At 38.4% G+C, this 72,089-nt stretch overlaps 3 protein-coding genes across 3 annotated transcripts; all 3 read right to left on the bottom strand.

Moving 5' to 3' along the window:
• Positions 1–21,329: 21,329 nt before the first annotated feature.
• On the bottom strand, positions 21,330–27,729 carry LOC113274580 (pectin acetylesterase 9-like). Its single transcript, XM_026523965.1, has 13 exons — positions 27,280–27,729; positions 27,109–27,191; positions 25,805–25,934; positions 25,244–25,323; positions 24,951–25,037; positions 24,308–24,432; positions 24,139–24,199; positions 23,978–24,037; positions 23,804–23,881; positions 23,625–23,730; positions 23,376–23,524; positions 21,763–21,862; positions 21,330–21,672 (listed from the first exon to the last, which is right to left on the bottom strand). Exons 1-13 carry the CDS (start codon positions 27,419–27,421, stop codon positions 21,668–21,670), a joined length of 1,206 nt encoding a protein of 401 aa, XP_026379750.1. The 5' UTR covers positions 27,422–27,729; the 3' UTR covers positions 21,330–21,667.
• Positions 27,730–35,503: 7,774 nt separating this feature from the next.
• LOC113271809 lies at positions 35,504–43,928 on the bottom strand. The gene is made up of 2 exons (XM_026521733.1): positions 43,722–43,928; positions 35,504–35,965 (listed from the first exon to the last, which is right to left on the bottom strand). The coding sequence occupies exons 1-2, from the start codon at positions 43,926–43,928 to the stop codon at positions 35,504–35,506; spliced, it is 669 nt and encodes a 222-aa protein (XP_026377518.1).
• A 21,127-nt stretch (positions 43,929–65,055) lies between these two features.
• LOC113274579 (pectin acetylesterase 9-like) lies at positions 65,056–71,953 on the bottom strand. The gene is made up of 13 exons (XM_026523964.1): positions 71,675–71,953; positions 71,504–71,586; positions 69,863–69,992; positions 69,297–69,376; positions 69,027–69,113; positions 68,357–68,481; positions 68,179–68,239; positions 67,994–68,077; positions 67,820–67,897; positions 67,617–67,722; positions 67,364–67,509; positions 65,638–65,743; positions 65,056–65,546 (listed from the first exon to the last, which is right to left on the bottom strand). The coding sequence occupies exons 1-13, from the start codon at positions 71,814–71,816 to the stop codon at positions 65,542–65,544; spliced, it is 1,233 nt and encodes a 410-aa protein (XP_026379749.1). The 5' UTR covers positions 71,817–71,953; the 3' UTR covers positions 65,056–65,541.
• Positions 71,954–72,089: the final 136 nt, after the last annotated feature.

The following is a 72,089-nucleotide window of genomic DNA, read 5'->3' as shown; positions in this document are numbered from 1 at the left end:
AATCAAACGACCTAGAGTTTTTCTTTTCCAAGCCTGTTTAAAAACTTCGGGCATACACTAGAAAAACAAAATCAAAAAGAAAAAGCCCTAAAAAGGAATGGATGTTTTATGAAAACACAAACAAGGATGACTCCACCACAGCAAACCTACTGATTTCTAGCAAACAAAAAGCATCATGGCTCCACTTAGATTGTTTCTAGACCAGCTTCTAATCCTTCGAACGGGAATTCGTTACAATTTAAGCAAACCCCCTGGAATCAATCTGAGTTAAAGTAAGTTGAATAGAGGCGAGGGAAGCTCAGTGGAGCTTTGATACCCAAGGCCTCACCGGTAGTACAAGGCGGCGCAGTCACGCATTCAACTTAAAGTAACCGTCAAGCACTTCGAAGTATGCTTAAAAGAGTAACCAATATCTTTTGAATGACTTTCCTGTTAAGCTCGTTACCCTATCGGTCTCGTTCTAGTCAAAATTTTAGGCTTAGGTTCGTGTTTGGTGTCGTTTTCCTAAGGCGGGCAAGAAGAGAACGGTGATGAAATCCGAACCCTTATCTTGTATGGCCAGTCCTTGCCCTTTACTAGGAAATTAAAGCAGCTGTTTTCAAGTCCTCAACATATATGCATACGAAGGAAGACAGTAACTCGCTGACAGGGGATTCACGAGTGTTTCGACAAACTTACCTCCCGTACCAGACGGGGGATGAACCTTTGTAGTCGACTCGGGCCACGACTTCTATGTCATGTACGAAACCGAGGGGCCGAGGTGATATCGTAATCACCGTCCTTCTCTGCAAACAGTTTATATATAAACCACCCTTCCGTAGGGTTTAAAAAATAATGTCCCAAAATTTAAAGTCCAAAGTCCAAAAATATAAAGTGCAAAAGAAAAAGAAAGTCTAAAAAAAATAAAAATGTCTCTCTCTTTTTTTATAAAAAAAAAAGTCTTCTTCTTTCGCTCCTTTCGCTTTTCCTTTTACTCCAATCTTTAAGTATTCACCAAAAGCTTAGGCAAAATTTTCTTTCGCTCCAAATTCCAAAATCTGAAAGAAAAATACAAAAACCCAAAAACGTAAAGAAGAACAAATAAAAATAAAAAACCTAAAATAAAAATCTAAAACCTCTAGCCTAAAGACAAGTCCGCGTCGGCGGCGCCAAAAATTTGATGTATTTTCAAAGTTGTTGTAGTAAAAAGGTTCGTTGAGACTTGTGAAGGAAGATTATTTTAGACTTAATTTTAAATAAAAATATAGGAAACTTAAATAAAAGTGATATGAAAAATATGGAGAAGACTCCACTAATTACCAATATCAAAGTGATTTTATATTCTCTAATTATAATTATGCAAATCCTTCATTCAAATTGATTCTAAATATTGCAAAAGTTGATTTTTTTTAGAAATAACAATTGTAAATCATAAGTATGGGACATCAAAACCCTAGGCTAGCATGCTCCATCAATTGAAATAACAATTTTTTAACAAAAACCATTTTTTTTCTATTTATTTATCAAGGAAAATAATCATATAATAATTGCATAAATTAAATAAAATAGAGATTACCACATTTTATTGGCGAAATAGCTTCCTCCGTCGCCCCAGAGGATGGGTTTAGCTCATCATTGTATAAACTTGCTCAAAGTATTGATTCATGCTCAAAATTTGTTTACAAAGATGAAATGGAGATAAAATAATGAAAAATCGGGTATTTGCAACGTTTATAATTGTTGCAAAACACTGTTACAAAAAACGATAAAAGAGAACTGTTGTTGTTGTCTCTCTGCGACCCTCACGTATCTGTCGTTGTCACTGTTGATAAACGACTGTCTTCGTCAGTCTGTTCTTTGTGTTCTTCAGTTCTGCAACAGCAGAAATGGTGTTCTCTGCAACTCGATTTTTCGGCTCTGTGATGCTCTCTAACTCTCCCAAACTCTCCCTCTCTCTTCCTCGAAACCTCAGCAACATATTTATATCCAACAGGTGAAGAAAATCCTCCGTAATAACTCAAAATTATCTTCATATATCCGGCTGTGAAGAAAATATTTTCTGGAATATTTTCTTTCGATTCTTGATTCCTTCACGCGTCTGTGGATGTCAACTTCTCCTTTTTTACCTCGTACACGCTTCCAACAGTTGTTAGAGTCTTCCTCGCATGCGCAAACTCTCTCCAACTCATGCAAATCCCGTGAATATCTCCTCTCTTTGCACACACACCTCTGTTTTCTTCCCAACGATTATCCAGCCAAACTGGATCAATTCCAACGACCCTACCACGCCTTTTAAGCTAAATAAAGTCTTCCCATGAAGTTTCAGCCATTGAATCACATTATAACCCCTCCAAATCACGAACTGAACATCTGTGAATATTTTCCCGCCAAAATTTATATTTGAATTGAAGAAGATGGGTTCTGTGGAAAAAAATGAGTGATGTGGACAAAAATGGGATACATATAGCCGTGGGTGACAGTTAGCAAAAATGGTGGTCCGTATAGCAAATGTCCTCCGGGGTGCTCCGAGCAACTTTTCGAGCCGAAATTTCCAACAATATTTATTTTCCAAAAATACCTAAAAATACATAAAAAAAAAACAATATTAGTACAAAAATCGAGTTCCAACAATATAGACATTGAGGACAATTTAGACACAAAAATGTGTCTATCACATACCCTATCCATAAGTGTATCTTTCATGAACTTGTAGAAATATTTCAGCGTGAATACCGCAGTAATGTTAGCCACCTCAATTATTAAGCAAAATAGGCATGCACGGGCAGGTGACTGCCACCAATTCCTTTCACACGAAAACCTAGTTTTTAGGGTTTCCTCCTTTTCCTTGCGTGCTTTACGCGGCAACATAGGGTTTGCCAGTCCCCATTTCTTCGGTTATGAGCGTTATGGCTTGCAACTTAAAAAAAATTGGTCTGCGTCCAAAATGGATTCTCCGTTGTTGATAAAATAGTTTTCATGCACTTTGTAGTAACTTCTCTTCGTACCCCTTTCTTTGTTGTAGTTGAAAGCGTAAGCAGCTTAAGAAGGTTTCGTTAGGATGTCACCTTAGAAAATCCCTACCACGGCTTTGAAAAATATTGGCATCTCTAAGCCAAACATGGATGATGAATTTTTCACAACGTCCGCCACAACGAGGAGAAATCATCCTAAGTTTGTTCCCGTCCATCTGACCGGTTCAGAGGGTGAAGGAGACACCCAGTCGGTTCGACCAGGTTGTGTAATACGATTTTGCCTTCAGAGGAAAGAGTGTCCTTCTTCTTCCATTGACTTCAGAATCTGTCAGAGTCCGTTGCGTTCTTTCGACAAGTGGACGCAATTCATGATAAGTCAGGATTGCGTAAAAGCAAATTTGATCAAAGCGTAAATCATTGGCGCTGTCACATCTTCTGCGACGCTTCAAATCAGGAAAGATATCCCGAGCTTAGTTTCTTTCATCTCCCGATGGTGTCCAGACACTCACACGGCCATATGCAGGTGGGGTGAAATGTCTGTCTCTTTGGAAAGTGTGGCTGTCTTGCTGAACCTTCCCAGTAATACCAGATTTCTTGGGAACAACCTGAACGGGGCTGACCCACTTATTGTCTGAAATGGGGTAGATAATGCCTGCATCTAACAGCTTAAGAACCTCGGTTCAAACTACTTCTTTCATATTAGGGTTTAGTCTTCGTTGCATCTCCCTAGAAGGTTTGGTATCTTCCTCTAAATAGATCTGATGCATACAAACAGTAGGACTTATACCCTTAATTTCTGCTATGGTCCACCCTAAAGCTTCCTTTTTGTTTTGAATGACGGTCACTAGCCTACTTTCCTGATCACTATCCAAGTCGGAAGCAAAAATCACAGGTAAAGTCTCAGACGTGCCTAAAAACACAAACTTCAGGGTATCTGGCAATGGTTTTAGTTCCAACTCAGGAGGCTCTTCTAACGAAGGAACTAGGGTAGACTTAGAAACTGGTAGTGGTTCTAACTTAGGTTTCCATCCGTTACTAGTGTCTCACAAAGGGGTTGAATCTAACAAAGCATTCACCTCATTAATCACATTATCCTCATCAAAATCAATCCCAAAGTGAGCTAGGCATTTCTCTAACGGATCTTCTAACAAAGTGTTTGGTAATTACTCCTCGACTAATATTCCTATCATGTTTACCTCTTCTATGCTCGAGTCATCTAGTTCATAGGGTAGCTTACTAATATGAAAGACGTTCAGCTCAATAGTCATATTACCAAAAGACAAATTCATAATACCAGTTCGACAATTAATGATCACATTGGATGTTGTTAAAAATGGGCGACCTAAAATCACTGGTATCTGGTTCTCTGGGTCAGGTACATGTTGGGTATCTAGGATAACAAAATCCACTGGATAAATAAACTTATCGACCTCAATAAGAACATCCTCGATCACACTGCGACGAATTTTAACGGACCTATCAGCTAACTGAAGTGTCATCTGGGTAGGTTTCATATCACCAAGTCCTAGCTTGAGGTACACATGGTATGGAAGTAAATTCACACTGGCTCCTAAGTCAAGCAAAGCTTTCTCAACACGGTATTTACCTATTGTGCAAGAAATGGTAGGGGACCCTGGGTCTTTATACTTAGGAGTAGTGGTATTCTGAATAATGGAACTCACGTGACTAGCTAGGAAGGATTTCTTCTGAACACTAAGTTTTCGCTTTCGCGTACACAAATCCTTCAGAAACTTAGCATAAGCGGGAATCTGCTTAATCTCATCCAACAATGGTAGGTTGATAGTAACCTGTTTAAAAACCTCCAATATATCATTAAAGTTCGACTCGCTCTTAGTTGGAACTATCAGCTGGGGAAACGGGGCTCTGGGAACAAAGCCAGGCTCAGCAGGACCCTCATTGGTCTCTTTAGAGACTCTATCAGTCTCCTCATTTTCTGGCTCAGAAGGGTGAACTACAACATGTTCACTATCAGGCATGGCAACCTTATTGTCAACTTTCTTTCCACTCCTAAGGGTTGTAATAGAGTTCACATGATTGTACGATTTCTATGCTTTAGGATTGGGTTGAGTTTGAATAGGAAACTTACCTTTTTCCCTCAAAGATTCATTTATCTGACTAACCTGGTTTTTTTAACTCAGAAATAGCTTGGGAGTTAGCATAACCTATATTTTTACTTTCTTCTATCCCTTGAGCAACCATTAGGTTAATCTTATCAGAGTTTTTAATAAACGAGGCCAGAGTGTCTTCTAAACTTGTGATCTTTTTATCCGAAGGGTTCTGAAACTGGGGTTGACCTGAAGAGTTCTTAGCATAACCAAAACCTGGGGGAGCCTGAGAATTACTAGACTGACCTTGATTCTGGCCCTTAGACCAAGAAAAATTAGGATGGTTTCTCCAACCAGGGTTGTAGGTTTCTGAGTATGAGTCAAACCTCTGACGGTTCTCAAACCTAGCTTTGCTATAGACAGCATGGGCTTGTTCTTCACTAACATGACCTTCCCAAAACGAGTTATTGAGCTCTACTCCACAACTAGAGACTTTAGCGGCTCTAATCTTATTATCAAGTTCAACAAGAGACTTATATTTAGGCTGATTCAATTCCAAAGCTTCTAACCTTCTAGACAAAGCAGCAAACTTAGCATCTGACTCGAAGCTTGTATCTACCACATTGGTGCTACTTCTATTGACCAAGAGTCTTTTAGGGGGTTCAACACAAAACTCCCACTGTTGGGATTTTTCAGCGATAGCTCCTAAGAAGGTAAAAGCATCATCAGCATTTTCATTAGTGAACTCACCAGCGCACATAGAATCAACCATGGCTTTAGTCGAATAATCTAGACCATTAAAAATAATCTCTACAAGTTTCATCTTATCAAATCCATGGTGAGGACACTGGGATAGGAGATTATTGAATCTCTCTAAAAACCTATAAAGAGACTCTCCCTCTTGTTGCACACTAGCACTAATTTTCTGCCTAACAGCTGCAGTTTTATGCTTAGGGTAGAATTTCATATAAAAACCAGCAATAAGTTCCTGCCATGTTTCAATGGATTCAGACGGCTGGTTGTTCAGCCAGGTCTTGGCTTTATCTCTCAGGGAAAAGGGAAACATCTTAAGTTTCAAAACTTCATCAGTGAGGTATTTTATTCTAACTGTCCCACAGATTTCCACAAAGTCCCTAATATGAAAATAAGGGTTCTCATCATATTTTCCTAAGAACATAGGGATCATCTGAAGAATACTAGGTTTTATCTCGAAATTAGCCGTACTGGCTGGAAATTTAATGCACAAAGCTCGGTTGGTCCTAGTTTGGAACATGTAATCTTTCAAAGTTGTCATCGCTGGCACAGCTGAAGTACTAGGGGTACTTTCCTCACAAAGAGACATATTCTCAAAACTGTAGTTTCCAAAAACGGGGCTCTCAAAAGAAGAGTCTTCGAGCTCCCCGCCTTCACAAGAAGAACTACTAGGTTTATCACTAATCAAACGACCTAGAGTTTTTCTTTTCCAAGACCGCTCTCGAATAACCTCGGGCATACACTAGAAAAACAAAAGAAAAAGAAAAATTCTAAAAGGAAGGGAAGTTCTATGCAAACAATAACAAGGCTGACTCCACCACAAAAAACCTACTGATTTAGAGCAAACAAAAAGCATGATGGCTCCACTTAGATTGTTTCTAGACAAGCTTCTAATACTTCGAATGGTAATTCGTTACAATTTGAGCAAACCCCTCTGGAATCAATCCGAGTCAAAGTAAGTTGAATACAGGCGAGGGAAGCTACGCAGAGCTTTGATACCCAAGGCCTCACCGCATTCCAAGGAGGCGCAGTCACGCATTCAACTCACAGAAACCATCATGAACTTCGAAGTATGCTCAAAAGAGTAACCAATATTTTTCGAACAACTTTCCTATTAAGCTCGTTACCCTATAGGTCTCGTTCTATTCCAAATTTTAGGTTTAGGTTCGCGTTTGGTTTTGCTTTCCTAAGGCGGGCAAGAAGAGAACGGTGATGAAATCCGAACCCTTATCTTGTATGGCCAGTCCTTGCCCTTTACTAGGAAATTAAAGCAGCCGTTTTCAAGTCCTCTGCATATATGCAAACGAAGGAATACAGTAACTCGCTGACAGGGGATTCGCGAGTGTTTCGACAAACTTACCTCCCGTTCCAGACGGGGGATGAACCGCTGAAGTCGACTCGGGCCACAACTCCAATGTCGTGTACGAACCCGAGGGGCCGAGGTGATATCGTAATCACCGTCCTTCTCTGCAAACAGTTTAATATTTAATACTACCCTTCCGTAGGGTTTAAAAATAAAAGAATTTCCAAATGTCCAAGTCCAAAGTCCAAAAGAAAAGGAAAGTCTAAAAAAAAACAACAAAATAAAATGTCTTTCTTTTTTCTCTCTCTTTTTTAATAAAAAAAAAAAATTCTCCTTTCGCTCTGTCTTTTACTCCAAGTCTTTAAGTATTCACCAAAGCTTTGGCAAAATTTTCTTTTGCTCCAAATTCCAAAATCTGTAAGGAAAAGACAAAAACCCAAAAACGTAAAGAAGAACAAATAAAATAAAAACAAATAAAAACCTACAAAATCTAAAAACTCTAGCCTAAAGACAAGCCCGTGTCGGCGGCGCCAAAAATTGATGTGATCTCAATAATGTTGTAGTAATAAGGTTCGTTGAGACTTGTGAAGGGAGATTTTTTTAGACTTAATTTTTATAAATGAAAATATAGCAAACTCAAATAAAGTGATATCAAGATATTGGGAATAACCAAGACACTAGAATCCACTATTACACATGAATGAATGATGTCAAATATTTCATAACTCTAATTATCCTTTTAATCCTTTATTTCTTAATTCACAAATAATCAAACATATTCTCAAAAATTAATTGTATCCCCTAAGCATAGATTATCTAAACAAAGCATAACCTATCTAATTGAATCACAACTAATGAAGAAAATTATGTAAACAATTAAAAACCCTGTAAAAGCAGTGATTGAGTGAATTATAATTAAATATTAGAGAAAATGAAATAGTTACCCATTATTCATGTGTGAATAGCTTCATCCATTGCCTTGGTTATGCGAGAATTTAGCCTCTCATCATGTTGTTGGAAACACGCTCAAAAATCATTATTATTTCTCAAAGGGTGTTTACAAATGATGAAAATGGAGAAATAATTCAAGACCGGGTTTGTAACAATTATATTTGTTACAAACCAAAAAAAAAAATGATACAGAGGATGTGTTACTGTTACTGTTGCTCTAAGACCCACGACTCTGTGTCGCAAACGTTGTAGCAAATAAGTCTGCCTCTGATGTACGACCCTCGGCTATGAGTCGTTGTTACTGTTGGAAAACGACGGTCTTGAATGGTCCGTTCTTCGTGTTCTTCAATGGCAGCAGCAGCAGCAGGTCTCTCTGCAACTTGGTGTTTCGACTCTATGGTGCTCTATTTCTCTCCCAAACTCTTTGTATGTCCTTGCTCGACCCCAGCAACGTATTGATACACCTTTGGACCAAGAATCACTACTCATTAACTCAGAAAAATATCTCCATTACTCGGCAGTTAATGAAAATATTTCCGAGAGCTTTTCTTTCCATTCTTGTCTTCTCACGTTGTTTTCTCTGGTTAACATGTTCCAACACGTTCCTTAGTCTTCTCTGACAGCAACTAACACGGTATGCCAACGATCATACTTCCCAAAATAACTTGGCGTCTTAACACAGAATATCCGAGGAAATATTTCTTTCCCTGCTGTTTGATAATTTCTTCCATTACTCCCGTGCATGAATCAATTACCTTTCCTGTTATAGTGAAACAGGATAATTATAAACCAAATCATCGAGAATGCCTCAAAGAATCTCGTCCAAATCACTCCATGAAATTTACGCAGCTTCAAAACTCTTTTTCCCGCCATTTTTGTTCTTCACGAGAAAGAAGAAGGAGGTGCCCATATCCAACATCCATGGTGCCGAATAACAGTGGGTGCTAAAGATGAAAATGGGCTACACATAGACGTGGGTGCCCCTTGGCCCTATCCATGTTGGCCGCACCATGCGCCAATGACATGCTAACCCCTTGGCCCTAGCGATGCTGTCCGCACCATGCGCCAATGGCATTCCAAACCCTTGGCCCTAGCCATGCTGGCCGCTCCATGCGCCAATGGCATGCCAAACACTTGGCCCTAGCCATGCTGGCCGCACCATGCGCCAATGACATGCCAAACCCTTGGCCCTAGCCATGCTAACCGCACCATGAGCCAATGGCATGCCAAACCCTTGGCCCCACCATGCCAAGACAACTGCGCCTTTCCTTTGCCCCACTATGTCAAGCCGTCCACACAATTCTGCCTTGGCCCCACTATGCCAAACCACCCGTACAATTCTTCCTTGGCCCCACAATGTCAATCCGTCCGCACCATTCTGCCTTGGCCCCATTATGCCAAGCCCTTCACACCATTCTGCCTTGGCTCCACCATGCCAAGACGTCCAAACCCTTGGCCCCACTATGCCAAGCCGTCCGCGCCATTTGCCTTGGCCCTACCATGCCGACCTTCCCTATGAGGCTACCAAAACGAAGGCGTGCGACGATCAACGACCACCCTTCAATCCTAGATGCAAATCCTAGCCGTCCAAGGTCGCCAAACAACACATGGTATCCTCTGGCCCAAAACCCTAGTTTTGGCCACGCCAAACCGCGCCAAGGCATGCCATGCCACATGTGCCAATGGCATGCCAACCACCTTGCCGCGCCATACCATTCCGGCCTTCCCTTTGCGGCTATCAAAACGAAGGCGTGCGGTGATCAATGACCACTCTTCAATCCTAGATGCAAATCCTAGCCGTCAAAGGTCGCCAGACAACGCATGGTAACCTTTGGCCCAAAACCCTAGTTTTGGCCACGCCAAACCGTGCCAAGGCATCCCATGCCACATGTGCCAATGGCATGCCAACCACCTTGTCGCGCCATTCCATGCCGACCTTCCCTATCCGGTTACCAAAACGAAGGCGTGCGACGATCAACGGCCACCCTTCAATCCTAGATGCAAATCCTAACCGTCCAAGGTCGCCAGACAACGCATGGTAACCTTTGGCCCAAAACCCTAGTTTTGGCCACGCCAAGGCATGCCATGCCACATGTGCCAATGGTATGCCAACCACCTTGCCGCGCCGCGCCATACCGGCCTTCCCTATGCGGATGCCAAAATGAAGGCCCACAACGATCAACGACCACCTTTTCATCTAAGATGCAGATCTTAGCCGTACAAGGTTACCAGCTAACGCATGGAAACTTTTGGCCTTAGTTTGGTCGCGCCTAAACAAAGATAAAACCCTAACTTTTGGCCGCCCATAAACCAGGCCATATTAAATCCATATCGAGCATGCTTTCATGCCACTGGCTGCCAAACGAAGGGTTGCAATAATCAACAACTACCTTTCATCTTAAGATGCAAAATCTCGACCGTCGAAGGTCACTGAGCCGGAAAGTCTCCCAAGATCGAATTGCCAAACGACAAAAACATGCTACATGTTTTTCCATGAAAACACACGAGACATCAACGCATGTCACAAACCGGGGGATGCTCATTCGGTATTGGTTTGGCGGTTTACAGCGTGCGGCGTACACTACGCCCGTTATAAGAAAGTATCATAAGGATGAGGATGTTAGTAAATACAGTAATGGTGAAGCGCTTTCATTTATGGAACATATATTCCAGGCGTTACCGGTTACCACCTCCTCCCATTTACTCACCTGTTTTCCATTTCTTAATGAGACCAGAGTATGTTTCACTTCGACTTGTATAAATAGGCATTACCTATTTCCATCGAACGACATGTTCAGGTCAAGAGCATACAACACTCAGAAAACATTTGCTAGCTTTTCATCTGTTAGCTTCCCACTTTCTGATACAAGTTGTAGAAAACAACTACTCTTCCAGAATCAACTATTCCGGTCTCAACACTTTCTTCGCTTCCCTCCCCAAAACCAACCTTCTCCTTCACTTTGTGACTGAAGCAAGTTCGGAACGGCCATTTTTTGGTTTAGGACGTATTTGTACAGATTGATGTCTCAAATCTAAAGTACTCCCTTGCAGTACATTGTTTAGGGTTTAAATTCGTTTCTTTCTCACCCACACACCCGAAATTACCAAAATCAGCAGAAACCGTTTTCACCCACATACAATTGGCGACCACAGTGGGAGATTGATCTTTTGGTCACGACGTCAGTTTTCAATCTTCGATCTCATACCTCGACCCAGACGTCAGAACAGTAGAATCAAACGATCCGCTCAGGAATCGATGACTCAGCTACCAGGCGGCTCGATTACCAGTCGTAACACGGCAAGGGACGACTAGGGAATTCTGAGGGGTTAGAAGCAAACGATCCGACCAGGTATCGGCGACACGACAAGGAATGACTGGGGACTTTCCATAGTCACGATGATGTTTCCCACAAAACTCAGTCTTACATCCGGGGGATTCCTTTTTCACCAGAAGATCCAAAAAACCGAGTAGGTCTTGCTAGAAAAAATACATGGTCTACTACCTCAAATCTTCACAGGGGAAATAAAAACCAATAGCCATATTTTCACGTGCTTCATGCTTTCTACTATCGCACAACATTCACAATTCCATGACTCTCCTGGGTTACTCATGACACTTATGTTCATAACCAAAACATCATTATTCCAAAACGATTCATTCTAAATAATGATTCAAAACCCTCAGGGTAACATTTGTCTACCAACCCAAAAATCATGGCAATCAAAACCATAAACTAGGCGTTTCATTTGCCTTTTAAAAAAAACCTAAAATAAGAAGTTCAGAAGACAGAAATACGTTCAAGGAAAGTTTTTCAACAATGGCTTCCTTTTCTTGGCGAAAGCCTCCTTCATGCTTTGGAGAGACGCCCTCTTCAACTTCAGCTTCCTGGACAACTTCTCGACTTAGCTTCCTGCTTCTTCACCATATCCGCTGAAGGACTTTCGACTGTTTCCACCAGCAAATTTTCAACCTCAGAGAGACCTTCGACGAACCAAGGAACATTGAACTCGAAGTTTACACACACGTCACGATGGAACCTCCATCTCGAGACTACATCCTCAGAAATAGTATGACCAGTCACGTTGCACATGTCGTCAATCGAAGAAAAAGCTTCCTCCACACGCTTAACCAACGCAAATCGACTAGTGATTTTCTGGGTCGTGGCGATATATCCATAGCTTTCCCATATCTTAGTGTATAGCGCCGCATGTTTGGCTGGCACGCTAAAATCCCCGATCAACACATTATCCGGATGAGGAACTAGGTATGAAGGATTGAAAGTGGTGCCCGCGACTGCATCAGCGACCCGCAAGGGATTCCTAACGAAAATTTCACCCGCGGTCAATGGATTACTCTCCATTTTCTGAGCCACAACGACGTTTTCATCTCGATCAACATCCATTTCAATGTCATCTGGTGCGGCTTTCACAGTTGGAGACAAAGTTGTATCTCCGCCAGTCTCCATCTCAGGGCCATCTTCAGAAATGGCTTCCCCCTATGATATCACATATTATATATTTTCCAAAGAGAAAAGAAAAAAGAAAAAAAAACACATGCGGGAGACTCACTGATTCGCTTTCAGACCGACTAGAGGAAGATTCAGCACTGCTGTCGGAAGAGCTACTCTCGCCATCACTGGACTCTGAACTTTCATCCTTCTCGGGTTCCCCATCACCATGGAAAGGCTCAGCACCGCCACCCTCCATCTAGAGAAACGATGTTTTCTGACTACTTGCAAGTTTGGTAAAGGCGTTCATGCTGCTGAGACCCTAGGCAAGATACAAAGATGAATACTCAGAAAAGAAACAAGGATATACGCGATCCAACTAAAATCAAGAGGAACATCATGCGTACCCGCATATTAGATGAACTGAAATTCGGTAGGGCCGCCGAAACTGACTGGGAACCATCTGCACGGCTTTTAGATCTTCGCTCCTTCACTTGGAGACTATCTGCATTCGGGATAACGGATTTTCTCTTGGGCGAAGAAGGATCCCTCAGCAGTGGATGCTCTGTTAAAACCGCAGGAGAAGGCTTACCGCGATGGTTTTCTACCACATCATTCACGAATCTATGGAAAATGAGAAACTCATCCTGCCAAAATATGTTATATTTGGAGGTTGTTGATGGATTTAGTTCCGCAAGCAGGAAAGGGAGATCTTTACCCGATACAGGAACAGTAGCATCGAGAACGGTTGGAAACGAGACTTCTGGAACACCCGTCTGACGAACAAGTCCCTTGGTCAAAACCCATATGCCAAGCCGTCCTATCGATATTGTAAGAGAATGATTTGCAAGATCCTCGAAAGAAAGACGACACATGACCGGGCGTGCAGCTTCGCATGAACACCATCTCTCCAACACTCATATCCTCTTTATCAGAAGAAAAAGACATGCTCGGAGCAGGAGCAAAGGTACTGATCTGAGTTATGGACACATGCACCGGAGCCCATGGACGAAAATTGACCATGTGAGAGTTATCAAGGAATCCAACCAGGTTCGAACCAATCTTTAGGCGCCTATTCGAACAACGCAGTATCCTAGAGCCATTCCAAGACTCGGGAAGTACGACCAACGGTTTTGGAGCATACCTTTCGAAGTGCTCCCACAGCCACGCTTGGAGAAATGCGGCATGAATATACTAATCCACTTTCATGTAACCATTTGAAGCGCACATATCCGCGACCAGCTGATCCAAGTGTGTGTACAGAGAACCAAGAAACAAGCCGCCAATAGGGAGAACGAAACCTTTTGCCAATTTTATGGAAAACTTGATAAGTTCCTGTCTTATCTCCATCTTACCCGATCCATCATCGAAAACATCTCTGGATAACCAAAGATCCAAGAACGCCGCGACATGAAACGTACTATTCTTCTGATTCGGCACCAACTCATCGGGAAACCACTGAGACACCCACCAACCATAGAAGCACCTCTTCTCGTTTTCTTTCCGAAGGAATCCTTTTGATTTCGCAACCAGAGCGGCGCGCATTTCTTCTTCATCTGCAGAAAATTTGACATCGAGGTTTCCTATTACGGGAAGGTTCAGCAACACGACCAGCTCTCTAAGGAGATAGTCATTTCACCCCACTTGCATATGGCCGTGTGAGTGTCTGGACACCATCTGGAAATAAAAGCAACCAAGACTGGAATAACTTTCCTAATTTGAAGCACTGCGGAAGCCGCGGCAGCACTAATGATCTGCGCCTTGGTCAAACTGGCCTTTACACATTCCTGGCTCATCATGAATCGCATCCATTTCTCAAAGGGACGCAACGGACTCACAGATACTTTAAAGTAAATAGAAGAAGCATGATACTCTTTCCTCTGAAGACAAAACCTTATTACACCTCCTTGCCGAACCGACCGGGCGTCTCCTTCACTTTCCGGACCAGTCAGAAGAATCGACACATACTTGGGATGATTTTTCCTAATCGTGGCGGATATCGTAAAGAACTCATCATCTTTGTTTGGCTTGGAATTTCCAACATCTTTCGGTACGGCAGAACATTTCTCAAATGACATCCTAATGAAAATTCTCTCACGCTACTTCCACCTTCGGAATAACTACAATGGAACAATACGAAGAGAAATTATTACGGAAAGTGCGTGGAAATTATTTTATCAGACACAGGAGATCCATCCTGGATGCAAGCCAATTTGTTTCAAAGTCACAATGCGCATAGGCAAAGAAATGGGGACTGACAGACCCTGCATCACCACCTCATGCCAAGGCCGTACCCTACAGCGGGAAACATACACACCGTCACACCAGGAAAAAAGGAGTAAACCCTAGAATCTAGGTTTTCACGGGAAGGGAATGACAATTACCATCTCATGCATGCCTACTTTTCATTGTAATTTAGGCGGCCAACATCACTACGGTACTTAAATGTTACCACAAGTTCGTGCAAAGCATACCTACGGCTAGGATTCATACCAATGCATAAGGACAATATTTCTACAAGTTAATGAAAAGGTACGCCTACATCTAGGGTTTGCACTAATACAAAAAGAAAAAAGAAAAACAAGTTAAAGAGGAAGTGTTGGAAGACATACCTGGGATTCGCTCGCCCGCTTTACTGTTACCACATGGCCAGAATAAGAAAAATATAGGTGTGAAATAAAAGGAGAGGCCGACCCTCCTTTTGTAAGCGTGATACTTGGGAGTTTGAATAAGGAAAGGACTTCCTATTTAAGTCAAGTAAGGAAAAGAGGAAACTGGGCCCGCGAAGACAAATCACCATGTCAAGACCGTCCGCGCCATTGCCTTGGCCCCACCACATGCCAAGCCATCCGCCATGCTTGCCTCGCCAGGAACGCGCCATTGCCTTGGACCCACCACGCCAAGCCGTCCGCGGATGCTTTACCTCACCAAACCGCGTCATGCCTTGCACCACCGTGCCGCGCCATGACTTGTCGCGCGAACACCAGCAACTCACCAAGCCAGCGTCATGATGTTCCCTAGACCATCCAAGGTGATGCATAGCCAGACTAAGCTGGCGATCTTCATCTCACCACTTCACAGTCTATACCACGAATAGAATCTACGCAAGGCCGCCAAACACGAGGATCATGGACTTTCCTTACCTCTCGAAAAAGGTTAGTCGGACCTTCCTGACCATCTTTGCACGACTTTTCATTTCGATTTTTATCCTTGCCCGTCACCATCTTATGCTTACCTCGCAACAATGTTCATGTTCCGAGCTAAGCAGGGGACTTAATGATGATGATGGTTTTTAGCTTAGGGTTAAAATCGTAAAACTATACATCTGATATGACGTCACTATGACCATTAGCACATTTATTGAATCAATCAACATGCCTATGTAAGAATTACCGAGGTACATTTTTTTACATGGGTCATGTTCCACGGCAAAACCCTTAACATTGTCTAACATCATCCATGCCAAACCCTAGTTGTCATGCTACCGCGCCAAAGCATGCCAACCATGCCAGCCGCACCACTGTGCCAATGGAAAACCATGTCAGCCACGTTTACCGTGCCAAGGCATGCCATCCATGCTGGCCTCACCATGCGCCAATGGCATGCCAAACCCTTGGCCCTAGCCATGCTGGCCTCACCATGCGCCAATGGCATGCCAAACCCTTGACCCTAGCCATGCTGGACGCATCATGCGCCAATGGCATGCCAAACCCTTGGCCCTAGCCATGCTGGCCACACCATGCGCCAATGGCTTGCCAAACCCTTGGCCCTATCCATGTTGGTCGTACCATGCGCCAATGGCATGCCAAACCCTTGGCCCTAGCCGTTCTAACCGCACCATGCGCCAATGGCATGCCAAACCCTTGGCCACACCATGCCAAGCCAACCGCGCCTTGCCTTGGCCCCACTATGCCAAGCCGTCCACACCATTCTGCCTTGGCCCCACTATGCCAAGCCCCCCGCACCATTCTTCCTTGGCCCCACTATGCCAAGCCGTCCGCACCATTCTGCCTTTGCCGCAGTATGCCAAGCCGTTCCCACCATTCTTCCTTGGCCCCACCATGCCAAGCCATCCAAACACTTTTCCCTACTATGCCAAGCCGTCAGCGTCATTTGCCTTGGACCAACCATGCCAGTCTTCCCTATGCGGCTACTAAAACGAAGGCGTGCGACGATCAACGACCACCCTTCAATCCTAGATGCAAATCCTAGCCTTCCAAGGTCGCCAGACTACACATGGTAACCTCTAGCCCAAAACCCTAGTTTTGGCCACGCCAAACCGCGCCAAGGCATGCCATGCCACATGTTCCAATGGCATGCCAACCACCTTGCCGCACCATACCATGCCGGACTTCCCTATGCGGCTACCAAAATGAAGGCGTGCGACGATCAACGGACACCCTTCAATACTAGATGCATATCCTAGCCGTCCAAGGTCGCCAGACAACACATGGTAACCTTTGGCCCAAAACCCTAGTTTTGGCCACGCCAAACCGCGCCAAGGCATGCCATGCTACATGTGCCAATGGCATGCCAACCACCTTGCCGCGACATACCATGCTGGCCTTCCCTATGTGGCTACCAAAACGAAGGCGTGCGACGATCAACGACCACCCTTCAATCCTAGATGCAAATCCTAGTCGTCCAAGGTCGCCAGACAACGCATGGTAACCTTTGGCCCAAAATCATAGTTTTGGCCACGCCAAACCGCGCCAAGGCATGCCATGCAACATGTGCCAATGGCATGCCAACCACCTTACCGCGCCACGCCATACCGGCCTTCCCTATGCGGATGCCAAAACGAAGGCCCGCAACGATCAACGACCAGCTTTTCATCTAAGATGCAGATCTTAGCCATCCAAGGTTACCAGTTAACGCATGGAAACTTTTGGCACTAGTTTGGTCGCGCCTAAACAAAGCCAAAACCCTAACTTTTGGCCGCCCCTAAACCAGGCCATATGAAAGCCATACCGAGCATGCTTTCATGCCACTGGCTACCAAACGAAGGGTTGCAATGATCAACGGCTACCTTTCCTCTTAAGATGCAAAATCTTGACCGTCAAAGGTCACCGATCCAGCAAGTCTCCCAATCTCGACTTTCCAGATAACAACAACATGCTACATGTTTTTCCATGAAAACACTCGAGACATCAACACATGTCACAAACTGGGGGATGCTCTTTGGGTATTGGTTTGGCGGTTTACAGCGTGCGGTGTACACTACGCCCGTTATAAGAGAGTATCATAAGGATGAGGCGGTTAGTAAATACAGGGAGTAATGGTGAAACGCTTTCTTTTATGGAACATCAATTCCAGGCGTTACCGGTTACCACCTCCTTCATTTACTCACCCGTTTTCCATTTCTTAATGAGACCAGAGTACGTTTCACTTCGACTTGTATAAATAAGCATTACCTATTTCCACCGAACGACAGGTTCAGGTTAGGAGCATACGACACTCAGAAAATATTTGCTAGCTTTCCATCTGTTAGCTTCCCACTTTCTGATACAAGTCATAGAAAACAACTACTCTTCCAGAATCAACTATTCTGGTCTCAACACTTTCTTCGCTTCCCTCCCCAAAACGAACCCTTCTCCTTCACTTTGTGACTGAAGCAAGTCTGAAACGGTTTAGGCCGGATTTGTACAGATTGATCTCTCGAATCTGAAGTACTCCCTTGCAGTACATTGTTTAGGGTTTAAGTTCGTTTCTCACCCACACACCCGAAATTACCAAAATCAGCAAAAACCGTTTTCACCCACAAACAGCTGGATTAAAAATCTGCAAGAATGCACCTTTTATCAACCATATTCTCTTTGCTGATGACTACATGGTCTTCTGCAAAGCTAATAAGATTGAAGACCAAAATATTATGGACATTCTAAATATATTTGGAAAACCTTGGGTCAGCTAGTCAACTTCAACAAATCAGGAGTCTTCTTCAGTAAAAAACACCAACCCTGATCTTATTCCTAACATCAGCAATGTTATGGGAGTACAAGTGCTCCAGCAGGATGAAAAGTACCTAGGCTCTCCTCTTTTCACTCATAGAAGCAAAATAAATTCTTTCAAGCCGGGTGTTGACAAACTAAAGATAAGATTCTCTAGCTGGAAAAATGTTCCCCTAAATCCAGCTGGGAGAGAAGTTCTCATCAAATATGTCACATATACTTCTAGTATATATCAGATGAACTGTTTCAGGCTACCAAAGCAAACTAGCCAAGATCTTAATAAACTTCAAAGAGACTTCTTCTGGGGAACAAGCTTAGAAAACCCAAAAGGTTACTATCTAAAGGCCTGACTGCAGTCTGCAAGCCTAAAGATCTAGGAGGGTTAGGTTTCATGAATATGGAATTATTTAACAGCTCTATGATCACTAAAATTGGTTCGAGGTTGGAAAAGGATAAAGATTCTATGGTTTCAACTAATGGATGTTAAGTATCTACTTGGAAGGAATGTACTCAATATGGACATCAAGCCAAAAGATTGAGATTCTTGGAGATGAAAATGCATCTTAGAAGGCATTAACAACATTCAACATCATTGTACTTGGAGGATTGGCAATGGGAGGAAGATCAGAATTTGGGAGGATATCTGGATTCCAAGTATCTCTGCACAACTTATCAAACCTGCTAACTTCCCACACTTAATTGAGACAGTTTCTAATATCCTTTTACAAAAAGGTCATTGGGATAACACAATGGTCCAAAATTATTTCAATCACCTTATTGCTCAGGCCATTCTTGCTCTGGTCACTCATCTACAGGAGGAAGAAAAGATTCAATGGAATCTAAATGACGCAGGAAAATTCTATGTCAAAACCTTATTCAAGGCCAATATGGAAAACCTCTACAGAAATGATATTTTCACAAGAAACTGCGGAGCTATCTGGAATATGGATATTGCCCCAGTAAAAAAACATCTTTATTTGGAAAAATGCTCATGAAATCCTTCCCACCAATGCAAAAATAGCTAGCATACTGCATTACATTAATCTTATTTTCTAAATATGCAAAAGTGGGGAGGAAACAATGACACATTTGTTCCTAAATTTCCCTGCTGCAACCTCTGTCTGGCAGGAAACTATTGGCACTAATCATGCTCTTTTTGATAACACAACAACCTTCATAGATTGGTTGAACTCCTGGTACTTACCTGGAGATGCTAATAACAACTGCAGCCTTTATGCTACTATTTGTTGGTTCATCTGGAAGGCCAGGTGTGATCTGGTTTCAGATGCATCCAGCCAAATGGCAGACAAACAACAAATAGTATTAGGCAGCATCTATGCAATCATAACATAATACATAAGCTCACAACCCATATTATGAATACTTTCTCTCTAAACTATGAGGAACAAAATTTATCTGATGATTATTCCATTGCTCCATACAACTTGGATCATTACAATGGAGGAGACTTTGACATAATCATCAGAATTTGCACCATCCAAGACCCTGACACTCTAATCTATTATACTGCGCTAACTTCTACAGATTTTGCAGGAAATCCCATTAGAAAAAGAGGTCACCCAGGCTACTCTGGAATTGGGGGAGAAACAGGAGGAGCAGACTTATCACTCAAATGGGCAAAAAAAATGCAGCATACCAATGTGGAAATACAAGCTGAATCCATGGAAATATTGATCTGTTTCAAGTTACTATATCATAATGTTGTCAAAGGGAGATTTCATATGAACTTTCATGAAGTTATGAACAACGAAGACGAAAACAATATTACCAGAATCAACCCAGTTAATTTCGTTTTAATTATCCTTAAGGTCATCCATAGATCTTAGAATCTAGAAACTTTTAAGAACATATGGTTATTTCTTGTAAGAACAATGTGAGTAGGATTGCTAATAGCAGTCCTACTAATCTTTTGTATGTGAATTAAGTCCTCATTGGCCTAAGTTTCTCTATAAAAAGAAGATGTACGAAGACTTATTAGACGCTCAAAGATCAGTTCGTGAATGATGGAATAACCCTTATCTTGGGACACCAGGCGAGTAGCTAGACAATATCGGGAAAGCTACATCAAGAAGACCATATCATACCACCTGATATTAGACTCATCAATTAGATACGTTTTCCAAACGATGTAACCTTGTTGTATGAACATATCGTCTATAATTCTAGCCAGCTAAGAGAGAAGGAAAGTGCTAAGTAACATAGAAGATAGGTAGACTGAAGGAGAGATTGTATTAGCAAAACCTTGAGAGTTTGTGCAATTTTCATCCCGTGGATGTAGGTAATCAAGAACTACAGTGTACTTTGAATATCACTTAGCCTCATTCTTGATATCAGGATGTCAGGAAACCTTGATCAACTCTTAGAGGGAACTGTGGGATCACTGGGATATGATTTTATCATAACTTTCTATTTAAATTCTACTCTAATAGGATGGATGGGGTTTTGGCCGTCTCACGGGGTTTTAAAGTTAGAAGCTTCTTTCAATCTCTAGTTCTACCTAATGATTTAAAAAATAAATCCAATTTTCCATAGATACTAAAAAATTAGAAAGATGAAACCAAAGCCAAGACAATAGAATACCGAGTTATTACCGGTGAAACTGGTAATTGACTTGTACGCTTCCTATATTGTGTCGCAAGGATTTACGATATAGAATAATTTATGGCTCTTATACAACCTTAAAATGATCGTAAACGAGCATCGTTTGTATCAGCGTTATAGTTCATGAATCCACAATCCTTTACCAGACTTGAACCGACTGCAAACAAGAGGAAAATAATCCCACAATAGTGCATTTATAAAAGCAATCATATTGTTAGGTATTAATAGTTTAAAGAGTAGCGCGTATTATACATAGGCTGACGGTGAGTAAGTAACAAGCAACAAGCGCCGAAACTTCAAAGCAGTGCGGATATTATATAATAATGGCATCAAAGAAGACAATGTAACTTTGTAAGAAGAAAAAAATATTTTGTATAAACAAAACATTGATGCATGAATGATGATGACTGTTGCTGTCGAGTAATCCACCTCAACCGTTTTACATTTACTTTCTTTTGGCATGTGAGAAGAAATCTTAATGTGTTGAACTAAACTTCGCCCCAAAAAAAATTTCTTTATATTCATTAATTAATGAAAATACTGATATCGAGACTAATGAATTCACACCCGAAGAAACGAGAATCAACTTCATCAGAGGTCTTTGTCAGTATATCAGTACCCTTTAATCTAGCATAAATAAACGCAATTATCAAAATCCCGCACGAAAAATACTTAGATGATGCAAAATTTAGTAGGAATAGTTGGATGGTGTTGTACCTGTAATGTTGCGGCACCTACTACCTAAAGGATATGGTTTGTCAAGCAACTTTGATGGTGTTCTCTCAAAATACCAATCACCAACTGACTCTGCTATCGTCTGTTAAAAATTAGTATCTCATCGTTAGTTTTATATATATATATCCGGAAATCAACTGTATCAATAACGCTAAGCAAATTTCATTAAACTGGTAAAAGAATTTAAAGTTCATACGAGGCATAAGCAAAATGTGCTACTAAATATGTACGTTTTGCAAAAGGTGCTTAAATGAGCATAGCTGAAGATGGATAACGTTGTATATAGCTAAACAATCTTTTTTAGAAAATTGAAATCGGCCTAACTGTTTAAAACAACCTGATAACGTGGACCTTGACCACTATGTTTAGTCTTTGACTCTAACCGTGGTCGTAGAATTGATCCGCTTAATGTTTTTCTCGGTTTAACGTTATGTTACTGCTTATTGCATTAGGTCATCATAATATCAATTTAATAATTAAAATTTAAAACGAATTTATTCGATGATGCTAAGAAATTATAAAGTGGTTTTACCCGAATACAGGCAATCCATTTATGCAAATATGATTCCGCTTTATCAAAATGACTGATGAATAATATATACCACATTTTTATTAAGAGATTTTATTATAGATTTTTTTGATCGGAAATATTTTATTTGCATTATGATATAGGATTTTATCACGTATTCTTTACAATCGAAACCATTTTTTTGACACTACTAAAGTTGTATGCGCGTTATCATATGGTATGCGTGTGTGTGCATTATGAAATGATTTTTCTTCTCAAATGTTGATTATATAAATTGTGTATGGGATCATTGTGCTTAAGTACTTTTGTGTTGGGACTCTTTAGCAGCCACCACAGTGGTATTAGGGTGTTTCGTTTTAGCAATAATCATAATGTTATTGTAAGCACGAATTCGTCAAATCGGGAGGTAAGGTTTAGCAATAATCGGATTATTTCGATAATGACATTATTGTTAAGTTGTTTGGCAATCACCACACTGTTTTCAAACAATTTTTGAGCCGTAATCATTATATAATCAAGTGCTTATAATATTATTTTACTTAAATACATCAAAACAACAATTACCCACGGATGATTTGAGTTCACATATTTAAAAAAATATTGAAGGACATGATCTTTATTTGATCATACTATCTGAATCATTGTACGTCTTAATGAGTGTCTATTGTCATTTCTCTTTGTTTCTCTAATTTGAATGTCAATTTTGACGGCATCTACTAGACATAAAAATAACGATCATGATTAAGTAAATGCAACATAATTTATCATTATTTCTTATAAAATGCATAAAGAAAATTTACTTAAATAAACTCATTATCAAGTTTTGGAATCTATTACGGGTTTTTAAGTTTTTCAAAATATTTGTTTTATATCCAAAATGTTAACAAGTGGTCTTACTATTCAGAATTTAAGAGGTGAAGAAGGATAAACCAACGGATACTTCCACAAGGTATTAATACGGATTAGCGCTATAAGACATTTCTCCTGGATTAATTTTGCATTTTTATTGGGCGATTATCACGAAGTTCAACGATCCTACGTACAAAATTAAATCTTATATACATACCTTATCGTGAATTCTTGGGGAATCCGGAGCAAACCATGTTCCGTCGGACTCAGCTTGACAGTGAGCGAAACATGAATTTATGAACATCCCTCCCGTTTCGGAGAAATCGTTAAAGTCTGACAAAGCGTTAATCATTTCATATCTAAAACCTGTAAGTTGGATATTGAGAGCCTCAATCAGAACAGTGAACAGAGAATCTAAAGGAGAATACAGTCAAGATAACAGAAAGATATCCGTGGTTAGAACAACCTTGTAATGTTTTAAGCTGATCTTCATCACACGTTTTAGTCTTGTTTTTACATTGCTCCCAATCTTTGCTCGGATCAGTGGAAGGTGGAACGAGATGATGACCAATCTAAAATAAGAGTTTGATCAATTTTTTCAGAAAGAATACAAAGCAGGATTCATTTGAAGTTTAACATTCTTACTTGGTAAGTATCATAAGCCGAATTTAAGATGAAGTATGGTGCTTTAACGTAAGGCAAAGCATATTGTGGAAAGAAGCACTGTAAGAGAGAAATGACATATGAGACCCACGCACCATAAACAACGCGAAACCTTTATTCGTACGACAAACTATATTCAGTTTAGTGGACTTATACCTGATATGGATAGTCATGAAGTGAACTAGTACAGTTTTCATTCAGAAATTGTTGTGCACCCTGTAAATTTACTTCTCAGTTTTCGTATCCAAAAGTTGAATATTCTCATAATACAATGGATTCGAGCCTTGTTGAGCAAGAGACAGTGAATTAAGACTAACCTGTAGAGCAACAACTTTTTCGAAATAATGCCTTGCTGTGTAATTCAAACTAATGTCTTTTCTGGAAGAAAAAAAAAGGGACGATAGACCATAGAACTATTAGACTAAAACAGGTCATACAACATTTGGTTTCGCGTGTGTGCATGGTAAGGGTTGGACAATCACTTACATATCAAGGAAAACCCCAGCGTCACTCATGCATTTTACAGTGGCAGTCTTGGGTAAATAGCTAGTGAAGTTATCACAGTGCAAGAAAGTTGCGAGACCACCAGCAGAACAACCTGAGAGCAGGGCCTGGAAAGCAAAAATTTGTAAATATTCCAGAAATTGATCCTTGAACTCCGGTTAACAATATGTACAATGTGAGACCACAAATAAGAATATGCACTCAAGGGTCAAGGATCCAAAGAGTATGTTCCTAATCTCAAACTACCAACAAACTTACAAGATGTACATGCGACTGAAGATTTCATATGCTGTATACTTCTATATCATTTAAAGGGTCCTTAGAGCTATAATACAAGCAAATCATCATTCTTATCTTAATCATCTCTAATGCATTAAGCCAAAAGGTTTTAATCTTCTACATTTCGCCGAAAACTGTAAGTTCTGTAATGTGAGTTCAATCTTACTGAATTCAAATGTTGGTTCTACTTGTTTCTCAAAATGAAATGCTGGTATTCCCCAATGCAAATATAAACAAATTGTTTCCCAATTTTAAATCACCCGCTTATGCAAAAATAAAATGAAACTAGTTAAAAGGTGAAAAACAAAATTCTGGAAAAAGAACAAAAAGTTTAGCAACCACTCACCTTTTCTGTAACATTCAAACCCTTGGGAAGAAGATCATCAATGATTGCCTTCCAAATCCTCTGGCCCCTAAAGTATAGCTTTACTGTCTGTTTCCAGTAAGTAATTAAAAATCCCACCCATCAGTAAATCTAATCTCTTGTACGAAAAACTAGTCAAAGATTTCTGACTTGACCTTTTTGTTTCTTCAAATTTCAATAACAAAGTCTCAGAATATGATGGGCACCAAATGGTAAAAAATGCTCTTTGGAAGGCAATGCTTAACACCCATAAAATAAAATGTAAGACGACTTACTTCATTTTGATACATAGAGTCCCCGGAAAATGAGCCTCCATCGCAATATCTAATCTTAATTCGATTCCAATTATAAAAATCTGAAACATATGTTAGATAACTCAGTTGATAGTTTTTACTGTAATTGTAGAAGTAAAAGTATAATAATCATGCGTAGTTTGAATTGAGAAATTGTAACATGTGTCAGCTAACTTGGTTGATGGTTTTTTACGGTAATTGCCAAAGTTAAATGGTAAACCACCAGTGAACTGAACCATGCATAAAAATGCAGAAGAACTGTGAAAAGACCAAGCTGAGACAACCCTACTAAAACTTTGTTCTTTTGTTTTGTTTACCAACTTAGTTAATGCCTTAATGGTGTTCGGGTATATATATGTATTGATGTGAGTATATATTTTCGATTGTTGCCTATGCCAGCTGCAAGCTTATATAGTATATTAATAGTTATGGCAATTTATGCAGCATCATTGTTGTTGCCAAAAAAGAGAAAGGAAAAACACCGACACAAGTCTTGCGTAGGACGGGTGGCAATAGTGTGTAAGAGATTGTGCTTATATGTACCAGGATTCAAGGATGCGTTCTTGCTCATGATGCCATAGAAATGCTTCCATTTTTCCATATGAGTACTCGACCCTCTTTTCTCTTTTGCTCTTTTCACACATTCCGCAGTAGTATGACACCAACCGCCTCCCTATAAATTTCCGAAAGACAACAACCAGTTAGCAACTTGAAAAGAAAAGAGAGCACATAATGTACCAATAATCTATCAAACTTCGATATGAAGGAACAATAGTATGCAATTATTAGTATGATCATTATCTTTTGATTCATTGCGGATTATATGAGAGTGTAGTAATTATTATTATTTGATCATTATCTTTCGATTATATGAGAGCGTTCACCATTTAGGTATGCGGTCAAGATCGAAAACGGTCAGGTCGGCGATTACGTGAAGTTGTTGCTTTTGCTTTTGGATGATGATAATGGTGGTGGTCATGAGACTAAATTCTTCCCACTTATTTTTCCAAATCCTTTTCTCATTTTGTTCCGTGACTGTGACTATCTCCACTTGAATATACAAACAAAAATTGTTAAACCTTGAAAATAAAATAAACTACATAAAAAAAAAGTATACACACATCCGATCCTTAAATGGGATCCCCTGTTTTCCCGCAAAGGCCGGACCCATATATCTCCACTTGCATTTTCAAAAAGAAATTGTTATACCCTGAAAATAAACTACCTTAAAAGCCTATACACACACCTAATCCTTAAATGGAATCCCCTGGTTTCCCCAGGAACCCATATATCTCCACTTGCATTTCCCAAAAGAAATTGTTAAACCATGAAAATAAACCAACTTTAAAAGCGTATACAGGTATCCAACCCTTAAAACCCTTAAATGGAATCCCTTGTTTTTCCCCAGGGCCGGCCCATATATCTCACTTGTATTTTTCCAAAACAAATTGTTAAATCGTGAAAATAAACTTCCTTAAAAGCTTGTACATACCGCCAACCCTTAAATGGGATCCCCTGTTTTTTACTTAACCTACCCATGATAATTGTTTAGATTTGTTTATCTATAAATATTTTGGTACCGATGAGTTTCAAGTTTTGTCAGAAAAAGACGGATAACAGTGGTAATGGTTCTTACTTGCAACAACAGTCTCTTCTTAGTCGATGACAGAGTACGCCGTTTCTTAAAAAATGTGTGAATATATATAATATTAATCCGGTGGCCTCAGCCACCTGACTTGTTTATTCGCTACGTAAAATCCGGTGGTCTCAAACCTTTCTGTGTAATATAAAAAGAAGAAGAAAAAAACAAAAAGAAGAAGAAAAAGGAACGGAGTAATTGTTTGTACCTCAAAGACTAAAAGCCAGTTATTTGCTCCGGAACCGTATCCTCTGTCTAGATGATAACCAGGTGGACTCCCATCCAAACAAACTACAAATAAATCACCAAAACTAAATAAACATTTATTCAAAACAAAAATAAAATGAATTTCGATCGAAAAAGGTAGAATGTGACTTACCAGCTCCTAGAGTTGTAGCATTTTGAACCAGAGTCAGCTCCACTAGATCATCTTTCGTTTCTGATGCATGAATTCTCAATGGTGTGAATGTTAACAATAATAACAAACTAATATAAACAAACCCATAACTTGTTGTATTCATCTTCTTCTTCTTCTTCTTGTATTCTTCTGTGTCTAGAATCGCAGACACAGAGAGATGAAAGGAGAAATATACGGAGAAGATCCTTAAATACTACTGATGAGAGGGAGAAGTAACTAAATCCGATGCTCTGCTCTGGCCTTTGTTAAATTTGTTGTGAATGTATGATGGAGGAGGTAACAGCTTTTATCTGGAACTAACATCTAAAAATACTTGATATGATGGGGGTACGAGATTGTACCACGTAGTAGTGGTATTAATATTTGTCGACGGTGGATCTAATCGGCAGCTTATGCATCCGGCAAAACGCAGAAGGGAGTAGTGATGATACTGCTCACATTCTCGCCGGATTGCATGAGATTGGTCGGCAGTTGCAACATTCCTCGCCGACGGGGAGGCAAAGTTCAAGCTTAAATACTTGTCAAGAAATTATTTTATGGGCAATTCGTTGCTTGTCCTTAATTTGTAATTAAATAAAAGATGAAATTGGTGGTGGTCCGGTATTTGCACTTCTGGATTCTGACTTATCAGAAGAGTTTGCACGGGAAAATGCTAGATCATCCGGGCTAATAAGTATGATGATACAAAATATAAGCATCAATCATATCAGACATTTATCTCAAATGGTATCGAGTCTAAACTTCAAAAAAAAAATCAACCTAGCTAGTGCAATAAAAAAACTTTTTATAGGAAGTATATATGGGCCTGTGTGTGGATGCCATTTCATTTTGTGGAGGAGAGCAAGCACTATGATTTTATTATTATTATTTATTTTAATTGGCTATGTCAATGTAGAGAATGGCAACTACTGTGACCAATTGACCATGAAATTCTCTGCAATCCAATAGATAGGCAAGGCTTTGCTACGGCATGTTATACATTGTGGCGCTGCTGCCACATGTCATAGCAAAATGTTAGCGGGTGAAAATCGAGCACCCAATTTGATCGAAATCTTAGTTTCCAAGAGTGCAATATTTTTGGTCCATTATTGATTATTATATTTTTGATTTTCGTATCCGCCAAATAAATTTTGTCCTGAAATTCTGTTGTTGTTAACGGGAGTTCCAATCTATCGGGAGAGTTCCAAAACTCATCTAAGATCAATTAGAAAATTTTATTTCCTACGTAGATTTTGACATGCTCCATATAATTTGGCATCACCGTTAGTAGTGTTGTAATTTTGATTGGAAACGCTTCCCGCACTAGTGGAGCTGAGTATCTGGTATTTTGCACGAGATAGATCCGGCCAACCAATTTTTACAGATTGGTTTCCGACCCGTACATTGATAGACGCCATGCTAGAGTGGACTTGCGGGATCCTCGATCTGGATCTTGGATTGTGTGGGGTGCTATCCTAAAGATCTGTAGGCCCGAACCTGTTACATTAACGGTGAATATTAAATTATTTTTGGATCGACTTGAAATCTTCCACAACATCTTACACTGAGAGCAATATTCGGTTTAGTTGTAGTGGGACATAACAGACTTCCAATCATATATTTATACTGTTTATGGTCGATGGATCTTTCATTGGAATCAGATTGAAGCTTTCCGGTGGTTGGCATGGGAGTTTCCATAGGCGTTGCTTCATTAAGATCGATCTTCTTAGTGAGAGTTCTACAATATTTTTCGTGAGATATAAAAATTCCATCCTTCAATTGCTGACTTGTAAAGCTAAGAAGTATGAAAATTCTCCCACATTGCTCTTTTCGAATTCATTCTCATAAGTTCTAAGAAATTCATCAGAGAGAATTTTAAAAGTTAGATCAGTAGATAATATCATCAAGGTAAATATGTGCAATTACAACATCTTTAGCATTCCACTTAGTAATCAAACTTTTGTCAGCACCTCCCCTAGAAAATTTTCGTAATAAAAAGGAAGTTAACTTGTCACACCAAGCTCTAAGAGTACGCTTACGACAATATAGTTCTTTGTTGAGTCTAAGTACATGATCATGATAGAGAAGATCCTCAAATCTCTTAGGTTGAGCAACATAGACTTCTTTCTTTGTATCTCCGTTAAGAAAACATGTTTGATTTCCAGTTGGAAAAGCTGAATTTTGAGATTGCATGTATAAGCTAGCAAGAGTCGAATAGATTCTATCCGAGCCATGGGAGCGAATGTTCCATCAAAATTTATTCCCTTCATTTGCGAATATTTTTGAGCTATAAGTCTATCCTTGTAACCCTTTCATACACACCTAACTTGTTTTTGGAAATCGACTTTGTACCAACAATTAATATTAATTCCTTTCGCTGGATACATTTACATACCCATTGTCTTTCAAACTGATTAAGTTCCCATGTATTTGCATCGCCAATGATGTAATCTTTAGAATGCTTGAGATAAAACCACTTAGGAGTTTTATGAGCTTCATTCCCGGTGTGGACAGCACTATCAGGAAAACTGTCAGCATCATCTTTATTACTTGGATCATTGATGGTTGTAAAGATAACATGTTCTTCCTCAGATGATATATCTTTAGTTTTATTAACTATTTCAGAAGGAGATAGTTCAGCTGTAACATGTTTATCTAGTCTAAAGTCACTTACATCAATAACCACATTGGCAGATTAATTTCATCATGACCTTTGTTCGAAGACTATATACTTTGGAAGCACAATTGTGAGAAGCATATCCATGAATGATATATACCTTCCTCAGTTTTGAAGTCGAGTTTTACCTTATGTTCTTTATTTTAAAAATGTTGCACTTGCTTCCAAAAATTCTAAGATAACCTAGATTAGGTTTTGTCCCATACCCCAATTCATAACAAGTATTTAGTATTTTTCGATCTCTAATATACCCGATTTATATGAGATAACATGCAGTATAAAGAACTTCTCCCTAGAACGTAAATAGTAATTTTTTTTATTGCGAAGCATTACTCTAGTCATTTCTTGAATATATTTATTATTTCTCTGCGGAACACCATTAGCTTGAGGAGTAATAAGTAAAGAAAATTGATGAGAGATTCCAAGTTTATTAAAGTACTCATAATGTTTTGCATATTTATATTCTGTTCCACAATCGGTTCTTATTTTCTTAAGTTTCCGACCCTATTCATTTTGGTAACTACTCACATTAATATTGAACTCTCCAAGAGTGTCATTTTTGTGTTTGAGAAATACAACCCAAGTAAACCGAGCATAGTCATTAATCATGACTAAGGCATATCTTTTACCTCTAAAAATAGTATGTTGAATAAGATCAAAAGAATTCATGTATATAAGATTAAGAGGAGCTTTAGTAGATAGATCTTGTGAAAATTATGTGGAACTTTTGCTTGTTTCTTCTACCTTAACATTAGTTTTTGGAACACCCCGGGAAAATTCACGATTAATGAGCTTTCCAAGCATTCTACAGTTCAAATGACCAAACCTTTCACGTCATAAATTTTGGATTATACATTGGTCAAGTTACAATGTAAATTTGACCGACTTTTCAGAAGATAGCGGTTATTCATACTCCACAAAAGATGATCTTTCCTGACTTGTCTTCAATATCATAGAATGATATTAAAGATAACTTTATGAACTTTATCATAAATTTGACTTATAGAGAGAAGATCGGCTTTAATTCCTGTAACATAAACAACATCATGCATTTCAGATATACTTGGTATCTTTATACTCTACCTTTTGTTAATAATCTAGACAACTACTTCTGTCCCCTAAAGTTAAAGATCCTCCTTTGTATTCTTTGGTTTTTATAAACCATGCGAAATCACCTATCATTTTTTTTTGCTACATCTCCAGAATGAAGAGGTGCATTTGAATGCAAAAGCACCCATACACTTCTCAACAATTTTCTTACCTGTATAATTAGACCTGATAGTACTTTTGCAAAGGTTTTTTTATTAACTTGCTACGACACAGTTGACCTAGTTCAAACAAAATTTTTGCATCATAGTTTTTGTGATTGTAAACTTTACAAGATTGTTGAAAATGAACACATCGATATTACAGAAAGTATAGGTGGATTCAAAATCGTTCTGGTTTATCAGAAAATCATTTTTTTTCGATTTTTAGGTTTTACATATCAAATTCCTCGTTATATGATTTCCCACAATTTGTTATCAAGTTAGATATCAATGGAAAATATTTAATTAAGAAGTCTTTAAGATTCAAGTACTCTTTTTTAACAAGTTTCAGTTCATCCATGGCATTGATAAGTTTTCCGACCAAATATTTGTTTTGTTCCACTTGTTCCTCTAACATTTCTTGAAGGAATAATTTCTTTTCTAATGCATCTTGAAAATGCAATACTTGTTTGGATGGTAAAATATTTTCACCTCCAAACACGAATCTGATGATGATGTTGATATTGATCCAACTGCTACCTTTCTCTTCTCGTAAACAGTGTTGGGGGGTACTTGCAAAAAACCCTGTGATGCTTAAGTTAGCTAGAGTTTTTCACGGGAGTTTTAGTAGGGCAGATTGCATACCTTTTAGGGTTGTGAACCCATCAATTTATAAGTTGCAAATCAGGCTCTTACCCTAATTTCGAGATAAGCATGAATTGCATTAACTTGCCCTGCATGCCTCCTGGAATATTGCAGAACATTCCCTGCATGACTTGGCCAACAACCCTTCTAGATGTTTCGAGAGACTTCCTCTTGGGTTATGGAATTAACTAAGCAGAAGGATACAAAAGACCAAGCCCAAGAATTAGATCAATTGGCTAATCCCACACACTGGGGAAGATAAATCTTCAAGCCAAGTGAGAATGGGTTGAAACATCAGTGAATCAACGACTCAACTAGGCTGGAACTCGGTGAGCCGGCTCGGTTCAACCTGGTGGGCGTAAATGTCCTCCAGTGTTATCGCGCGGGTGTAAACAACTGAGGAATATTCTAATTTGGTACGACGCATGGAATCAAGACCAACTGTCGCCGGTCGGTAATGGCTGCCGCAGATGGTGGCCTCCGGACAACAGCGTCGCTGGAGAAGATGACAGGTGCAGGTGACGTCATCGTGACGCAAGATGATGATGTCATGCGGACACCATAGACGGTGACGGTAACGGCTTCCTTACGGCGTTATAAATAAACGAACCAGATTTGCGTCCGTCTAACGGTCTTAAATGCAAACGGTATAAGACCGGCTGGAACTCGGTGAGCCGTCTCGGTTAAACCAGGTGGGCGTTGTTAGAATACGGGCATCCAACTCAAACCAATTGGCAATGAGTGGAGAGGCCCAAAGAGTTATAAAACGTAGGATCTTAGATTGTCCAGACAATGTGAGACTAATAATCTCATCCAAATTATAAGAAACAATTGTCAGATTCATAGATATCGGTAGTTGTCCGGTCGTACCCGAACAATAAGATTCTAGACACGCCCCCTCACATGTAGCCTCGTTGGGTCTAACATGTGGACAATTAATCTGGTGGCGCGGAGTAAAGGCGCGGTAAAATGAGTCGTCACATATAGCTTGCTTTGATACCATGTTAGAATACGGGCATCCAACTCAAAACCAATTAGCAACGAGTGGAGAGGCTCATAGAGTTATAAACCGCAGGATCTTATATTGTCCATACAATGTAGGACTAATAATCTCAACAGGCGTAAACATCCTCCAGTGTAAACACGCGGGGTGGAAATAACCGAGGAGTATTTTAATTTTGTACGTCGCGACGCATGGAATCAAGACCAACTATCGCCGGTCGGTAATGGCGGCCGCCGGATAACAACGTCGTCGGAGAAGATGACTGGTGCAGGTGACGTCATCGTGCCGCAAGTTGATGATGTCATGCTGACGCCATAGACGGTGACCGTAAGGTCTTCCTGACGGCGTTAGATGCAAACAGTATATGCCGACGGTAACGGAAGATTTTGCATAGATCAGAACTGCTGACTGTTACTCGCTGACTGGACCATCCGCTAAGATGGCAGCTGCTGGTTGGTCACTAATGCTGACGTGGCGCTACTCACTGCTGACGTGGCGTGGCAAACTGATGTGACAATGTGATGCTGATGTGGAAAGATGACGTGGCAATTCAAAGCTGACGTGGTGGTTTAGTGCTGACATGGGATTGATGATTTGGTCCCTTCTTGCCTTGATTTGGATCTTTGCGCATGGACTTCTATGTATAGTGCTTGGGAGGCCTAGTGAGCGATACTTGACTAATAAGAAGAGCATATTAGGCCCAAGTAAGCCCATTTCTAGTGTAATTTATTATGGTACAAACACCGCCCCCTCTTAATCCATAACTTGTTATGGATTAAGAAGTTCGGGTTTCCCAATTCTGTCTGCGACTGAACTTCGCATTGTTCTGGAGTGTTGCATAACTCGCCCCCGAGCGTGTTATGCAACTCGCCCCCAGGTATTGATTTGTTTGTGAGCTGAGGTGTTATATATGTCGCCACAAGGTGATTTAGGTGATATAAAAATCTCCCCCAGTATGTAACGGTGTCATGCAGTTCAATTCTCGCGCAAGGGTGCACTTCCTTACTGCATTTTTCTCACGCATGGAATGAGAAATTGTGTTTTTATGCTATCTTGAATTCGTGCAGGGGGGCAACCCCACTATTCAGGATGCGCTCATAGTTGAGATGTGAACATTTTCTCATGCCTGGATAGGATAAAATGTTCGCAATATTTGTTGTCGTCCCATACGATAGGGATATGCTTGGAATAGGGTAAAAATGCTCGAACTGTGCATTCATCCTATCTGCGAGGTGTTGGAGATGTTGCTGACAGCTAACTCCAATTGTATTGCTTTGTCATTTAGGACCTACTGCGGATTCGAACCATCACCAGCAGCTTATAATTAAACACGACCAATTTTGATAGAATGTGGAAAACCAAAATAATATTGAATTAAATATTTGAATATGAATAACATGATCAATACCTACTTCCCAACAACAAAGCCTTGTTAAAACCTTTGCGTGGAAAACCTAGTGGGATAAAACCATCATAAAGGAAAAAGAGTGCAACAAAACAGGATTTGAACGCAACTACTCCTATGCGAATTTAGCTAATGATAAAAATTCTTCCAGTGGAACGAATTCCATGGATTCCATGGTTTTGAATCTTGAGTACCATCGAGGTTCTTTAGGTAGTAGGAGCCACGAGATGCGGGCTTGTCTACTATGTACGGACCTTCCCAATTTGCTCCGAGCTTTCCGCAGTTTGGCTCTATTGTGGCTGCTCTAATTTTCTTCGACACATACTCCCCTGGGTTGAATGACCGTTCTTTGACTTTACGATCATAGCTCAGATTGATTGTCTGCTGATATCGAACTAACTGCTGCAAGGATGTTTCTCTTTGTTCTTCCAGCAGCTCTTTATTTAAAGCCATTATATTGTCGTTGCTTTCAGATTCGACAACACGAGTCTTGATAGTATTAAGGTGTACCTCAGTGGGTATGACTGCCTCTGTTCTATAGGCCGGTGTGAATGGGGAAACTCCAGTGGATCTTTTTGGGGTCGGTCGATAAGACCACAAGACTTCTGGGAAACTCCATTTTCCCTTCGCCTTTTCTTGAGATTGTCCATAATAACACGATTTGTTGTTTCTGCATGCCCATTGCTTTGAGAAATACGGAGCAGAAAAGTTGTGGCGAATGTTCAGGTTCTCGCAAAATTCTTTGATCATTCCGGAATCGAACTGCTTTCCATTGTCTGACACCAACTCGTGTGGGATTCTAAATCTGCAGACGATGTTCTCCCATATGAACCTTTTTACGTCGTATCTGGTAACATGTACCAATGTCATTGCCTCAACCCATTTTTTAAAATAATCAGTTCTGACCAGTACATATTTCACTCCTCCAGGAGCTCCGGGGAGTAGTCCGACGACGTCTAGTCCCCACTTATCGAACGGCCAGGGACTAAAAACTGGATGCAATTCATTTGCGGGCCTTTTAGGAATTGGAGCGTGTTCTTGGCATCGCATACATTTCTCCGCGTATTCTTTAACATTTTTCTGCATGCATGGCCAGAAGTACCCCTGGGTAAGTATCTTGTGCGCGAGACTGCGCCCTCCAGAATGGTTGCCACATATTCCTTCATGAGCCTCTGCCAATATCTGTTGTCTTTCCTCGTTTGATATGCATCGCAAAAATGGCTCCAAAGTTAAAGGTTTGCGGTATAACTATCCCTCAATAATTGAATATCTGCATGCATTAAATCGATAATTGATGCTTCATATTCAGCTTCATTGTTTGATGCTCGGAAGCCTAATCTGGTCGCTTTCTTGATCCTTGAACCTTCAGGAGTAAGGATGACACATCCAACTCCTGCTCCACTAACATTTGATGACCCATCAGAAAACACAGTCCATAGTGTCTCAGGTGTATCAAACTCCATTGCAGACTCTCCCCCAGTATGATTAGTGGTTGGATCTATGGGTTTGTTCAACAACTCATCTTCTTCTTCGGTAACCGTTTCTATGTCGTCCACAAGAAAATCTGCTAACAGTGCAGCCAGAGCATGCCCCTTCTCTATAGTTATGGTTTCGTACTTGATTTCATACGCTCCCAGAAAATTAGACCATGTGGCTAGTCGGCTGGAATCATCAGCACGTTCCAGGATTCTCTTCAGTGGATATTCAAAGTAGACTACGATCCGTCTTCCTTAGAAATACGATTTGAGGCGACGAGATGCATGCAACAGTGCAAGTGCTATCTTTTCAAAAAAAATTGTACCATATTTCCTCCCCCGTGATATTATTTTTGAATGATGTTGTAGTAATGAGGTTCAAACTCTCGGACTTGTGAAGATTAAATTTAAAGATTTAATAAAATTATATACAAAAATATTAACAAAGTGGGCGAGAGGTAACCAAGACACTAGATTCCACTATGACGCAAAATTGAATGATACATATTTCAAAACTCTAATTATCTTTTAAGACTCTTATTTCTTAATTCACAAATAATCTGGAAAATTCTCAAAAATTAATTGTATCCCCTAAGCATAGATTATCAAAACAAAGCATAACCTATCTAATTGAATCACATCTAATGAAGAATTTTTTTGCAAACAATTAAAAACTCTGCAAAAGCAGTGATTGAGTGAATTATAAATTATAAATTAGAGAGAATAAATGATTACCAATTATTCATGCGTAAATAGCTTCCTCACTTCCTTGGTTGTGGGAGAAATTAGCCTCTCGTCATGTTGGAAACACGCTCAAAAGTTGATTTCATTTATGCTCAAAGATGGGTTTACAAATGATGCTCAAATATTTTCGGGAAGATTTTCTTCCCTGTTTTATGATTTTCACGCGTTCTCAGCTGTGTTTATTCCTTTTATACCTTCTTCACGCTCCATAATATTGATTAAGTCTTCCAATCACGAGCAGTACACATTTAACTCGTGTAAGTTTGTGTTTATCCTCCAACTCACTGTTTGGATTAAACCAAGTTATCCAGCCAAATTTGATCGAAACAAATACCCATACCATTTTTTCTATGACATATCACATCTACCCATGAAGTTTCAGCGATTGAATCGTACAAAAACTCCTCCAAAATCCGATCGAAAAATCTGCCTGTGAAAAGAAATATTTTCCCGCCAAAATATTTTTTTTGAATTTGAGAAGAAGCTCACCCCTTATCCGTTGCTGGAGTCCGAATAACACACGTCCTTTGGGGTGCCTTAAGTCATTTTTCTGGGGTGTTTCCAGCATTTTTTCTGGGTTCCTCCGGCGCATTTCTCGGGTGTTTTTAGTTTCTATCATGTGGTGTAAAACACCACTTTTCGAGCCAATTTCGCCGCAAGAGCTTATTTTTCCAAAAACATCTACAAAAACATAAAATAACACAATAAGTATTTAATCGAGTCTAACAATACAGAACATTGAGAACAAAATAGACACATAAATGCGTCTATCAAATACCCCCAAACTTATTATTTGCTAGTCTCGGGAGGGTTACCAGAGGTGTACCCACAAAACCATTACTTCTAATTGGTCACAAGTATCCAAAGAGCTATGAGGACATACATATTCTCAACCTATCTCCAAGTAACTAGAATGCCAGAGAAATTAAAGGTGTCAGCTCTAAAGCTGACTGAAGAAAAGGGGAGACACATCCGCAACACTTCTAGATAAAGAGATATCAGCTACACAGCTAGATAAACATTGTAAGATGCGTCCGCTGCTTTACTGCTATATAAGATTAGGAGAGAGATAAAGATGAGAGGGACATCTGCTACACAGCTGGACTAATTACGTGTGATGAGTTAAACCAGTGCTAGAAAGATCTTGTGCAAGATTGAAAGCGGACTAACAAAGCAACCAAATGTATCTTTCTTAGACTCTCTCATAGTGCTCAGTAGAAACAACGTCTTCTTCGGTCTTCAACTGTTGATGATAAAATATCGAACCTCATAGAACCTTGACAATTAACTCTTCTCTTCGATTTTTTCCTTGACTTATAAATTTCTACTTCCCTTTGGCCTTATTGAACAAAACGTAACGATGATTTTTTTCTTTTTTCATTTTTTTCATTTTTTTTCATTTTTTTTTTTGGAAACAAAAATTACAAGACAACAATTTACATGGCCATGAGAGAAGGACTTTCAAAACTTGGATCTTCGCAACTTGTGATGTCTTGGTATCATGGATTCTAACAACTTATATCATTTGCTCTTATAACTTCAACTTTGATTTTTGAATTATTTTCTTCTATTGTTGCTTCTAAACCTAAAACGTCTTCAACTTTCTTCATAGATTTTGATGTCGCTCCGCTTGTTGATGATGATAAGTTTCTACTGAGAGAGAGTCACAATCCAGTAACTAAGACTACATTGTGAGGTTGGTTTGTCTTTCTGGCATTTCCTGACCTACTTGCCTTTCCATCATGTATGGTTAGGTCAATCACGGTTACCCTCTAAAAGGAACAAGTTCTCTCCTGAATTTCAAGGATCTCAATGTCTTTTTCTCTAATGTCTCAAAAGGTTGTTATCCCTAGCATTCCAATTTCTATCTTTTCGGTGAGAAACAATATGTAAACTTAGCTAACCGGATACCATGTGATGCTAAAAGTTTCAAAAGTGCAACTAAAAAGTTCTTCCATACCCCCAAATTTAAATCTAACATTGTCCTCAATGTTCTAAAGATAAAATTAAAAGCATGAACAAGGAGAAAATGTTACCACTTGAAGCAAAAGAGTCAAGGAAAGATATTATCGCGTTGCATGAGCATGGGTTACCTCCCAAGAAGTGCTAAGTTTAAAGTATTCAACCAGACATTGGAAGAATTAGTCACCTCGTAGAACCATATAGCAGTAGCCGAAATAATTATGGGTCATCTGGATCAAAAAGTGTTACCCACAAGAAGAGGAAACTGCAACAGACCAAGAAGATATCGAAAATACCCTTGCTTAAGACAACTACATCTAGTTGTGGTTCAGGTTCATGCTATATAAAATTGTCTAAATAAAAAGCTTTCATCGGTTGGATTTCCTCAAAGCTAAGATCCAGTTCAGGCATTAGAGTCTGGAAAAACTCAATTAAGAACTTAGAAGCACATAACAACAACCTGAATAATTGGGGATCCTCTAAGTCAATTAGATTTGACTCACAAAGTTGACCATAATAATGGTCATTCTTACGAAAATGTTTCGACCCTAATATCCTAAAGTAATTAAGTTTAGTCTCAAAACTTAAATACCGAAACATTTTAAAATCATATGTTCCCACAATTATAAGAAAATTTTTTGGTGGGAAAACAAAGTCAATCTTGGTATCATAGCCTGGGTTAACCACATCAACCAAAGGATGGGTTTCTAACAACTGAGCTTCTTTCTGGACATCATTAGGTTTGGTAAAACATGTATGAAGATAATCTTGTAAGATGGTTGAGGCATAAATGTAAAGTCCTACACGAGGAAAATTTCTAAGAGTTAAAGAACACGGAGAATAATAATCACCCCCAAACTTAGAGTTTTCTGTGTCTCTATAAAGACTAGTCACAACTTCCCTAATTTCTAGGTCATCAGATTCCTGGAAATGGTCAATTGATTCTTCTATGTTGGGTTCATCCTCACTCATTTCTACGAGTTTATCATCTTCTAAGACTAGTGTTTCTAAATCGCTAGATTCTAAAACAGTATTCTCAGGGTAAACTCTTTCCTCTAAATCATTATCGGGTTTGTAAACAGGAAATACTACATCGTCTAAAACGGGGGTATCTCTAGTCAAATCCTCGTCCTTTTGAATAGGTGAATAGTTATTAAAAATTATTTGGATTTGAACTAGAAATAATATTATCATTAAAGAGTTGATGGGAGTAACAGATTCCTCATCACTATGCCTATATATTTCAAATTCTTCATCAATACTATCCTCATCACAGTCCTCATTATAATAACATGAAAAAGGTCGAACCTCATCAAAACAAGTAGTGTTACCAATTCTAACCTCGTCATCTTGATTATGTGAATAAAAACTATCCTTATTTTCGAGGGTGGTATTGGGAAAACTACACTGGAAATTAAGACTATCCTGAGCAAGTTTTTCCACAATCCTATTTGTACTCTCAGTAAATTGTTTGAGGGTCTCTTCTAGAGATATCTTAGTTGACCGCTCTACGGACTCTTCTGGGAGAAGAATATTATAAGTCTCTTTCATAAATAACTTCCGTGTTGACTCATTGAAACTCTAGAGACTCTTCTGGAGAAATAGAAGGATTGTTTTGCTCGTATGACCTGTGGGTATATGGATAGTAATTGGGATCACAAAGGTATGGACCATAACCTTCAAAAGTTTCGCGTTCCCAATCACTATTCACACTATGATCATAAAAAGGATAATGTCCAAGCTGCTCAGTCGGATACTCATTGTATTGGCTATTATAATACCAGTTCGACATCCGAACCGCAAGGGAATTCTACATAATAACAAACAAGGCTGACTCGATCGAATCAAACCTATAAAATCTAGCAAACAACAAGCATGATGGCTCCACTTAGATTGTTTCTAGACCAGCTTCTAATCTTTCGAAAAGGAATTCGTTACAATCTGAGCAAACCTCTCTGGAATCAATCCGAGTATAAGTAAGTTGAATTGAGACGAGGGAAGCTGCGAGGAGCTTTGATACCCAAGGTCTCACCGGTATTATAAGGCGGCGCAGTCACGCATTCAACTCGCAGAAACCATCATGAACTTCAAAGTATGCTCAAAAGAGTAACCAATATTTTTCGAACGACTTTCCTATTAAGCTCGTTACCCTATAGGTCTTGTTCTAGTCAAAATCTTAAGCTTAGGTTCGCGTTTGGTTTCGTTTTCCTAAGGCGGGCAAGAAGGAAACTGTGATGAAATCCGAGTCCTTATCTTAATTTGGCCAGGCCTTGCCCTTTACTAGGAAATGAAAACAACCGTATTCAAATCCTCAGCATATATTCACCTTAAGGCATACAATAAACCCTCTGACAGGGGATTCGCGGGTGTTTCGAAAGCTTACCTCCCGTACCACACGGGTGCAGAACCGCTGAAGTCGACTCGGGCCACGACTCCTATGTCATGTGCGAACCCGAGGGGCCGAGACGATATTGTAATCGTCGTCCTTCCCTGCAAACAGTTTTATATTTAATGTACAAAAAAAATTTGTCCAAATCCAAAGTCCAAATAAAGTGCAAAAGAAAAGAAATAAAAAAAAATAATTACAAAAAATAGAAGGTCTCTAAAAAAAATAATAAATTCTCTCTTCTTTTTTTTAATTTTTCTTTCGCGCTTTTTTTTTTTTTGCTTTGTCTTTTTCCTTCTCTTTTGGCTTTAAGCTTTGATTCCAAGTCTTTAGTATCCAACTTCAAACCTGTAATACAAAGACACACCCAAAGAAACGTAAAAAGAACAAATGAAAAAAAAAAAACCTAAAAATTCTACCTAAGCACAAATCCGCGTCGCCGGCGCCAAAGATGATATTATTTTTGAATGATGTTGTAGTAATGAGGTTCAAACTCTCGGACTTGTGAAGATTAAATTTAAAGATTTAATAAAATTATATACAAAAATATTAACAAAGTGGGCGAGAGGTAACCAAGACACTAGATTTCACTATGACGCAAAATTGAATGATACATATTTCAAAACTCTAATTATCTTTTAAGACTCTTATTTCTTAATTCACAAATAATCTGGAAAATTCTCAAAAATTAATTGTATCCCCTAAGCATAGATTATCTAAACAAAGCATAACCTATCTAATTGAATCACAACTAATGAAATTTTTTTTTGTAAACAATTAAAAACTCTGCAAAAGCAGTGATTGACTGAATTATAAATTATAAATTAGAGGGAATAAATGATTACCAATTATTCGTGCGTAAATAGCTTCCTCACTACCTTGGTTGTGGGAGAAATTAGCCTCTCGTCATGTTGGAAACACGCTCAAAAGTTGATTTCATTTATGCTCAAAGATGGGTTTATAAATGATGAAAAGGGAGAAATAATTCAAAACCGGGTTTGTAACAATTATATTTGTTACAGACCAGAGAACTACGACCCTAGGCTGTCACTGTAACAAATAAGTCTGTGGACGACATTCGCTGAAACTGTAGCAAAATAAGACTGTCCGGCGACAGTCTCTGAAACTGTAGCAAAATAAGACTGTTTAGTGTGGGTCTTATGTTCTTCGCGTTCTTCAGCAGCAGCAGAAAAATGGCAGCTCTGTAACTTGATTTTTTTCTTCTTCTCTGGCTCTCCTCAGCCCCCAAAACTCTCGACACCCCTTCTATTATAACTCAAGACCCTTTTTATACACCTAGAGCACAAGAAATCTCCTCCATAACTCGAGATAATCCTCTCTTTACTAGGGTGATAAAAAATATTTTCGAGAAGATTTTCTTCCCTGTTTTTTGGTTTTCACGCGTTCTAAGCTGTGTTTCTTTCCTTGTATACCTTCTTCACGCTCCAGAATATTGATTAAGTCTTCCAATCACGAGCAGTATACGTTTAAACTCGTGTAAGTTTGTGTTTATCCTCCAACTCACTGTTTGGATTAAACCAAGTTATCCAGCCAAATTTGATCGAAACAAACACCCATACCAGCTTTTCTATGACATATCACATCTACCCGTGAAGTTTCAGCGATTGAATCGCACAAAAACTCTTCCGAAATCCGATTGAAAAATCTGCCCGTGAAAAGAAATTTTTTCCCGCCAAAATATTTTTTTAAAATTTGTGAAGAAGGTACCCCTTATCCAGTGGTCGCCCCTTATCCGTTGTTGGAGTCCGAATAACACATGTCCTTTGGGGTGCCTTAAGTCGTTTTTCTGGGGTGTTTCCAGCATTTTTTCCGGGTTCCTCCGGCGCATTTCTGGGGTGTTTTTAGTCTCTATCCTGGGGTGTAAAACACCACTTTTCGAGCCAATTTCGCCGTAAGAGCTTATTTTTCAAAAACATCTACAAAAACATAAAATAACACAATAAGTATTTAATCGAGTCTAACAATAGAGAACATTGAGAACAAAATAGACATATAAATGCGTCTATCACCCCGTCAAAGATTTACTGACGAAGTAAACATGCTTTTCATGTGGATCAGTAACAAACAACATTGCGCTTACAACATTCTCCGTTGCAGACAGATAAACTCCGACAGGTTTCCCAATCTTTGGATTTACCAATATCAGGGGTGTTGACAAATATTGTTTGATTTCATTGAAAGCTCTTTCGCACTCATCCGTCCAACCAAAATTCACTGCTTTCTTCAAAACGTCAAAGAATGGTTTGAATCGATCCGACGAGCGTGAAATGAAATGATTTAAAGCTGCTAATCGTCATGTTAGTTTCTGGACCTCCTTCTTCGTTCTTGGGGATGGCATCTCTCTGATGGCCCTGATTTGTTTCGGATTCGCCTCAATTCCTCTATGCGTCATCAAGAATCCAAGGAACTTTCCGAGGATAACCCGAATGAAAATTTTCCTGGATTGAGCTTCAAAAAATACGATATCGCCTCAAGATATCGAACATCTTCTGCAGATCGAGAAAATGCGACTCCTTTTGCCCAGATTTTACTACCATATCGTCGATATATACTTTCATCGTCTTCCCAATCAATTCTTTGAACATATGGTCTACCAAATGTTGGTAGGTCGCCCCTGCGTTCTTTAACCCGAACGTCATTACAATATAATAGTAAACTCCTCTGTCAGTCACAAAGGAAGTATGCTATTGATTTTCCTCGAATAAAGGTATTTGCTTATACCTCGAAAAACCGTCCATGAATGACAGTCTCCCGTACCCTGAGGTTGCATCCACCAAATCTCTTATCTGCGGAAGTAGGTACGGATAACTTGGACATGCTTTATTCAAATCTGTAAAATAGATACAAACACGAATTTACCATTCTTCTTTGGAACCAGAATGACATTGGACAGCCACGAGGATACTGTGCCGGACGAATAAATCCTGCTTCCAACAGCTTTTCGACTTCTAAAGCAACTTCATCTTTTTTGCTTTGTTCCACATTCCTAATTTTCTGATAAACTGCATGAAACTTCTCATCGATATTTAGCCTGTGGCAGGCTACGTTCGGATCTATCCCAGGCATTTCAGCAAAACTCCATGCGAAAACGTCAACGTTTGCCCTTAACAATGTATCAAACCATCACGTTCGTGCGCGGGTAGATCTTCCCCTACGAACGTGGTTTTGTGCTTATCATCCCCAATTTGGACCTCGATCAATTTATCGATTGTTGGGGGTTCAGTTGCGTTCTCTCCCATATATGATTCTAGAGGGAGAGGATTCTTTAATTGTTATTTTTGTTATATGTAGCCCGCTAACTTCTGATTTCCTATATTTATCCATAACATTCTCGTGACACTTGTGGGCGACCATCTAGTCGCTTCTAACCTTCACGACCCCTTCAGGGGTGATAAACTTCAGGCATTGATGATACGAGAATGTGATTGCGCTGATCGCATGCAGCCAGTCTCGTCCTACGATCGCATTATAGGGAGCTCGACAATCTAGAAACAAGAAACTGCCTAGAACGGACTTGTCAGCCACTGTTATAAGCATCTTTACTTTCCTAATCGCCTTTGTTACTTCGCCACTGAAGCTGATAATTGGATTTTCGTCCTCCTCGATCAAGTCATGTGAGAGATTCGTACAGGAATAGGCTCCCGAAAACAGTACGCTCAGTGAGCTTCCCGTATCCACTAGAATTCGGTGTACACGGAACATACCGATCCAAGCTGTTGTAACGATAACATCATTGTGAGGAGCATATACACTTATCATGTCTGTTTCAGTGAACTCGATCTTTGTCACGTACCATTCCTTTAGTTGTCTGAGCTTTCTACTGGTCTCATCTTCTGATGCCCGTCTGGTCATTGAATGGATCTTGGCATGACTGACATTAATAACATGTGTATTAATCACATGTACTGTGCCAAAGTGTCCCGAACCTTTCCCAAAATCTTTTTTTCACGTACTCTTGTAGCTTTCCAGCGTCTATCATTCGGTGGACTTCGATCTGTAAGGAGCGACAATTCTCAGTCTTGTGACCAATGTCTTTATGATAGTTGCAGTATTTGCTTTTATCACGTTTATGACGTGTCTCTACTGGAAAAGTCCGTGGGGGGATCAAATCCTTTCTTATTTTCTCGTACAACTCTGTAAGCCGTATGTTCAATGGTGTCAACTTCATATCATGATGTTTCTGATATCCAGTTGCCATTCGTTCCCCTTGATTTTTCTCTAGAAATTCACCTCGATCGTTATGCTGTCCACTCGAACGGTTCTTAGACTCGTATTTCTTCCCATCATTTGGATGATTGGACGATATGTTAACCTCTTGTCTCTCGATATTTGGAATCATCCTCAACTCGAGCGTATTCTTCTGCTCGATCATACAGTTCTTCCAGAGTCTTTGGTGGTCTCTTGACCAAGGAACTATACACACCTCTTTGATCATACTGGTATGCCTGTTTATAAGCTGCGATGAAGACTTGATCATTGGAACCATCCACATCCGCCAACTCTTGATTGAAGCGTCGAGTAAACTGTTTGATGTTTTTATCCTTCCGAATTCCCAGAAGGAACAATGCGTGGCATCCCTTCCGATTATGTCTGTTATATTTGTAGTGATAGAAGAATTTGTAAACCAGCTTACGGTAAGTCCCGGTCGACTGTGCCGGGAGCTGATTGAACCACGTTATTGCTCCAGCAGACAGTGACTATGGAAACATCTTGCACGTCAACTCATCGCTGAACTGCCATAGAGTCATGGCAGTTTTATAGTGTAAAACATGCTGATCTGGATCATCTGTTATCTCATCGAATTTTGGCAGCTTGGGAACTTAAAAAATCATTGGCGGCCAGAATTCTATGATATTAAGTTTGAAAGGAGCTCATGCGGCTCGATGTAATTTGTCTATCCTTTCCTCTATGGAGCGCTTTTTCGATATTACTTTCTCGATCATCTTGCAAAGGCGAGCATCCACTATTGCGTTTCCGTCGCCATTAGAGGAACTGTTGATGCGTGTCGTTATCGCAATAAATTAATAAATATATTTCCCATTAATTAACTGGTAATATAGCGGTAGTAAGAGATCGTTCCCACAGAGAGCTGTGTAATTGATAGGTTATTTGAAATAGCAAGATAAAGTAAATAACAAAGGGGGTTTTGGTTGTGAGATAATTATAAAGACAATAATAAATAAAGGAGATGATTAAGGAATCCTTCGCCGTTACCAAGCGATAAGAGGATTAGAATACTTATCTATTGTTCGTAAGAACCATTCATCACCAACCGTGGAATAACAGCTAGATTAGTGTTATCCCCAAAACTCCTTCAACCACTGCATACGAAAGTTCTCGACTACCATATTTTATCCAACGAACCACCAAGTAGCAGATCACTCAAGGTGTAATCCAATTGAATGCCTTAAGCTTTGTGAATTTAGGTTGATCCCAGTAGTTAAATTCTTAGATCAAGGTTTACTTGCTGGTGTTGTCTTCACACACGATTTCTCCACAGAATCCCTCAGTAAGGTCTCGCGATTTCTACTTGTGTAGAGAGTTAATCGACGATTACTTATCTTATAACTTCTACTAGCGATAGAATAATCAATAGACTAATCTAGTATGCATCCCAAATCAATTTAAGAATCACTCATAAACCCTAGATATGGTAAAGACAAACGATTATGATAAAAACTCTCAAATAGACTTGTATTATTAATAAAGCTTCACGCTTAGAACATTGAATTCATCCTTAATCAACAAAGGATTTAGCTACTCATATTACAAAGAAGATGAATAATGGTGGTTTCCCTCTAAAGGGGTAAACCCTAGGTTTTGATGTAGAACTTGTGATATGGGATTAACGATGATATGTGAAAGGCCTAATACCTATTTTTATAGGTTTACATTGCTTGGCCATCAAGTATTTAGTTCGGTTCAAGAACCTGACCCGAAATAACGAAATAACGAATCCAAACGTGCATTTAGGCTTTCCAGGTATTAATACACGTTTTTCACTTGCTAAGTTCGAAAATCCAGTCCTCGAACTTCAAATTACATCTGAAATTACGGAATTAAAGTATGAAACCCGTCCGCGAACTTTACTGTCTTCGGTATTCAATAAAAGCTTGTTTTGGCCACAACTTCCTCATCCGAACTCGAAATAACCTAATTATTTTTGCATTATTTTTATATTTCAATTATCTTCAAGATGATGATGAGAAATCCTTAATTTGAATGAGTTAAGATCGGTATTTGGCCCTTCTCTTGATTTTGAGCGTTTTGCTCCTTTTCGTCGCTTTTCTTCAACTTCTCTTGGACTTGGGCACTTGGATACTTGGAATACTTCTCTTCCTATATCTTTTCAGCACTTTGTAGATCTTTTTTGGATGATTCACATAATAGAGGAAAATAAGAGAAAACAAGAGTAATAATACGAAAATATGCAAGAATAATATGAATTATGCACTTATCAGATTCCCCCGCACTTAGCTTTTGTTATTCCTAGATCAAACTAAATAAAACTAATCCTAAATACAACAACTACGTGTCGTGAGGATACAATTACTCTTAGCATGAATAACAGGCCTTTAAACCCCTAGGTGTCCCTAGTGGACGAGTTATAGTCTCGTGAGGGTTTACAAGAGGTATGCCCACAAAACCTACTCCAATTTCTCGCCTTGGAAGAACAACTAAGGATAGACACAAAGTAGAAAGCTAAATAATTATCCTTCATATGTTCTTTAGCTAAAAACACCCCACATACATTCCAATCATCACACATAAGTAATTACTTGCGTGTGACATTCAACCTGATTGCAGAACTCTACTAAGATAGTCATCGTACTTGTTGTAGCGTTTGCCACAAAAATCGCATACTGAAATCACATGGATAGATAAGAGAATGGAAATAGAAAAGTGAAGTGTGCAAATGTTGACTAAAGTGAAAGATGTTACCCAAAATACTTGTATGAATGTCGTCAAAGGGTATATATTTATGGCGCAATAGTTGATAGAGAATCACCCATTTAACTCGACCACATGATTAGATACTCTAAGCGCATGTTTATTTTCATCAAGTACATGATAGTTGCCTTGGATCCTGCGTTCCACGCTTGCTTAGGCGACGGAGACAGGGACAACGTTTCACACATACTGTTATCCAAGTATCAAGAACCTCATCAATAGTCTTTTTGACTTGCTATATAATGATGATATGGTTTTTGTTTCATCGACTATGATTAATCCGCAATTCCAGACCTATCATTTATTAGTGTCGGTAAATGAAGAGGAGCCTTATTCATTTATTTTTTTCTTTCTTACTTTTTTTGTCTTTTTTTCCGGCTCATCCTTTATGAGTGTTAGACAATTCTCTATGGGGCTTTCAAATACTAAACTAATGATTAACTTGCTACAACATCCACGGTACTATCAGGATCCCACAAAATCACTTTAGAGAAACATATAACTGCAAAAACAAAAAGAAAGTGATTCAGTAATAATTAATTGCGAGGATAAATCTTTCAAACGACTACCATAGCTTAGTTTCGCATTCAATTATGAATGTGTATATTTAAGGATTGTCCGTAAGAACTGTTTCAACCTTAAAAGGTTTAGATTGTCATCCTAATTAGCTCATAATTAAATCCAAAAGATGAAGTCTCAAGAATGCAAGAAATCAAAGAGTATTATTATTTATTTTATATGCAAAACAAACATGTTTAACTACTTCCCCACACTTAAACTCAACATTGTCCTCAATGTTCAAAATCGAAAATTCTGATTTCTGACATAACAGCCCTGAAAAACTCAAAAACTGCACGGATGGGTAGGAAACTAGGAAAAAAATCCTAAACTAAAGTTGTTCGCCCACGTCTTTTCTATAAGGTGTCAAAAGGAATAGTATTTCGATAAACGGTCTGACTTTTATGGCCTCTAGACTGACTGACATGCAATCTGAAACAGTTCTGGAAAAATACCGAAACTCAAATGTCCAGGCCTATCGCTCCAACTTAACAGACTCTGAATTCAGATTTTCTTTTTGGAAACGAAAGGTGAGTCTGTCCTCTTTAAAGGTTGGGGTTAACCACTCAAATCGGACTCCGTATGAATTCTCGAGAGCTCTTTTCGTGACAAGTGCTCAGTCAGAATTTTCTGACGAGAATTCGTCAAAACTTCCATTATAGATATATGAATTGTAAAATCTAAGATGGGAATGAAATATATGACATGCAAAACTAAGAAAACTAAAAGCAAAAGGGATAGAGATACAAAACCGATGGGTTTCCTCCCATATAAAGCTTGGTTTAACGTCGTCAGCCCGACATTATTTTTATCCTCCGTACACCAGTAATCTGAAAATTTGGTAATCCTTCCAAATAACAATATGCAATTCAAATAATAGCTTCACAAAAACATTAGCACAAAACATAAATATTGAAGCTATCGCTTTATTGAAGTTTCCCCGACACTTAGTCATTTCTACACTTGGAAGTGGATAAAGAACATAAAATTCGGGAACTTCAAAAGGTTCCTCAGCTTGGTGAACCTGCACAATACTCGAATCAAACACATCAAGTGGTGGATACTTAGAAGCAAAATAATCCGATAAAACTCTAGAAGCACACAACTTCAATCCTAAATGAGGTATTTTCTTAAAAGTTAGGTCAACAACTCTTTTAGAAGCTACTTCGATTAGAAGAAAAGGATCAATAGATATAGAATTATGCAAAGGATTAGACAAACCTTGTTTCAGATCCTCATTCGTAATTAACAGTGAATTATTTACCTCAAGTATATCGTGGTCCTCTATCGAACTATTATTATCTAGCTCAATTGGGTCTTCCACAAAATCAATCAATTTGGTTTCATTCTCAATCTCATTTTCTTCAACAGCCTCGTCATCGGAATTCTCCCCTAAAAATTCTAGTTCATTGGTGCAAATACTAGGGTCTTCCGTATGAGTCTCTGACAAAGAGAAAATCGAGTCTACTTCTTGCAAATCAACCGGCCTAAAAACATTGTAATATGGATGTTCATTGTAATGTTGATATGCATTCGAGTATGTCACACCGTTCATAACAATGGCTGGGTCATACCAAGGCTCCTCCTTTTGAATAGGTGAATGATCATTATAAATATACGTAGTTGGAATAACTTCATCATTATTACAAGAAATTTCCAAAGGTTGCTCATCTCCAAAATATTTGTTCTCGTCCTTCGGAGTTTCTGAATCGGTTCGGCTTTGAGGCCAAACTTCTTCTTCATTCCCATTTTTACCGAGTTGAGCAATTTATTCGTATAATTTCTCTGAATTCCTTTGAATTAATCGATATGACTCTTCCCTTTGTTGTTGAAATTCTTCCATCTTTTGAATGTGTTGGTCCAACCCTTGTTGATGTTGCTCTAATCCTTCATAATATTTTTCTATTTGCACATGAAGATCTTCCATTATGGTACACATTTGTTCTGCAACACTTGAAGAAATAGGATTAGAAGCATAACTATCCTCCCATCCTTGTGATTGTTCACTTACATGCCCGTCACAAGGTTGTTGACATGTATGAGAATACCCATAAGGTTTCGTGGGATATTGATCATAGCCAAAAGATTGGTTTTGATTATACTCATAGGATAGTCGGTAGTTATCATAACATTGAGATTGAAAATCATATTGATTACCACAATTATATATCTGATCTTGTGCTCCGTACATGTTATTTCCGTAAGGGAACATGACGAATCACAAGGAAAACAAAATTAAAACAAAAACCTAAAAATAAAAACAAAAACAAGTTAAAAAAAATTAACAAATCAATTAAAAACTGCTCCCCGGCAGCGGCGCCAAAATTTGATGTGTGTCATTATAGCAACAAATTAATAAATATATTTCCCATTAATTAACTGGTAATATAGCGGTAGTAAGAGATCATTCCCACAGAGCTGTGTAATTGATAGGTTATTTAAAATAGCAAGATAAAGTAAACAACAAAGGGAATTTTGGTTGTGAGATAATTATAAAGACAATAATAAAGGAAAGAGATCATTAAGGAATCCTTCGCCGTTACCAAGCGATAATTGGATTGGAATACTTATCTATTGTTCGTAAGAACCATTCATCACCAACCGTGGAATAACATATAGATCAGTGATATCCCCAAAACTCCTTCAACCACTGTATAAGGAAGTTCTCGACTACCAGATTCTATCCAACGAACCACCAAGCAGTAGATCACTCAAGGTGTAATCCAATCGAATTCCTTAAGCTTTGTGAATTTAGGTTGATCCCAGTAGTTAAACTCTTAGATCAAGGTTTACTTGTTGGTGTTGTCTTCATACACGATTGCTCCACAGAATCCCTTTGTAAGGTCTCGCGATTTCTACTTGTGTAGAGAGTTAATCGATGATTACTTATCTCATAACTTCTGCTAGCGATAGAACAATAAATAGACTAATCTAGTATGCATCCCAAATCAATTTAACAATCACTCATAAACCCTAGATATGGTAAAGATAAACGATGATGATAAAAACTCTCAAATAGACTTGTATTATTATTAAAGCTTCACGCTTAGAACATTGAATTCATCCTTAATCAACAAAGGATTTAGCTACTCATATTACAAAGAAGATGAATAATGGTGGTTTCCCCCTAAAGGGATAAACCCTAGGTTTTGATGTAGAACTTGTGATATGAGATTAACGATGATATGTGAAAGGCATAATACCTATTTTTATAGGTTTACATTGCTTGGCCATCAAGTATTTAGTTCGGTTCAAAAACCCGACCCGAAATAACGAAATAACGAATCCAAACGTTACCTTAGGCTTTCTAAGGTATTAATACACATTTTACACTTGCTAAGTTCGCAAACCCAATCCGCGAAATTCAAATTCCAGCAGAAATTTTCGGAATTAAAGTATGAAACCCGTCCGCGAACTTTACTGTCTTCGATATTCAATAAAAGCTTGTTTTGGCCACAACTTCTTCATCCGAACTCAGAATGACGTCATTCTTTTTGCATTCTTTTTATCTTTCAATTTTCTTCAAGATGATGATGATAAATCCTTAATATAAATGATATAAGATCGGTATTTGTCCCTTCTATTGATTTTGAGCGGTTTGCTCCTTTTCGTCGCTTTTCTTCAACTTTTCTTGGACTTGGTAACTTGGATACTTGGAATACTTCTCTTCCTAGATATTTTCAGTACTTTGTATATCCTTTTTTGATGATTCACCTAATAGAGGAAAATAAGATAAAACAAGAGTAATAATACGAAAATATGCAAGAATAATAGCTAAAACAAGTATGGAATGAATACTAAAATCATATGAATTATGCACTTATCAACTGTCTCTGGAATATCGACTTTGGATCTTACTCTTTTCCTTTGGGTTCCAGTGGACTCTCTTAAAGTTCTGCGTTGCTCTTTGAGTAATCATTTGAAAATTCTCTCTCATTGTGCCAATCTAGAACCTCATCTTTGTCATTCCTGAGGCGTTTTGAACGTGCGAAGGTTCTGGCCGTACTCTGCTGAGTTGTAGTTTGCCATGCTCGGATTCCTGCTCACCGGTCTCATGCACGCATTCGTCTAGGTAGATCTCCATTGACCAACATATTTCTCTCTGGTCTATCAAGAGCTACCACTTCTCTGTTTCGGTCTGCATCTCGAGGGCTAACTCAACTTCCAAGGAATTCCCATACAGACCGACCCTTCTGTTTTTTCAGGTTAACAGTCCTTGGTTGACACTGGTTTTCTCGTTCTAATCTCAAGAGAACATTCTCTTTCTCCACCTCTTTCAGCTGATGACGCAACAGTTCTTCCTCGGTACTAGGAGTCGTGGTTCGTCCATCTCGCAGGTCATGTCGATCGTTATTCCTCCTTGATGGGCTTCCGAATACACACCCTCTGGTTTCTCGAACTCGTGGGTTTTCTCCATCAAGTATGAATTCAAAATTCATTCCTTCGCCTTCGATCATCGGTCATATTTCGCGAACACGATTATTCAAATCTGGGTTCTGTCAAGAACACGATCTCGACCCTGTCTGTTTCCAGTAGGAACTGCGGGTGCTGATTGAAACTCGTTTCGTTCAGTTGCTGAGGGTCAAGGATTGCTGGCAGAAACGATCTTTCGTGCAGTTTTTCTGACTTTTGCCATAACTCGATTTCGAAAAACACGATCTCTTTCCTCGAATCCCTTGGTCGGCGCCAATGTTTGTATGGTAAAAAATTTTCACCTCCAAACACAAATCTGATGATGATGTTGATATTGATCCAACTGCTACCTTTTTCTTCTCGTAAATAGTGTTGGTGGGGGGGAGGGGGGTTACCTGCAAAAAACCCTCCGATTCTTAAGTTAACTAGAGTTTTTCACATGAGTTTTAGTAGGGAAGATTGCATACCTGTTAGGGTTGTGAACCCATCAATTTATAAGTTGCAAATCAGACTCTTACCCTAATTTCGAGATAAGCATGAATTGCATTTACCGGACCTGCATGCTTCCTGGCATATTAACTGGCCCTGCATGCCTCTTGGAATGAATTGCATTAACTATCCCTGCATGCCTCCTGGCATATTAACTGGCCATGCATGCCTCCTGGCATATTCCTGAATATTCCCTGCATGACATGGCCAGAAACCCTTCTAGATGTTTCAGAGACTTCCTCTTGGGTTATGGAATTAACTAAGCAAAAGGATACAAAAGACCAAGCCCAAGAATTAGATCAATTGGCTAAGCCCACACACTGGGGAAGATAAATCTTCAAGCCAAGTGAGAATGGGTTGAAACATCAGTGAATCAACGACTCAACTCGGCTGGAACTCGGTGAGCCGGCTCGGTTCAACCTGGTGGGCGTAAATGTCCTCCAGTGTTATCGCGCGGGTGTAAACAACTGAGGAATATTCTAATTTGGTACGACGCATGGAATCAAGACCAACTGTCGCCGGTCGGTAATGGCTGCCGCAGATGGTGGCCTCTGGACAACAGCGTCGCTGGAGAAGATGACAGGTGCAGGTGACGTCATCGTGACGCAAGATGATGATGTCATGCGGACGCCATAGACGGTGACGGTAACGGCTTCCTTACGGCGTTTTAAATAAACGAACCAGATTTGCGTCCGTCTAACGGTCTTAAATGCAAACGGTATACGACGACGATAACGAAATATTCTACATAGATCAGAACTGCTGACAGATACTAGCTGAATGGACCATCAGTTGACATGGCAGCTGCTGGTTGGTTATTAATGCTGACGTGGTGCTACTCATTGCTGACGTGGCAGTGCAACGCTGACGTGGAAAACTGATGTGACAGTGTGATACTGACGTGACAATTCAAAATTGACGTGGCGGTTTAGTGCTGACGTGGCATTGATGATTTGGTCCCTCCTTGCCTTGACTTGGATCTTTGCACATGGGCTTCTATGTATAATGCTTGGGACGCCTAGTGAGCCATACTTGACTAATAAGAAGAGTAAATTATGCCCAAGTAAGTCCATTTCTAGTGTAATTTATTATGGTGCAAACAATACTGTTCTCTTCTTTGTTGCACATATGATAAAATCATTGAGATATTTTTTTAGGATATGAAAACCTATAACAAATAAATTCAGAATTATTTCGATTAGAATGAAAAATCTCCACAAGTGATTTTTCAGTTCTTTCAATGGAAGAGCAATTAATAGCGAGTTAATGACAATCGGAAAGAGAAATTCAATCGAAACCGAATGCCAATAGAAGAAAAACGCAAGTAAAACCGATGTGAAAAACCAAAGCATAGGATTTATCCATTGGGACATCGAATTAGGACCACTTTATCTTGACTAACTTAGGAAACCTTTGTTTTATATTCTAGAAACTAATTACAATATTTTTCAACATCCACTGAGTGGAATAGTGGTTACATCCTTAGTGATGGAGTGTTAGGTCACGCATTCGAATCTCTTTATTAACATGAAGGCGTGACCCATCACCCAAAAACTAAAGACGTAACCACTGGATCACTGATTGGTTTTTAAAAATATTATATTTTTGTTTGCATAGAACATAATTATGCCATGAATTTTTTATCACAAAAATAAGTTGTTTATGCTTACCAATACTCATTAGTTTAGAATGTATATGGGATGAATTTCTAGCGCCGAATCGGTATATGTAAAACACATTAAACACGAAAGCACTTATCCACATCTTTCCCAGATGCCACATAATTGGTCGAATATTTGGCCGAGTTTGCATTTGTTCTAGCGGAATAATGCACATACTTCTGCCGATCCATATTATTGCCACCTAAGAAATTGGCAATTAGGATTTGAAGATTCTTATTTATGTAAACAGTCGGAGAAAACCCTAAAATTTTCTTTGATAACACGTTAATTGATAGGTATTCAAATTCAAGGATGACCAGGAAATAACCACACACTGTCCACGGCTCACATTTTAGATGCTTTTCAGCAAACTTTTCAAGTGACTTTAAGCTGCATTGAAAAACATTAAGCCAATGAGTGTCGAACTCAGATTACAATTGCAAAATCAATAATTCTTCGGCAGAAACTAAACAGGCTTCTTTTCCCCTGGTAAAAAAGATAATACTTCTTAGTTCTTACATGATGATTGTAGTATTTGATTAGTTCTTACATTTATCTCAAAAACGTTCCAGTCCATGCTACCGAAAGAAAAAAAAAACTTATAATAATTCATTATTCCATTTTACTTTATTTTTTTCTGAATCACATTATATTAATTGTAAAAAGAGTTATTGAAAAATAACAATCAAAAAGAAAACTCAAAACAGCCAACTACATAGGCTTTTTGTTAAACAAGATTAATAGATTCTATAATACTCCACATTTGGTTGTTCTACTCTAGACAGAAATCTAGGTCTTCCAACATATACTTGCCTTTGCCCTGCAGCCAATTTGGCCCCTTTTTTTGCTGTTGTGTCTGCAGCAAAGTTTGTTTCTCTGTAGTTGTGTAAGAATTGGATATTCTGAATCTGTTTTATTGCCTTCTGCCATCTCATTCTCACAAACCAGGGCATCTTATTGTTTTGAAATTCAGTTATGACAGTTTTGGAATCTGAAACCAGAATTACCTTATGCTTCCCCCATTTAACAGCCAGTTCCACTGCATTTATAATTGCATACACTTCTGCTATGTAATTTGTAGCAATGTCAATTCCTCCAGTTATAACTCCCAACATTTGATTCATATGGTCTCTAATTACTACACCAAAACCAGCAAATCCTGGGTTTCCAATTGATGCACCGTCACAACAAAACATAATAAATCCTGGACAAGGAGGATTCCAGTAGCAACTTTTTATGCATTGAATAAAACAATGATGTATACAAAACAGGGATATTGATCACCCTAAGCGTCTCATTTTTGACATAATACGCTTTTTTCCGCATACCGAAGTTGTGCGAGTTGGGTTCAGCGCATGTACACCGGTAACGGATCCGATATCTGGAACCCACACTGATAACACATCTTATATCGTGGTAATTTAATTATTGTCCCTCCTTTTGATGGGCCTTCACAAATATCCCTAGAAAACTTTACAAATATCCCTGATGGTATAATTGTAAATTTTTCCAAAAAAATAATTATTATATTACCTTATTTAACCTTCCTTTATTTCTTTCATTCTTCTTTGTTTTACACAGAAACTTCAATCTTCTTCGTTTCACCATCTTCATCCCCTCACCACCATCACAATCTCGCCACCACCACAACAAGCACCACAATCTCCGTCACGTCCGCCACTAGCATCAACAGAGATATTACGATTTGTGTTCGATTTCAATGATTTCTAAACCCGAATCAGAAATTGATTTTTTTTATTGGTTTTCGATTTGGACTTGTAGATTCAGAATTCAAGTTGCGAGTTCAGATTTGTTTTTTTAGTTTTCGATTTCAACGAATTTCTAAACCAGATTCAAATAATATTGATTTCAAGTTGCAGATTCAGATTCAGAGTTCAGAGATCGAGATTTGTTGGTTCAGAAAATGGTATGATTCAACTTTCTTTTAGGTTTTGTTACAATGGTGGTTGCTGCTATGTTTTTGGTGGTGGTGGTGGCGGCAGCGGTGAAGATTAAGTGTGATTTTGTTTCCTTTGAGACGGTGGTGGTGCTTGTCTAGGTTTGGGAACTTTTCAGAGAGACATAACGGTGGTGAAGCTACAGGTGATGATCATTTGTTATTGTTTATATGTTTTTATGGGATCAATTGTTGGTGTTGATCCCATAAATGGGATCAACTACAGTTGTTGACCCAATTTTTTATGGATCAACTACGGTTATTGATCCTATTTGCGGGATGAACTCCCGTTGTTGACCCAATTTTTTATGGGATCAACTACTGTTGTTGATAAAATTGGATATAGAGACAGTGGTGGTTCTGATTGTTTTTGGTAGTGTTGGCGGAGGCGGTGAAGATTAAGTGTGATTTTGTTGCCTTTGTGACGGTGGTGGTGCTTGTCTAGGTTTGGGAACTTTTCATAGAGACACAACGGTGGTGAAGCTACATGTGATGATCAATTGTTGTTTATATGCTTTTTACGGGATCAATTGTTGTTGTTGACCCAATTTTTTATGGATCAACTATGGTTGTTGATCCCATATATGGGATGAACTCCTCTTGTTGACACAATTTTTTATGGGATCAACTACTGTTGTTGATCCAATCAACTCATATTGTTGACAACATATTCTTGGATTAGTATAATAATGGTTGTGGTTTAAATCATGTAAATTTCTCTCAATGTTGAACTTGTGGTGCAATGGTAGCATGACTGACTCCAAGTCATATGATGTCTGTTCGACTCATGCCAAGTTCACTCCATTTACATGGATCAAACTTTCATTTTTGATCCAATTTAGTGGATCAACTACCATTGTTGATCCACTAAATTGGATCAACTTCTACTGTTGATCCTTTTTTTTTGGATCAACTACCGTTGTTGATCCCCTAAACTGGATCAACTTCTACCATGGTTCTATTTTTATTTAGATCAACTATTGTTGTTGATACAAAAATATCTGAACCAGCGGTGGTGGCGGCGACGGTGGTAGCGGCGGCGGACCAGTGGTGGTGGCGGCGACAGACTAGTGGTGGTGGGGGACTGGTGGTGGTGTAATGGTGGTGGTGAAGGAGTGGTGGTGGAATATTAGTGGTGGTGGCGGTTGGTAGGTGGTGGTTGTTGAACGGTGGTGGTGGAATGGTAGTTGAATGTTGGTGGTGGGGGTGTTAATGGTGGTGGTGAAGTGGTAGAGGAAGAAATTTTTTCCATTTTGAAATAAAGAAAAATACTATATGGGTGAGGGTATTAAGGTAATTCAAATTTAAATGGATAAAGTTATTAAAAAGTAGGGACATATTTATTGTTGTATAAGGATATATTTATTGGGTTTCAAAAGTAAGGACATATAAATAATGTACCCTACGATACCTGTAACCCATTTGCAATTACGGACTCATGACAATGTTCTTTGAGTACCAATTTGTTTTGGTTTTTTTGATGAGTCAAACAAAAATTTCATCGAAGAAAGACACTTAAGGCAAGGACGGATCTAAGTAGAGCTCAAGAGTGGCCCCCGCCTCCTGTTTTTGGTTAATTCCTTAGGATTTTTTTTCTTTTTTTCATGAAGCAGTTAATTCCGTAGTGATCCTTTAGAATTGCTAAAAAGAAAAATCTCTTAATAAACCCCCTTAAATATTTTCTTTTGTCAATTATCCTCGTTATATGGAATTTTTGGCTCCTTCCATGACTTAAGGGGATACCCAAAAAATACAACCGAACAAAAAAAGGAAACCAAAAGGGAATTCGGGTATCCAAATAAAAAAACACAAAAAATTTATGGAGGTCCGTATAATGTGCTTTGAGTACCATGTCCGGTGGGAATTGACAATGTGTCATCATCAATCTCCCTCCGGATATTCACGCCGACGGTCATGACCCGGCGACAAGTTTCACGACCTGCAAAATTAACTGTTACAGATCCAACCGATCACTGCAAAATTCAGAAAAACGAATAATTCCTCGGAACAGGAACTCAACTCCAAGTGCCCAAACTTTTTTCCAGATACAAAAGTTCCCATTTTTACCCTCGTGGCATTTATGTAATTCCTTCGCTTTCCGAGGACAAACAAAGTAAATAACCAACAAAAAGAACTAAACAAAATAAATACGGGTTTTCTGTGTTGCATAAACCAGTGCGAGAATTAGCTTTTCAATCTTTACGTAATTTTTCTCTAGCGGCGATGTATGTCTTTCTTATGTAGTATATTGGCTTTTCCACTCCTTGATCCAAACGTAGCAAGACAACACTTAATGCCTGCGGTGTTGATGCCAAATATATTAACAATTCTTCGCCTGGCTCCGCTTTCTGCGAAATAGATAAATTCATTAGGTAATTCTTTATATGTTGCAGTGCTTTGTCACATTCTTCCGTCCATTCGAACTTGGTCCCCTTCTTTAAGATGTTGAAGAAGTGCTTGCACTTATCCGATGAGCGCGAAATAAACCGCCCCAATGAATCTAATAGTCCATTCAATTTGTGTACATCTTTCACAAGTGCTGGTGATGACATGTCGCGGACCGCTTGTATTTTCTCTGGGTAGACTTCTATTCCTTCCTTGGATACAATATAACCTAAAAATTTTCCCGATACTACTTCGAAAATGCACTTTTCTGGATTTATCTTGATGTTGAATTGCCGCATCTGCTCAAAGATTTCTCTCAAGTTATCAACATGATCTTCAGCTTTTTTACTTTTCACCAGCATATCATCGACATAGACCTCTAACGTGGTATGTATCCACTTCGCAAACACTTTTTCTACCATTCTTTAATATGTCGCACCTGCATTTTCCAAACCAAAGGGAATTTTTGTACAACAATATAATCCTCTGGGTACGAAAAAAGAAGTATGTTCTTGATCTTCTTCATTCAAAGGAATCTGATTGTAGCCTTCATATCCGTCCATTAGCGATAACCTGTCGTTTCCTGACGCTGCTTAAACCATTTATGGGATGTTTGGTAATGGAAATTTGTCCTTTGGACATGCCATGTTTAGGTCACTGAAGTCGATGCAAATCCTTATTCTATTATTCTTCTTTGGCACCACCACAATGTTTGTTATCCACTCTGCGTACTTTGCTGGCTTTATAATTCCTGCCTCAAGCATTTTCTGTAGCTCTGCTTCTATCTAAGGATAGTATGTGGTTGCTATTTTCCTAATCCTTTGCTTAAATGGTCATGCGTTCTTCTTGATATCCAATTTGTGGCATGCGAAAGAAGTCTTTATTCCTGGAATTTCCTCCATGCTCCACGCGAAAATGTTTTTGTATTCGCGTAAGATGTTGATCGTTCGCTCTTCTTCTTCTTCTTTACCCATATTTTGTTCCAATTTTTAATATCTTCGGTTCTTCTTTTGTTCCAAAATTTATCTCTTATGTCGGCTATGCTGCGGTGAAATTCGCTCTTGGTTCTCCTATTGGTGTTGGCTCCTTTATTTTTTGCATCGGTTCGCCTTTTTTTCCTGGTATTTCGCTAGTTATTCCTCTTCCTTCTTGTGCTCTAATCATGTATACCCTTAATTCTTCTTCCTTCCTTAGTTATTTTGCTCTTCTCCAGCGATCTTTTCGCTTCTTTGCACGTCCTTCAGAGTTTCTTACATCTATCTGACTGCAGACTTTCGCACTCATAGTATCTCCTTTGACTTCGCCTATTCCACTTGGTATTGGGAATCGTATACACTGGTGTAGTGTTGACGGTACGACTTTTATTGCATGTACCCATGGTCGTCCCAAGAGCATGTCGTATGGTGATTCTACATCAACTGCGCACAATGTTACCTGCGTTTCTATTTCTCCCAATAGTATTCGCATGGTTATCTCCCCTTTTGTCTTTGTTGTCGTTTTATAAAACCATGAATATTATATGTTGGGCGGACCATGTCTGTATCTTTGTATCCCATACCTTTGAATACGCAATAGAACAAAATATCTACCGAACTACTCCTGTCTGATTCTTTCGCTCCTTCGTTTTTTTTTATTCACTCTGCAGTTGTTGTGATCACCAAGGTATCGGTTCGACTTAAGTTTTCTTTCTGGATCTCGTCCGCTGCAAATGTTATCTTCCTCTTTTCCCATTCCTTTAAGGGGATACTTTATCCACCGCCATGATCTTCCTTCCTTCATAATCACGTTTGTGTATTCTTCTTGTTATTCCTGCGTGGAAATCTGCATCAGAGATATTCGTTTTAGTTATTGAATTAAATTGTATAGTTCTGCCTCCTCCTTTCGTTCCAATTATCCTTATTTCCTCCGAGATGTTTCCCGTTCCATCTTTGTTTTAACAAATTAAAGAAAATTTGTCTCTCAAAGAACTGAAAACTTGCACATTGAAGATTGTTTTTCTGAAATTGAAACTTTTGGTTGAATTTTTTAGATCTAAATTTCAAAAACTTTCAAAGATAACCTAGCAAGGTATATCATTCCCTTCCTGTTTCTAGCGCCAAATGTAGTTGCAGGAATTCCTAGGACTACACCCTTAGTAAAATCTAAAGAACAATCTAAGTAATCATCATAAGAATCACAAGAACATTCATTAAGATCTTCAAATTGGATACAAAGTAATGAGAAACTCCTAACTTGTTCTCCACATAATCTTGCTCTCTCCTAAATTTCTTGTCTAAGCTCTCCAAAATATCCACCTCAATACAAGGCCGCTCGGTCCCTTATATAGGGGTTTACATAGTGGATGACAGCTAATAAAGCTTTTATTTTCGGATCTGGCGTGCGTCGTTAATGCACGTTTATATTGACTCTTTTCGCACGTATTCTTAACACCGCACGGCTCTTCACGCTTTACTCGTGATTAAGCTGACGTCATCTGATACGTCATTCCGGATATACTGTATTTTGTATCCACCATAGTTGATGAATCCGCAGTCCTTTACGGGACTTGAACTGATTGCATACAAGAGGAAAACAATCCACAAAAGTGCGTTTATAAAATAGAAAATGATATGCATTAAATTAGAGCTGGGGCTTTCATGGATTTAACACAATCAATTTATCGATACTACATATAACTTTTATCAGATTTCATAGATACTAAACCGTGTTGTTTTACTGAGATCCACCGTCTTATCCCGAAGCAGTTGAGATAGCTCGGCATTTCTTTATCGGAGGAAATTTTCTACCACAACCTAATAAATTTCACAACCTCTTTCGTGGCATGATCACAGATTCATGGTATTGAAACTTTCCTGACTAGCGAACAATAATAATCTGATGATTGTAGTTTTGGACCTTCTTTCAATGCATACTTTTCACAAAGTACTTCTAATTAGCCTCATCATCACAACTTCCCATTGCACTTCTTATCGATGGAAATGAATTCCGACTGAAAGTACTAGAAACACACATGAAACACATAATATTTTTTAATGATTACTGTTGTTGTGTCTTTTGGTGTGTTTACTTACATATTTGTACGAAGACTAGAGGATTAAACTTGGAAAGAAATCAAATGCAAGTTCAAGAGATTACGTGATAAAAGAAAAAAATATCCAATTATTTCTTCCGATTGAATTGTCACAGGATTAAATTCCTGTCATTTTTAGGGGCGACTACGAAAGAATTAGGGGCGATTTTTTTATTCCCAACCCATAGATAAGGTTAAGGGATGTCCAAAAGGATAGTAGAATACGTTAATTCCCTTCCGTAATCGAAAGTTATTTTTGAACCGATTGTTGAGAGTAAATCGGTAGTTAAGAAACGCACAGAGACTACTGATTGATATGAATTTGTGCTAAATGCGTATTTGAGGCTACTATTAATCGGAAGTTAATGATAAATTCATTTACTACCGACTATAGGCTCAACCAAAATTCAAAAAAAAAATGGGTTTTTGTAAAATCTCATTTTGGGGCTACTCTGTATTCGGTAGTTATATGACCTATTTTGACTACCGAATATGGTTGAATGTTTGCAAAGAAAGCCACTGTATATCAGAAGTCAGGATTTTACTCATTTACTACCGATTATAAGCTCAACCAAAATTCAAAAAATAGATGATTTTGGCAAAATCGCATTTTGGGGCTACTCTATATTCGGTAGTTATATGAACTATTTTGACTACCGATTATGGTAGGATATTTGCAAAGAGAGACACTAAATAATCTGAAGTCAGGATAACTTCATTTACTACCGATTATAGGCTCAACCAAAATTCAAAAAATTGAGAATTTTTGCAAAATCTCATTTTGGGGCTACTCTATATTCGGGAGTTAAATAACCTAAATTCACTACCGATTATGGTAGCATTTTTGCCAAAGGTCTACTTTAATCGGGAGTCAAGATAACTTTATTTACTACCGATTATAGGATAATCAAAATTCAAAAGATAGAGAATTTTCGCAAAATCTCATTTTAGGGTTACTCTATATTCGGGAGGTAAATAACCTAAATTCACTACCGATTATGGTAGCATTTTAGCCAAAGGTCTACTTTAATCGGGAGTCAAGGTAACTTTATTTACTACCGATTATAGGATAATCAAAATTCAAAAGATAGAGGATTTTATTTTGGGGATACTTTATATTCGGAAGTTATATAAACTAAATGCTAGGATTAAATTTGGAAAGAAATATTTAATTTGGGTGACCTTTTTTGTCTTTTTGTATCGCCCCTAATTCTTTTGGAGTCGCCCCTACAAATGCTAGGATTAAATTTGGAAAGAAATATTTAGAAAATAAATCAAGGATTAATCACACAGTATCGTAGCATCTTGTGCATCTCTTGTTCAAAATACTAGAAATTTTGTTGAAATCTTTCAAAAATATCAAGGTTTTAAAGATCAGATTTTGAACTAAGAGCTTCTCCAATAGTGGTGTAGTCAGTTTCACCCGCGGCATTGTGGGAAGATATCATTTATCTTATGTGCTATTAATTTTCCTTAATATAAGGAGAAAAAAAAAATCTTTCTCCAGCCCATCTGTCTTTCAACTTCTTTGTTGCCTTGTCGTTTTATTATTTTCAGAGTTTATTTGGTTTGAGAATATCATAAAATAACATATCAAAAAAAGATAATATCAGAAAATATAATAAAATCTCCATTTTCTGGAGTTAGTTGATACGTGTACAACGTCGTACTGTTGGAAAATTGACACTAAACAGGGTAAAGAAAAGAATGTTGTATTAGGGTTCAAGGCTCTAATACTAGATTCTTTTCGACAATTTTTCGACCCTTCCCAATAATATTGGCGAGTATAAATAGGTCAATGAATATTGCCGTCAGGATACTTGAAACCCCACAACAATGTTGGATTCAAAGCTTGTATAACCTTGATCCAACCAAGAACGCACTGGTTTTGTTTCTGATGATGCTTGTAAGAGACAAAACAAAGAGAGTTGGAATATTTTGAGCGGAAAACAAGGACGCTATTTATAGAGAGTTTAACATCTGTTGAAGATGACTCTTCATCTCCAACAGGCTTCTTTTCAGAGCGAGTAGACGCCTCTTCAAATTAAGGGTTTATTGAAAATATCCAACACGTACTTCTTATCAGAACTCCACTTAAGTAGTGATCAGTCCAACACCACCGGATATTTAGATTGCAATTGCATGGGATACTCCATCACCGACATCACAAAGAACAATTTCCTGATGTTGTATCGTAAAAGAACCACCCATACCGATTGGCTTCATACCTTGAATTTATATAAGCCTTATGAACACTGAATTATTTTCCCCCTACCAACATCTGATTTTGTCACTTGTTAATTTTCATATATGATAGTTTCCAAAGACCGATCAACAACCCAAGGTATCATCACCCTTTTAAGAAATTTTCTTTTAAAGTTGGGGATGATTTCGATTGTCCCAAAGAGAGAAGGGGAAGGAAGAGGGAGAAGAAGTAAAAAACCCGTGTAGATCAGATTTGAGATTTGGTAAATCATAATTTTAATGAAAAATATTTGTTCTTTAAATGAAAATATTCGTTTTTAATAGAAAACGAATTTTTAATTAAAAAATGCTGATTAGGATGGATAAACATCCTCTTGGTGGACCTCTGAAACAAGAGGTTGAGCAATCATCTACATGTTAGTTAAAGAGGTTAGGATTGGAGATATATTTTTAGGAAAATAAAAATGGATTCTACGTGGATGTAAAGGTTTTTCCTCACACACATTTCATCGGAGAAACTCTAATGATAGATCATATTATTAGGTACAAATATTTTTCAAAAAGTAAAGCGCACTGATAGTGAGTAACAAGCAACAAGCACCAAAATTTTAAAGCAGTACAGATGACTGACAACTTTGTACACTGATGGCATCAAAGAAGACAATGTGATTTTGTAAGAAACAGAACATTCTGCATAACATTGATGCATGAATGATGATGACTGTTGCTATCGAGTAATCCACCTCAACCGTTTTTCGTTTACTTTCCTTAATCAGAAATCGCTTAATTTCTACTTCAGTGCTTTGGCATATGAGAAGAAATCTTAATCTGTTCAACTGAACTTCGCCCTAGAAAAAATTTCTTTATGTCCATGTATATATATATTATAAGATCAATGAATGAAAACATTAATATCGAGGCTGATGAATTCACACCAGAAGAAACGAGAATCAACTTCATCAGAGGTCTTTGTCAGTGTATGAATACCCTTTAACCTGGCATAAATAAGCGCAATTATCAAAATCCCACTCGAAAAATACTTCAAATGCAGCAAAATTTAGTAAGAATTGTTGTATAGTGTTGTACCTTTAGTGTTGTGGCAGCTACTACCATCACAAGGATATTTATCACAGCCAACCAACTTGGTTTCCCTTCTCTCGAAGTACCAATCGCCAACTGCCTCTGCTATCGTCTGTTAAAAATTAGTATCTCAGTGTTAGTTCTATATATCCGGGACTCAATTGTGACTATAACGCTAAGCAAAATTCATGAAACTCAGTAAAAAAAAATCAAATTCGTATGAAGCATAAGCAAAATGTGCATCTAGTAAAAAAAAATCAAGTTCGTACGAAGCATAATCAAAATGTGCAGGTAAATATGTGCATTTTGCAAAGGTGCTTAAATGAGCATAGGTGAAGATGGATAGCGGTGTATAGCTATAGCTGAACTAATTCTTTTTAGAAAATTGAAATTTGAACTTTGACCACTATCTTTAGGATTGGACTTTGACCGGATTGGTTGTAGAATCGATCCGTTTAAGGTTTTCCCATGGTTTAATATTATGTTATGTTATTGTGGATTGCGTTAGGTCATTATAATATCAATTTAATAATTAAAACCAATTTATTTGATGATGTTAAGAATTTATAAAGTGGTTGTTATCCTAATAAAGGCAATCCATTTATACTGATATGCTTCCGCTTTATCGAAACCACTAATGCATAACGTATACCATATTTTTATCAAGAGATTTTATTATAGAATTTTTTGATTGGAAATATTTATTTGCATTAAGATATAGGATCTTATCAAAGATTTTTTTACAATCAAAACCATCTTTTTGACACTACGAAGTATATGATATTGAATGCGCATATGTGCATTATGGGATGATTTTTTCTCCAATGTTGATTATATAAACTGTTTATGAAATTATTGTGCTTAAATATTTTATGTTGGGACTCTTTAGCCGTCACTACAGTGGTACTATAGTGTTTCATCTTAATAATAACCATAATGTTATTGTAAGCACGAATGCGTCAAACCGTAAAGGTAAGGTTTAGCAATTATCGAATTACTATGATAATGGCGTTATTATTAAGTTGTTTGGACATTACCATAGTGATTTAAAAAAAATTGAGTTGTAATCATTATATTTTTAAGTGATTACGATAGTGATTATAATATTATCACTAATACGATAGTGACATTACCATAATGCTTCAAAAAAAAATCAAGTGATTATAATATTATTTTATTTAAATACATCAAAAGAACAATTACCCAAAAGTGATTTGAGTTCACATGTTTGATAAAATATTGAAGGATATGATCTTTTTTTTTTATCATACCTTATGGATTTGAATCACTTTACGTCTTAATGAGTTTCTAGTGTCAATTCTTTTTATTTTTCTAATTTGAGTGTCAATTTTGACTGCATTTATTAGACATAAAAATAATGACCGTGATATAGTAAATGCCACATAATTTATCATTTTATCTTATAAAATGAATAAAAGAAAATTTGGTTAAATTAACTCATTATCGAGTTGAATAACCCATTAAGGATTTTTCAGTTTTCCATGAAAAAATGTTATTATGTAGTTTTATATCCAAAATGTTATTATGTTTTCTTACCATTCATAACGTAAGAGTGAAGAAGGAGAAAGTAAAACCTCCACAAGGTATTACGCTAATAGTAAAATGATCAGTACGGATTGGCGCTATAAGTTATTTCTCTTATTGGGTGATTATCATGATGTTCAACGATCCTACGATTAATGTTCAATAAAATTAAATCTTATATACATACCCTATTGTCAACTCTTGGGGAATCTGGAGCAAACCATGTATCATCGGATTCGGCTTGGCAGTGAGCGAAACATGAATTTAAGAACATCCCTCCCGACTTGGACTCGTTAAAGTGTTTCAGAGCATTAATCATTTCAGATCTAAAACCTGTAAGTTCATATTGAGAGCCTTAATCAGAACAGTCAACAGAGAATCTAAAGGAGAAGACAGTCGAGATAACAGAAAGATATCCGTGGTTAGCCATAAATAACAACCTTGTAATATATTAAGCTGATGTTGATTACACGCTGTATGATTGTTTTTACATTGCTCCCAAACTTTGTTCGGATCAGTATAAGGTGGAACGAGATGATGACCAATCTAAAACAAGAGTTTGATCAATTTTTTCAGAAGAAATACAAAGCAGGATTCATTTGAAGTTTAGCATTTCAAAGAAAGCAAAACGCGACATTCTTACTTGGTAATCATCATAAACCGTATTTAAGATGAAATATGGTGCTTTGACATAAGGCAAAGCATATTGTGGAAAGAAGCACTGTAAGAAAGAAAGGACATATGAGAGCCATGCACCATAAAGAACGCGAAACCTTTATTCATACGACAAATTATATTCAGTTTCGTGGACTTGTACCTGATATGGAAACTTCTGTTCACCATGTAAGTTTACTAGTGAACGTGAAGTAGTACAGTTTTCATTCAGAAACTGCTCCGCGCCCTGTAAGTTTACTTCTCAGTTTTCGTACACAAAAGTTGAATATTCTCATAATACAATGAATTCTAGCCTTGTTGAGCAAGAGATAGTGAAGTAAGACTAACCTGTAGAACAACAAGTTTTCTGAAAAATTCCCTTGCTTTGTAATTCAAATTAATGTCCATTCTGGAGGGGGAAAAAAAGATGAAAAGGGGATGGTAGACCATAGAACTATTAGACTAAAACAGGTCGTACAACATTGGTTTCGCGTGTGTGCATGGTAAGGGTTGGACAATCACTTACATATCAAGGAAAACCCCAGCGTCGCTCATGCATTTTACAGTGGCAGTCTTGGGTAAATAGCTAGTGAAGTTATCACAGTGCAAGAAAGTTGCGAGACCACCAGCAGAACAACCTGAGAGAAGAGCCTAGAAAGCCAAAAAAATTGTAAATATTCCAACAAATCGATCCTTGAACTTCGCTTAACATGTACAAATGCGAGACCACGGATAAGAATATGCACTCAAGGGTCAAGGATTCAAATAGTATGTTCCTAATCTCAAACTACCAACGAACTTACAAGATGTACATGCCACTGCAAAGTATGCACCGATAATTCAAAATAACAAACTTGTCGATAAAATCAGGGACCGAAGATTTTCATATGCTGTTCTTATCTTAATCATCTCAAATGCATTAAGCCAAAAGGTTTTAATCCTTCTGCATTTCGCCGAAAACTAGAAGTTATGTAATGTGAGTTCAATCTTAAAACACCTACTGAATTCAAATATTGGTTCTTCTTGTTTCTCAAAATGAAATGCTCGTGTTCCCATGAACTTAAAACACCAATGCAAATATAAACAAATTGTTTCCCAATTTTAGATCAGCCACTTATGCAAAAATAAAATGAAACTAGTTAAAAGGTGAAAAACAAAATTCTGGAAAAAGAAGAAAAAGTTCAGCAACCACTCACCTTATCTGCAACATTCAAACCCTTGGGAAGAAGATCATCAACGATTGCCTTCCATATCCTCTGGCCCCTAAAGTATAATATGTCTGTCTGTTTCCAGTAAGTAATTAGAAACCCCACCCATCAGTAAATCTAATCTCTAGTACAAAATCTGTAGGTCTTTTGTTAAGCATTGTTCAGAGTATGAGAGGCACCAAATAGGTAAAAAATGCTCGTTGGAAGGCAATGCTTAACAATATTTGAACCCATAAAATAAAATGTAAGACGACTTACCCCATTTTGATACATAGAGTCCCCAGAAAATGACCCTCCATCGCAATAATTAATCTTAACTCGATTCCAATTATAAAAATCTGAAACATATGTTACTTAACTCAATTGATAGTTTTTACTATAATTGTAGAAATAAAAGTATAATAATCATGCGTGGTTTTAACTGCGAAATTGTAACATGTGTCAGCTAATTTAGTTGATGGGTTTTCTATAGTGATTACAAAATTTAAATGGTAAACCACCAATGAACCATGCATAAAAATGCAGAAGAACCGTGAAAAGACCAAGCTGAGAGAACCCTATACTAAAACTTTGTTTTTTTGTTTTGTTTACCAACTTAGTTAATGCCTTAATGGTGTTGGAGTGTATATATGTATTGATGTGATGAGATCTACTCTTCTCCTACCACATATGCTCGATTGTTGCCAATGCCAGCTGCAAGCTTATTGTATAATAGTTATGGCAATTTATGCAGCATCATTGTTGTTGCCAAAAAAGAGAAAAAAACACCGACACAAGTCTTGCTTAGGACGGGTGGCAGTAGTGTGTAAGAGATTTGCTTATACCAGGATTCAAGGATGCGTTCTTGCTCATGATGCCATAGAAATGCTTCTGTTTGTCCATAAGAGTAGTCGACCCTCTATGCGTTGTGGCTCTTTCCAAGCATTCCTTAATAGTATGACACCAACCACCTCCCTATAAATTTTCCAAAGACAACAACCAATTAACAACTTTCAAAAGAAAAAGAGTACATAATTTACCAATACTATCAAACTTCGATATGAAGGAACAATATATAATATGTAATTATTAGTTTGATCATTATTAGTTTGTAATATATAGTATGTAATTATTAGTCTGATTATTATCCAAAACGGTCAGGTCGACGACCTTATAATCTCCACTTGCATTTTGCAAAAAGATTTTGATACACTGTGAAAATAAACTATCTTAAAAGCGTATACACACAGCCAATCCTTAAATGGGATCCCCTGTTTTTCCTCGAAGGCGGGACCTATATATCTCCACTTTATTTTTCCATTTTTTTTTCTGTTAAGCCGTGAAAAATAAACTATTTTTCCATTTTTTTCTGTGTATAACCCTTAAATAGGATCCCCTATTTTTTACCAAGGGCGGGGCTCATATATTTTGTATGCGTGAACCGATTTTGCTTAGTTCATTTTCACGGTTCGTATAGAATTACTCTACGTTTTCATACACAGATAGAAATTAGTTCTTTTACGTGGGAGCATTCCATTGCAGAAGAACGGTGATACTTCATCAAAGAAGCTTACCAAAGAGCTAAACCAACAACAGCTACCGTTCTTTTTAAACTAGAATCTTGGTTTATAATATTCTTCAAGAATGGTCGAGTTCTTACTATAATCAAAACAAAGCTAGGAGTTTGATTTTTCTAAGAACATAGTTCTAGATTCTAAATTTTCCAATTTGTTTTTGGTTAACCTACCCATGATAATTGCTTAGTTTTCTTTTATCGATAAATATTTTGGTACCAATGAGTTTCAAATTTTATATGAAAAAGACGGATAACATTGGGAATGGTTCCTACTTACAACAACAGTCTCTTCGCACTCAATGACAGAATACGCCGCTTCTTAGAAAATGTGTGAATATATATAAATATTAATGCGGTGGTCCTATATTCCTATGTAGGGCTGCACAACGGGTAGGGTGGGTAGGATATGGCCTATATCCGCCACCCTACCCGTTTACCGGCGGTTAAGAAAATCTTTACCCGCCACCCTACCCGCCAAATAATGGATAGGGTAGGATACGGTTAAAAAACTGGCGGGTAGGAGTAGGGTATGTGCACTTCTAGGTAGGGTGTGTAGGATATGGCCTATACCCGCCACCCTACCCGTTTAATGGCGGTTAAGAAAATCTTTACCCGCCACCCTACCCGCCAAATAGTGGATAGGATAGGATACGGTTAAAAAACTAACGGGTAGGGTAGGGTTGGCGGGTATGGATAGGGTATGTGCACCCCTACTCCTATGTATTTGTTTATAGAGTTTGTAATAAAATTGCGGATGTCTTAGCTAAGGCAGCTAGAAAATACAATATCTTTAGGGGAATGGTGGCCTCAGCCACCTGACTTGTTTATTGGCTAGGTAAAATCAGGACATATCAAACCTTTCGGTGTGATATAAAATGAAGAAGTAAAAGGAACGAGTAATTGTCTGTACCTCAAAGACTAAAAGCCAGTTATTTGCTCCAGAACCGTATCCTCTGTCTAGATGATAACCAGGTGGACTCCCATCCAAACAAACTACAAATAAATCACCAAAACTAAATAAACATTTATTCAAAACAAAAATAAAATGAATTTCGATCGAAAAAGGTAGAATGTGACTTACCAGCTCCTAGAGTTGTAGCATTTTGAACCAGAGTCAGCTCCACTAGATCATCTTTCGTTTCTGATGCATGAATTCTCAATGGTGTGAATGTTAACAATAATAACAAACTAATAAAAACAAACCCATAACTTGTTGTATTCATCTTCTTCTTCTTCTTCTTCTTGTATTCTTCTGTGTCTAGAATCGCAGACACAGAGAGATGAAAGGAGAAATATACGGAGAAGATCCTTAAATACTACTGATGAGAGGGAGAAGTAACTAAATCCGATGCTCTGCTCTGGCCTTTGTTAAATTTGTTGTGAATGTATGATGGAGGAGGTAACAGCTTTTATCTGGAACTAACATCTAAAAATACTTGATATAATGGGGGTACGAGATTGTACCACGTAGTAGTGGTATTAATATTTGTCGACGG

The sequence above is a fragment of the Papaver somniferum genome, chromosome 4 (assembly GCF_003573695.1).
Source record: "Papaver somniferum cultivar HN1 chromosome 4, ASM357369v1, whole genome shotgun sequence".
Lineage (NCBI taxonomy): Eukaryota > Viridiplantae > Streptophyta > Magnoliopsida > Ranunculales > Papaveraceae > Papaver > Papaver somniferum.
This window is presented reverse-complemented; position numbering and strand designations above follow the sequence as displayed.

Bases quoted from the DNA above. Each gene is read 5' to 3' on its own strand.
- LOC113274580 (XM_026523965.1), bottom strand. From the start codon at position 27,421: ATGAATACAACAAGTTATGGGTTTGTTTATATTAGTTTGTTATTATTG. The intron at 24,038-24,138 runs GTTAGTCTTAAT...GTAAATTTACAG, and splicing joins AAAAAGTTGTTGCTCTACAG to GGTGCACAACAATTTCTGAA. The intron at 23,731-23,803 runs GTAAGAATGTTA...CTCTTATTTTAG, and splicing joins CGGCTTATGATACTTACCAA to ATTGGTCATCATCTCGTTCC.
- LOC113271809 (XM_026521733.1), bottom strand. From the start codon at position 43,928: ATGCCTGGGATAGATCCGAACGTAGCCTGCCACAGGCTAAATATCGAT. The intron at 35,966-43,721 runs GTAAATTCGTGT...TATCCACTGAAG, and splicing joins TCTGGTTCCAAAGAAGAATG to AGAATCCTGGAACGTGCTGA.
- LOC113274579 (XM_026523964.1), bottom strand. From the start codon at position 71,816: ATGAATACAACAAGTTATGGGTTTGTTTTTATTAGTTTGTTATTATTG. The intron at 67,898-67,993 runs GTACAAGTCCAC...TCTTTCTTACAG, and splicing joins AACAGAAGTTTCCATATCAG to TGCTTCTTTCCACAATATGC. The intron at 67,723-67,819 runs GTAAGAATGTCG...CTCTTGTTTTAG, and splicing joins CGGTTTATGATGATTACCAA to ATTGGTCATCATCTCGTTCC.